The sequence below is a fragment of the Triticum aestivum genome, chromosome 7B, assembly GCF_018294505.1.
Source record: "Triticum aestivum cultivar Chinese Spring chromosome 7B, IWGSC CS RefSeq v2.1, whole genome shotgun sequence".
Taxonomy (NCBI): domain Eukaryota; kingdom Viridiplantae; phylum Streptophyta; class Magnoliopsida; order Poales; family Poaceae; genus Triticum; species Triticum aestivum.
Genome location: NC_057813.1, coordinates 463,618,858 through 463,690,946, shown reverse-complemented (window position 1 = coordinate 463,690,946; position 72,089 = coordinate 463,618,858). Strand labels below are relative to the sequence as shown.

Sequence of the window (72,089 nt, the reverse complement as noted above, 5' to 3'; positions counted from 1 at the left end):
TACAGGTGGAGGCTAGCAAAAAGATTGACAAGCAACCAACCAAGAAACGAAAAATCACATATTTAAGCATTAAGCATAACTAACAACAAATAATGCACCATAAGTAGGATGTAATTTCATTGTGTAACTATTGACTTCCGTGCTTTCATAGGGAATCACAAACCTTAACACCAATATTCTTACTAAGGTATAATTACTCACCAACATGACTCACATATCACTATCATCAATCTCAAAACTATTACAAAGAATCAAGTTTATTTTGTCCAATGATCTTCTTGAAAGTTTCTATTATATCCCTCTTCAATATCTGTTACTTTGGGACTAGTTTCATATATTGCAATTGCTTTTGACAAGCTCAAACAAATTTAAGTGAAGAACATGAGCATAATTTTTTTCGTCTCTCAAAGTAATATAAGTGAAGCATGAGAGAATTTCTTTAAAAATTTACTAACTCTCAAATAAATCTAAGTGAAGCATGATAGTATTTCTTCAAACATACTAAAGCACACCCTGCTCAAAAAGATATAAGTGAAGCACTACAGCAATTCCATAGCTCAAAAAAAATTATGTGAAGCATAAAGAGCAATTCTAATAAATCATAGCATAATTTTGGCTCTCTCAAATAGGTGTGTCCAGCAAGGATACTTGTGACAAACAAAAAGCAAAACAAGCAAAGACTCATATAATATAGGACGCTCCAAGCAAAACTCATGATATGTGACGAATAAAAATATAGCTCCAAGTAAAATACCGATGGTCGTTAGAAGAAAGAGGGGATGCCACTTGGGGCATCCCCAACCTTAGTTGCTTGTTTCTTCTTGAATATTATCTTGGGGTGCCATGGGGCATCCCCAAGCTTAGGCTCTTGCTACTCCTTATTCATTCATCCATTGTGATCTCACCCAAAACTTGAAAACTTCAATCACACAAAACTTAAAAAAAACCATCATGAGTTCCGTTAGTATAAGAAAGCAAATAGCTACTCTAAGTATTGTTGCAAACCCATTCATATTTTATATTGCATTATACCTACTGTATTCTACCTTTACCATGGCTTGTACCCCCTGATACAATCCATAGATTCATCAAAATAAGCACACAATGCAACAAAAATAGAATATGGCAAAAACAGAACAATCTATAGTAATTAGGAAACTTCATATACTTCTATAACTCCAAAAATTCTACAAAATTGGGACAATGTGAGCAATTTGTATATCAATCTTGTGTAAAAACTTCAGAGCAAAATCACATTTCCGAGATTTTTTAAAATTCTGCTACTGGGTGCAAAAGTTTCTATTTTTCAAGAAGATCAAATCAACTATCACCCAACATGATCCCAAAGGCTTAGCTTGGCACAAAAACTAATTAAAACATCAAAACACAATCATAGCAGAGGCATAATCGTGCAAACACTCAAGAACAGGAAGAAAGCAGGCAAAAATAATTTTTATTCATTGGGTTGCCTCCCAACAAGCTCTTTCCTTATAACCATTAAGATCGGCTTAAGATTTCAACGATGATCACACGAAGATAAGAACTAGAACACAAAGAGAGCATCATGGAATATATAGCAAACACATTTAAGTCTAACATACTTCCTATGCATAGGAATTTTATAAGAAAACAAATTATCAAGACAAGAAACATCTAACATATGCAAAGAAGAGGGATAAAACATTGACGATCTCAACATAACAAGAGGTAATTTAGTAACATGAAAATATCTACAACCATATTTTCCTCTCTCATAATAATTACATGTAGGATCATAATAAAATTTAACAATATAACTATCACATAAAATATTCTCTTCATGATACACATGCGTGCAAGGTTGACACTTCCAAAGTAGTGGGATTAATATAAACTAAAGTCATGATCTCTCCAAACCCACTTTTATCAAAAAATTCATAAGATTGAACACTCTCCAAATATTTGGGATTATTTTTACCTAAAGTTGACGCTCTTCCAAACCCACTTTCAGTATTATTGCAAACAATATTATCAATATCATATTCATGATGAGGCTTAAATAAATTTTCTAGATCATAAGAAACATTATCACCCCAATCATGATCATTGCAATAAGTAGTGGGCATAGCAAAATTAGCATCACCAAGCTTGGGGTTTTGCATATTATTAGCACCATTGACATTAATAGAATTTATAATAATATCATTGCAATCATGCTTTTCATTCAAAGAGCTATCATGAATCACTTCATAAATTTCTTCGTTTAACACTTCATCACAATTTTCAGATTCATGAATCTCAAGCAAAAAATCATAGAGATAATCTAGTGAACTCAATTCACTAGAAATTGGTTGATCATAATTGGATCTTTTGAAAAGATTAGGAAGTAGACGTGGATCCATGTCAATAATTTTTTAGCGAGCGAAGATGCAAGCAAATAGAAGACACATGGCAACACACGCAAACAAAAGATCGAACGAGAAAAATACAAACAAAAAACAAAGCGAATAAAAAGGCAATTTTTTGTGAAGTGGGGGAGATGAAAACGAGAGGCAAATGGCAAATAATGTAAATTGCAAGGAGATGAGATTTGTGATTAGGAACCCGATAGATCTTGACTTGATCCTCCCCGGCAACGGCACCAGAAATTCCTTTTGATGTGGCTTGAACTATGTCATATTTCCCCAAAGAGGAAGGGATGATGCAGCATAGCTATGGTAGGTATTTCCCTCAGTTATGAAACCAAGGTATCAATCCATTAGGAGAACCAAGCAACACTATGTAAACGGTACCTGCACACACAGGACAAGTACTTGCAACCCGATGCGTAAGAGGGGTTGTCAATCCCTCTCGGCTAAGTGATTGGTAAATAGATATATTGATGATGCAAATAGAATAACGGCAAATAAAATCCAGCGAGGTATTTTGGGGTTTTTGATAATATAGATGTGAAAATAAGAGATGCAAATAAAGAAAAAGGCAAATAGCAATACAAATCAGAAAATATATGATGGGAAAATACACCCGGGGGCCCTAGATTTCACTAGTGGCTTCTCTCAAGAAATAGCACATGGTGGGTAAACAAATTACTGTTGGGCATTTGATAGAAGATAGTGATGGGTATGTAGCAATAATTCAAAATTTTCCTATGTGTCACCAAGATCAATCTAGAAGATGCTAACAGCAAGAGAGAGGGAGCGCATCTTCATACCTCTTGAAGATCACGAAACAGAAGCGTTACAAGAACGCGGATGATGGAGTCATACTCGCGGCGATTCAAATCGCGGAAGATCCGATCTAGCGCCGAACGGACGGCGCCTCCGCGTTCAACACACGTACAGCCCGGGGATGTCTCCTCCTTATTGATCCAGCAAGGGGAGAGGAGAAGTTGAGGGAGAGCTCCGGTAGCACGAAGGCGTGGTGGTGGAGCTTGTGGATTTTCTGCAGGGCTTTGCCAAGCTCTACGAAGGAGGAGGAAGTGTTGGAGGAGGGAGGGGCTGCGCCAGGGGAAGGGGTGCGGCTGCCCTCTCTCTCCCTCACTATATATAGGGGGAAGGGGGGAGCAGGAGGCGCCCTAGGGTTTCCCTACGGGAGGGGCGGCGGCCACAGGGGAAACCCTAGATGGGTTTGGGCGCCCCCACCCCTAGGAAACTTGCCCCCCAAGCCGGGAGGGGCGGCTGCCCTAGCGGAGGAGCCCCCACCTCTCCAGGTTACGTGAGATAGGGTGGGAGGGGCGCACACCCCTTAATGGGCTGATGTGCCCCATCCCCTTGGCCCATAAGGCCCCCCAACGCTTGCCGGGGCCTCCGAAACCCCTTTCGGACACGCTGGTCGTCACCCGGTACCCCCGGAACAATTCCGGACTCCAATACCCTTCGTCCAATATATCGATCTTCACCTCCGAACCATTCCGGAGTTCCTCATCACATCCGGGATCTCATTCAGGACTCCAAACAACCTTCGGTAACCACATACTATTTCCCATAACAACTCTAGCGTCACTGAACCTTAAGTGTGTAGACCCTACGGGTTTGGGAACCATGCAGACATGACCGAGACACCTCTCGGCCAATAACCAATAGCGGGATCTGGATACCCATGTTGGCTCCCACATGTTCCACGATGATCTCATCGGATGAACCATGATGTCGGGGATTCAATCAATCCCGTATACAATTCCCTTTGTCTATCGGTATGTTACTTGCCCGAGATTCGATCGTCGGTATCCCTATACCTTGTTCCATCTTGTTACCGGCAAGTCTCTTTACTCGTTTTGTAATGCATAATCCCATGGCTAACTCCTTAGTCACATAGAGCTCATTATGATGATGCATTACCGAGTGGGCCCAGAGATACCTCTCCGTCATACGGAGTGACAAATCCAGTCTCAATTCGTGCCAACCCAACAGACACTTTCGGAGATACCTGTAGTGCACCTTTATAGCCACCCAGTTACGTTGTGACATTTGATACACCCAAAGCATTCCTACGATATCCGGGAGTTGCAAAATCTCATGGTCTAAGAAAATGATACTTGACATTAGAAAATCTCTAGCAAATGAACTACACGATCTTGTGCTATGCTTAGGATTGGGTCTTGTACATCACATCATTCTCCTAATGATGTGATCCTGTTATCAACGACATCCAATGTCCATGGTCAGGAAACCACAACCATCTATTGATGAACGAGCTAGTTAACTAGAGGCTCACTAGGGACATATTGTGGTCTTTTTATTCACACATGTATTATGGTTTCCGGTTAATACAATTATAGCATGAACAATAGAAAGTTATGATGAACAAGGAAATATAATAGTAACCATTTTATTATTGCCTCTAGGGCATGTTTCCAACAGTATCCCACTTGCACTAGAGTCAGTAATCTAGTTCACATCACTATGTGATTGTAATGAATCCAACACCCATGGGGTTTGATCATATCTTGCTTGTGAGAGGGGTTATTAGTCAACGGGTCTGAACCTTACAGATCCGTGTGTGCTTTACAAATCTCTACGTCAACTTGTAGATGCAGCTACCACGCGCTATTTGGAACTTTTCCAAATAATTGTCTACTATATGAATCTGGTTTACTACTGAGAGTCATCCAGATTAGTCTCAAAGTTTGCATTGACGTAACCCTTTACGACAAACTCTTTTACCACCTCCATAATCGAAAAAATTACCTTAGTCCACTAAGGATAACTTTGACCGTTGCCCAGTGATCCATTCTTGGATCACTATTGTACCCCTTGACTGACTCATGGCAAGGCACACTTCAGGTGCGGTACACAGCATAGCATACTGTAGAGTATAGGGGACGACCTTTGTCTTTTCTCTCGCCTCTGCCGTGGTCAGGTCTTGAGTCTTACTCAATACTCAAACCTTATAACATAGCCAAGAACTCCTTTGCCGATCTATTTTGAACTCCTTCAAAATCTTGTCACGGTATGTGTTCATTTGAAAGTACTATTAAGAGTTTTGATCTATCTTTATAGATCTTGATGCTCAATGTTCAAGTAGCTTAATCCATGCTTTCCATTGAAAAACACTTTTCAAATAACCCTATATGCTTTCCAGAAATTCTACATCATTTCTGATCAACAATATGTCAACAACATATACTCATCAGAAATTCTATAGTGCTCCCACTCACTTGTTTGGAAATACAAGTTTCTCATAAACTTTGTATAAACCCAAAATCTTTGATCATCTCATTAAAGCGTATATTCCAACTCCGAGATGCTTACTCCAGTCCTAAAAAAGATTGCTTGAGTTTTGCATACCTGTTAGCATCTTTTAGGATTGACAAAACCTTCTGGTTGCATCACATACAACCTTTCCTCAAGAAAATTGTCGAGGAAGCAATGTTTTGACATCCTATCTGCAAGATTTCATAAATAATGCAGTAACTACTAATATAATTCCAACAGACTCTTAGCATCGCTACGAGTGAGAAAGTCACATCGTAGTCAACTCCTTGAACCTGTCAGAAAACATCTTAGCGACAAGTCGAGCTTTCTTAATGGTGACACTTACCATCATTGTTCGTCTTCCTTTTAAAATCCATCTGTACCCAACATCCTTACGACCATCAAGTAGTTCTTCCAAAGTCTATACTTTGTTTTCATACATGGATCCTCTCTCAAATTTTATGGCCTCGAGCCATTTGTCGAAATCCAGGCCCACCATCGCTTCTCCATAGCTCGTAGGTTCATTGTTGTCTAGCAACATGACCTCCAAGACAGGATTACGTAGTACGTATACTTGTCGTCCTACGAGTTTTGGGAGTGACTTGATCCGAAGTTTCATGATCAATATCATCAGCTTCCACTTCAATTGGTGTAGGCGCCACAGGAACAACTTCATGTGCCCTGCTACACACTAGTTGAAGTGACGGTTCAATAACCTCATTAAGTCTCCACCATCCTCCCACTCAATTCTTTCGAGAGAAACTTTTCCTCGAGAAAGGACCCGTTTCTAGAAACAATCCCTTTTGCTTCCGGATCTGAAATATGAGGTATACCCAACTGTATTGGGTGTCCTATGAAGATGCATTTATCCGCTTTGGGTTCGAGCTTATCAGGCTAAAACTTTTTCACATAAGCGTCGCAGCCCCAAACTTTTAAGAAATGACAGCTTAGGTTTCTCTAAACCATAGTTCATACGGTGTCATTTCAAAGGAATTACGTGGTGCCCTATTTAAAGTGAATGAGGTTGTCTTTAATGCCTAACCCATAAACGGTAGTGGTAATTCGATAAGAGACATATGGTATGTACCATATCCAATAGGGTGCATTTATGATGTTCTGACACACCATCATACTATGGTGTTCCAGGCGGTATTAGTTGTGAAACAATTTCCACAATGTCTTAATTGTGTACCAAACTCGTAACTTGGATATTCATCTATATGATCATATCATAGACATTTTATCCTCTTGTCACGACGATCTTCAACTTCAATCTGAAATTACTTGAAGCTTTCAATAATTCAGACTCGTGTTTCATCAAGTAAATATACTTAGCATCTACTCAAATCATTTGTGAAGTAAGAACATAACGATATCCACTGCGTGCCTCGGCACTCATTGGACAGCACACATCAAAATGTATTACTTCCAACAAGTTGCTTTCTTGTTCCATCTCACTGAAAATGAGGCCTTTCAGTCATCTTGCCCATGTGGTATGATTTGCATGTATCAAGTGATTCAAAATCAAATGAGTCCAAACGATCCATCTGCATGGAGTTTCTTCATGCGTATATACCAATAGACATGGTTCGCATGTCTCAAACTTTTCAAAAATGAGTGAGTCCAAAGATCCATCAACATGGAGCTTCTTCATGCGTTCTATACCAATATGACTCAAATGGCAGTGCCACAGGTAGGTGGTACTATCATTACTATCTTATATCTTTTGGCATGAACATGTGTATCACTACGATCGAGATTCAATAAACCATTCATTTTAGGTGCAATACCATTGAAGTTATTATTCAAATAAATAGAGTAACCATGATTCTCCTTAAATGAATAACCTTATTGCTATAAACATAATACAATCATGTCTATGCTCAATGCAAACACCAAATAATTATTATTTAGGTTTAGCACCAATCCCGATGGTAGAGGGAGCGTACGATGTTTGATCACATCAACCTTGGAAACACTTCCAACACATATCGTCATCTCACCTTTGGCTAGTCTTCGTTTATTCCCTAGCCTTTTATTTCAAGTTACTAACACTTAGCAACCGAATCTGTATCTAATACCCTGGTGCTACTAGGAGTGCTAGTAAAGTACACAGTAATATAAGTGTATGTCCAATATACTTCTGTTGACCTTGCCAGCCTTCTCATCTACCAAGTATCTAGGGCAATTCTGCTTCAGTGACCGTTCCCCTCATTACAGAAGCACTTAGTCTCGGGTTTGGGTTCAACATTGGGTTTCTTCACTAGGGCAGCAACTGATTTGCTGTTTCATGAAGTATCCCTTCTTGACCTTGCCCCTCTTGAAACTAGTGGTTTTATTAACCATCAACAATTGATGCTCCTACTTGATTTCTACTTTCGTGGTGTCAAACATCGCGAATAGCTCAAGGATCATCATATCTATCCCTAATATGTTATAGTTCATCACGAAGCTCTAGTAGCTTGGTGGCAGTGACTTTGGAGAACCATGACTATCTCATCTGGAAGATTAACTCCCACTCGATTCAAGCAATTGTAGTACTCAGACAATCTGAGCACATGCTCAACGATTGAGCTTTTCTCCCTTATTTTGCAGGCTAAGAAACTTGTCAGAGGTCTCATACCTCTTGCCGTGGGTACGAGCCTGAAATCCCAATTTCAGCCCTTGGAACATCTCATATGTTCTGCGACGTTTCAAAAATGTCTTTGGCGCCTCGATTCTAAACCGTTTAGCATTACGCACTGAACTATCATGTAGTCATCAAAACTTTTATGTCAGATGTTCGCAACATCCACAGACGACGCTCGAGGTTCAGCACACCGGGCGGTGCATTAAGGACATAATCCTTCTGTGCAGCAATGAGGACAATCCTCAGTTTACGGACCCAGTCCGCATAATTGCTACTGTCAACTTTCAACTAATTTTTTTTTCTCTAGGAACATATCTAAAACAATAGAACTAAAGCGTAAGCTCCGACATAATTTGTAAAGACCTTTTGACTATGTTCATGATAATTAAGTTCATCTAATCAAATTATTTAATGAACTCCCACTCAGATAGACATCCCTCTAGTCATCTAAGTGATACATGATCCGAGTCAACTAGGTCGTGTCCGATCATCACGTGAGATGGACTAGTCATCATCGGTGAACATCTCCATATTGATCGTATCTACTATATGACTCATGTTCAACCTTTCGGTCTCTCATGTTCCGAGGCAATGTCTGTACATGCTAGGCTCGTCAAGTCAACCTAAGTGTTTTGCATGTGTAAATCTGGCTTACACCCGTTGTATGCGAACATTAGAATCTATCACACCCGATCATCACATGGTGCTTCGAAACAACGAACTTTCGCAACGGTTCACAGTTAGGGGGAACACTTTCTTGAAATTTTAGTGAGGGATCATCTTACTTATGCTACCGTCATTCTAAGAAAATAAGATGTAAACATGACAAACATCACATGCAAATCATAAAGTGACATGATATGAGCAATATCATCTTGCGCCGTTGATCTCCATCTTCGAGGCGCCGCATGATCACCTTCGTCACCGGCATGACACCATGATCTCCATCATAATGATCTCCATCATTGTGTCTTCATGAGGTTGTCTCACCAACTATTACTTCTACTACTATGGCTAACGGTTAGCAATAAAGTAAAGTAATTACATGGCGTTTTCATTGACACATAGGTCATACAATAAATAAGACAACTCCTATGGCTCCTGCCGGTTGTCATACTCATCGACATGCAAGTCGTGATTCCTAGTACAAGAACATGATCAATTTCACACATCACATATATCATTCATCACATCCTTTTGGACATATCACATCATAATAGCATACCCTGCAGAAACAAGTTAGACGTCCTCTAATTGTTGTTGCATGTTTTACGTGACTGCTATGGGTTTCTGGCAAGAACGTTTCTTACCTACACAAAAGCCACAACAGTGATATGCCAATTGCTATTTACCCTTCATAAGGACCCTTTTCATCGAATCCGATTCGACTAAAGTGGGAGAGCCAGACACCCCTAGCCACCTTATGCATCAAGTGCATGTCAGTTGGTGGAACCTGACTCACGTAAGCGTACGTGTAAGGTTGTTCCGGGCCGCTTCATCCCACAATGCCGCCGAATCAAGATAAGACTAGTAACAGTAAGCAAATTGAACAAATCATCGCCCACAACTAATTGAGTTCTACTCGTGCAAAAGAATCTACTCATAGACCTGGCTCTGATACCACTGATGGGGAACGTAGCAATAATTCAAAATTTACCTATGTGTCACCAAGATCAATCTAGGAGATGCTAGCAACAAGAGAAAGGGAGTGCATCTTCATACCTCTCGAAGATCACAAAACAGAAGCGTTACAAGAACGCGAATGATGGAGTCGTACTCGCGGCGATTCAAATCGCGGAAGATCCGATCTAACGTCGAACGGACGGCGCCTCCGCGTTCAACGCATGTATAGCCCAGGGACGTCTCCTCCTTCTTGATCCTTCAAGGGGAGAGGAGAAGTTGTGGGGGAGCTCCGGCAGCACGACGGCGTGGTGGTGGAGCTTGTGGATTTTCTGCAGGGCGTCGCCAAGCTCTACGGAGGAGGAGGAAGTGTTGGAGGAGGGAGGGGCTACGCCAAGGGAAGGGGTGTGGCTGCCCTCTCTCCCCCTCGCTATATATAGGGGGAAGGGGGGAGGAGGAGGCACCCTAGGGTTTCCCTAGGGGAGGGGCGGCGGCCACAGGGGAAACCCTAGATGGGTTTGGGTGCCCCCACCCCTAGGAAACTTGCCCCCCAAGCTGGGAGGGGCGGCTGGCCTAGGGGAGGCGCCCCCACCTCTCCAGGTTACGTGATATGGGGTGGGAGGGGCGCACAGCCCCTTAGTGGGCTGATGTGCCCCATCCCCTTGGCCCATAAGGGCCCCAAACGCTTGTCGGGGCCTCCGAAACCCCTTTCGGACATGTTGGTCATCACCCGGTACCCCCGGAACAATTCTAGACTCCAATACCCTTCGTCGAATAAATCGATCTTCACCTCCGGACCATTCCGGAGTTCCTTGTCACGTCCGGTATCTCATCTGGGACTCCGAACAACCTTCGGTAACCACATACTATTTCCCGTAACAACTCTAGCGTCACCGAACCTTATGTATGTCGACCCTACGGGTTCGGGAACCATGTAGACATGACCGAGACACCTCTCGGCCAATAACCAATAGCGGGATCTGGATACCCATGTTGGCTCCCACATGTTCCACGATGATCTTATCGAATGACATGATGTCAGGGATTCAATCAATCCCATATACAATTCCCTTTGTCTATCGGTATGTTACTTGCCCGAGATTCGATTGTCGGTATCCCTATACCTTGTTCCATCTTGTTACCGGCAAGTCTCTTTACTCGTTCTGTAATGCATAATCCCATGGCTAACTCCTTAGTCGCATAGAGCTCATTATGATGATGCATTACCGAGTGGGCCCAGAGATACCTCTCCGTCATACAGAGTGACAAATCCAGTCTCAATTCGTGCCAACCCAACAGACACTTTCGGAGATACCTGTAGTGCACCTTTATAGCCACCCAGTTATGTTGTGACGTTTGATACACCCAAAGCATTCCTATGGTATCAGGGAGGTGCACAATCTCATGGTCTAAGAAAATGATACTTGACATTAGAAAAGCTCTAGGAAACGAACTACGCGATCTTGTGCTATGCTTAGGATTGGGTCTTATCCATCACATCATTCTCCTAATAATGTGATCCCGTTATCAATGACATCCAATGTCCATGGTCAGGAAACCACAACCATCTATTGATCAACGAGCTAGTTAACTAGAGGCTCACTAGGGACATATTGTGGTCTATGTATTCACACATGTATTACAGTTTCTGGTTAATACAATTATAGCATGAACAATAGACAATTATCATGAACAAGGAAATATAATAATAGCCATTTTATTATTGCCTCTAAGGCATATTTCCAACAGATAGAATAATTATGACGATATTCAGGCAATGATCATTATATAGGCATCACGTCCAAGATTAGTAGACTGACTCCTGCCTGCATCTACTACTATTACTCCACACATGGACCGCTATCCAGCATGCATCTAGTGTATTAAGTTCATGGAGAAACGGAGTAATGCAATAAGAACGATGACATGATGTAGACAAGATCTATTCATGTAGGAATATCCCCCATCTTGTTATCCTTAATAACAATGATACATGCGTGTCTTGTTGCCCCTTCTGTCATTGGAAAGAACACCGCAAGATCGAACCCGTCACAAAGCACCTCTTCCCATGGCAAGAAAAATCTATCTAGTTGGTCTATCTAATCCAAAGATTCGAAGAAGAAATACGAGCCTATAAGTAATCATGCATATAAGAGATCAAAGAAGACTCAAATAACTTTCATGCATATAAATCTGATCATAAACTCAAAGTTCATCGGATCCTAACAAACACACCGCAAAAAGAGTTACATCAAATAGATCTCCAAGAGACCATTGTATTGATAATCAAAAAGAGAGAAGAAGCCATCTAGCTACTTCCTACAGACCCGTAGGTATATGATGAACTACTAACGCATCATCGAAGAGGCACCAACGAAGATGATGAACCCCTCCGAGATGGTGTCTAGATTGGATCTCATGGTTCTGGAACTTGCGGCGGCTGGAGTTGTGTTTCGCCGACTCCCCTAGGGTTTCTGGAATATTTGGGTATTTATAGGGCGAAGAGGCGGTGCAGGAGGGCTCCGTGGGGGCACAACCCCCCTGGGCGCCCCTAGTGGGTTGTGCTCACCACGGACCTCCCCTCTGGTACTTCTTTGGCCAACCGGATGTCTTTTGGTCCAAAAGATCACCAAAAAGTTTAGTTGCGTTTGGACTTCGTCTAGTACTAATATTCTGCAAAGTAAAAAAACAAGCAAAACAGTAATTGGCACTGGGCACTATGTCAATAGGTTAGTCCCAAAAAATGATATAAAGTTGCTATAAAATGATTGTAAAACATCGAAGAATGGTAATATAACAGCATGGAACAATCAAAAATTATAGATACATTGGAACGTATCATTTTCCAAGATAAACTTGTCTCAGAAATGAGCATGCCCCCGAAAAATTTCAAACCTTGAATGTAGCACTATGAATACCCTCTCAACCTATTTCCTCTGAGCTTTTTGCACCTTGATGAAATGCTTATGTTTCCTGCTCTCAAGCTAAAAAAATTGGCTTCACAAATGTAGACAAAAATGTATAGATGCCAACGACTAGATAGTAGCCTCGGTCATACTAATGACTATTGACCATGAAGTTGCAAGGTGGAGAAGTACCTGTAGCTAGCCTTGCAAACATATGAGATCTCTGGAAGACAATGAAGTCATCATGAGATCCACGCAACCCAAAGTAGCAATGCCAAATTCACATACCTTTGGAGGGAGGGTTTCTAAAATTATTGCTGGACCCTTTCAATAACAGGTGAATTGACACGGCTGTGCAAGATGCAGGGAAATTCTTTCACTTCCAGTGCATAAAGTAAAAAGTCCCTAGCATCCCAGGTCAACCCTTTTCTTCATGCATTGCTAGAAGCATGGACGTGTCCTCAACATTGGGTGCTCACATACACTTCTCTCCATAAGCCTTCACCATAGTTTCAGCAAAAACTTACCTGCACATTGATAATTGGATCTTCAGTCATTCGAAGAGTGGCATGCATTGAATCTGCAGGGGTGCCATATGCAAGCATTTGAAGTGCTACGGTCATTTTTGAAACTTGGAAAAACAAAGAAGACCGACAACATCTAGCCATTGTTGGAAGAAAGGTTCAACGGCTTGCATGTCATCGGCAGTTCAAAGGAAGAGTCATTCGGTCATGCAAAAGCGTCGCCAAAAGATGTACGACGAGAAGGTAAAACCGACACAAAGTAGTCTTGCATCTGCCAATCGTGGCCTTCAATTATGTCCCGACGAAATGTGGCATGACCAACCTGCGGTCCCGCATGCTTCCTTTTTTCCGCTGGATGTTATCCATTCATGGACCATCAGTATGACTGTGTCGTCTTCCGCGTCCAACATTTCACTCTCAGAATCAGAGCTCGAATCCGAGGATAAATCATCCAGAAACATAAGCTCTACCATTGGATCAGTCTACACATAATGTGAATCATGTGTCATCTACATGAATATATGAGCCGCTCAATGAAATTTACGAGAAAAAGGTTGGGGAATTTTACCTTCGGGCGGCGGCGGCGAAGGGGTGACAGCGAGAAGAAGGCACGAAGCTGTGGCGAAGCGTGTGAGACAGTCCAGGAACGTCTCGGCGGAGGCAGCCGGGGCCAAATCATGGTGGCAAAGATCCAAATGAAGGGGCGCGAAGATGAAGGCGGGGGTGGAAGGGAGCATGCGTCCTGAAACATCTATGTCGCAAATATTACGGTGGATGGAAGCACGCCATATCGATGCCCCCAGGTTCCAAGTACGGAGTCTCGCAGACGCATTTTTGGAGTGTTCTTTATAATTTATGACGGAAGGGTGGGGCCTACGGCGACTCTGCTAAAGTGTCATTTTTGCCCAAAATGGTCTTATTGCGATTATTTTGATGATCAAACCGATAAGACAACTCTGCTAGAGTTGCTCTAAGATGTAACAAACACATGGATGGACTGGTAAAGCACGGACCTAATAAGCACTAATGTCCTACAAATATGCAAACTTCTTCTCATTTGGTGCTTAATATTTCCTCAAATCAATCTTCCACCCATACTAGCCCTACACTTTCAAGTTTTTTATTGAAATCTGAATGGGAAGATATCTAATGGGGGGGCCTAGATCACAGTGAGAAAAGGGTTATGTTGGTTTTCAATATCCTTGACAGTACAAGATAAGAAAAGCCTACCCCTAAGAAAATTGGGCCTAAGGGTATCTCCAAGGGCAACCCATAAATTTTCTCCCGCATCTGTCCATGGACGGGGGGACCAGTCCATGGACACGGATGCCAGGACCGTCATCCAACAGCAACCGTGAGCTTCTCTTGAAGGAGGTGGTGCTTGTAGGCGCGCCTCCCAGAACCGCCCCGCCCCGCACCTCCCGCACCATGTCCACGTAAATGGGCACGGGCCTCGCCGATGGTCATAGTGCAATGCACCGGTGAGGGAGGCGCGAACGAGGAGGGTGGAGCCGGATCATTGTCGGTAGCGTCCGCCATTAGAAGTCGCCTTCCGGCTACCTGCCGGCCAGCCACCTGGCAGTAATGGCGGCCATCTTCTTCTTCTGGTTCAGCGTCAACCCATCCCAGAGAGCTATGGTGGAGGAGGAATCCATGATGGGAGTGGTGCGTCGAGGGACCAGAGGCAAATGAACGCGGGTATGGCCGAGGCAGCGGTTTATATAGCAATGGCGGGCGGCAGAGGGCCTGACGGGTGGCGCTGGAGGAGACGCCTCGGCAACCGTGTGCCATCAATGTGGGCGGTTGGCAGATGGACGGGTGGCCGGGTGTCGTTTAAACGTGCAACAGTCGCCTGCACTAGGAAGCGGTGTTGGCGGCGCACCACTTCAATGTCGGCGCGAGTGAGCTGTCGTGTCCGCTCTGGCCGGGCATAAATGCGGGCACTGACGCCCTAGAGTGGCGCTAACCGTTTCAGGCGGAAGCCCATGCGGGAGGGAGGAGGGGTTTTTGATGGGCCAGTCTGGTTAGAAGCGGGCTTGAGAGCAGTCCGGATTCTCACAGAGTCCCCACATTTATCTTTGGTGTGTGGGAGAAAGTACGTCTGAACCTCCACGGACCGTTACAGGCCCACACCGGATGGCTTCAATGGTCCACACGTCAAGACTGATACGGGAGACTTGAGGGTCGATGTTGGAGATGCCCTAAGCCCTTTTTAAAAGCGCCCAACAACGACACGTTAACAACTTCATATTCCAATCCGAGATGATAGTTTCGTAATACATTACTAGCTTCGTTTCTTCTTACTCAGTATATAAGTTTTTGTCTAAAGTTAGATTTAGTAAACTTTGACCATTATATAAGGAGGTTTACATGCGCTTAAACTTATCATCGATGTTTACTTTAGTGTTTAAATTTTAAAAATATGCCGAACTGGTTCTAGAAGTTGGCACGAGTGTGAAAATATGGTGATAGTCCTATCCGTAGACATAAAATACGCTGACATGGCACCATATTTCGGTTAGCGTGCACACGTGGCGTGGACCCACCTCCAACGGATGGCTTGCTTAGTATATGTCTCTATGACCTGGGCCCACATGTCAACAGAAATATTTTTTGCATAATTTGTTTTGCTTAGTATATATACATTATTATAATTCATAAGTATGTTTTAAAATATTTTTATAATTTAAAAATATTCATAAATATCCATAATTTTATTTTAAAATCTTTTTATATATCCACTCTTGACTATATTTTAATTATATAAAAATATGAACATATGCTATGAGTGAAAGTTATACACAAGTGAATATTAATAAAATTGTTCACATTCATAATTTGTATAATTTAATATAAATCACAAGGTGTATTTTTGCATTTACTAAACAATTTAATTTGTTGCATTTACTAAACATTTTAAATGTAGTCATTTTAAAAATTACATGAACAATTTTAAATAATTTATTTTATTTGTATGTATAATATTTATAACACATGATTATGTAAAATTTAATAATAATTTCCAAACTTTTACATTTAAAAAACTAACATGCCCAAAATAAGTTGCACTGACTGCATCAACCACCGTTATCGTTAGTGACATGAGAGAGCGAAACAGCGTAGTGGCTAACACAGCTTGCTAAGGGCCAGTTCTTTTGGTGGCTTCTAGAATAAGCTGCCCCTACCTAGCTTATTCTAGAAGCCCAAACAAATTTATTTTTTTAGAAGCCTAGTATTTAAGACTTGACTAGTAGGCTTCTAAAAAAATTTGGTTGGGCTTCTAAAATAAGCTGGGTAATATATTCTAGGCTTCTAAAAAGAAAATGAGGCAGTTTATTCTGGAAGCCCAAAAAAGCTAGCAAAAGAACTGGCCCTAACTAGCTCGAGTCACAGAGGCCACCATTTTTAGCGTCAATTTTTCCTTTGTGCCGGCAGCTGGGACCCATACGTCACTACGACATAATGCAATGCAAGCCATCCTGTTCAACAGGTCCCACGCCATGTTGTCTCGTCAGGCATGGAGGTTGATACAACATCCCAACTCGCTCTGCGCTAAGATCTTGAAGGCCAAGTACTACCTTGATGGCCGGCTGCTTGAGGCCCAACCTGCTGCGGGCATCTCCTACGCTTGGCGGAGCTTGCTTCACGGAGCACAACTAGTACGGGAGGGTTGCATTTGGAGGATTGGAGATGGTGCAGAGATTAACATATGGACGGATCCTTGGATCCCCCGGCCATGGTCAAGAACCGTGATCACACCTCGCAGACAATGCCTCCTTCAGCGTGTTAGTGAACTTATTGATCCATATTCAGCCACATGGGATGAGCAGTTGGTTCGAGACACGTTTTGGCCTGATGATGTGGCACATATTCTCCATATCCCTCTCAGAGATGGTGCCCAAGACTTCATGGCGTGGCAGTATGATACTAAAGGAGCCCACTCGGTGAAGAGTGCGTATAAGCTATATGTTCAGCTTGAGAAAACACGAAAGGACGGAGGTGTTGGAGCGAGCTCCACAGTTCCTGGCAATCTGAATAGCACAACAGACGACTCCTGGAAGAGAATTTGGAAGCTCCCTTGCCCAAGGAACATACAAATGTTCGCATGGAGGATTAAACATGAATACCTTGTGCTGCGCACTACAGTTGCACGTCGAGGGATTCCCATTGGAGACACAAAATGCTTATTCTGCAGCAGAGGAGAGGAGGATGGGGCTCACCTGTTTATCAAATGCAAGTTTGTAAAGGAGGTTTGGCGGGATCTTGCCCTGGAAAAGGAAAGGAGTGATCTAGAGAAGATTGAGGGCGTGCATGCAATGTTTGACTACATTTGGGGGCTGCATGAAAACAAAAGATTGCATATTCTTACCTCCTGGTGGCTATGGTGGGCCAACAGAAATAAGGCGAGGGAGGGTGAGCTACCCCTCTCACCAGCGAAGGTGGCTAGAAGAACAAGAGGCAGTGTCCTCGAGTACGTGGAGATCTTTTCCTCCAAGGGCCAAGTGCCGAAACCTGAGAAGTGGCGGCCACCATGTGAAGACGTCTACAAGATCAATGTGGATGGCTCGAGCGTGCCGGGACAGCAGCACTCAGGATGGGGTATTGCAGTGAGGGTGGCGGATGGATCTCTGGTGCACGCGCGAGCGGGAAGACAGGAACACACGGCGGATGCATTTGCAGCTGAGGTTTCCGCCATGGGTCATGCAATCTCAACCGCAGCCGAACTAGGTATGATGGTGGAGTTTGAAACGGACTCTCAACTGCTGGCTGAAGCCCTGGATGCTCGAAAGGTGGACTCTTCGGCATATGCCGTCACTCTTGACGACATGAAATACCAACTCAAGTTATGGTTTTCCTTTTTTTCAATCTCTGTCTGTAGACGAACGGCAAACTCTGTGGCACACGAGCTCGCCAATATTGGTCGTCTATGCGAACCTGACCAATGTTTGGTCTGAGAGTCTGATGTACCCGCCCGTGTGGGCGAATGTGTTGTGGGCGATATGCCTCACAGTTAAGTAATGAAGCAATGCTTTCCCTCCAAAAAAAATACCATGCCATGTCAGAATATTTTACATTTACTGATGGGATTAACACCGTATTTGTATACTCGTGCCAAGTTTTGTAACCAGTTTGACATATTTTTCATGTCCAGTAACTACATCGAACATCAGTGACAAGTTTAAGCATCATTAGTGTAATTACCTCTTATATAAATAATATCAACATCTACAACGAAAATGTTAAATGGGGGCCAAGCTCCATGGAGCTCTTTATTTTGAAAATCAAAATTTGAAGTTCAAAAAAAATCAAAAAAAATAAATCATATGTGTCTGAAGTCTGACGATGAAATACATTATAGTGGGAGGTACACAAAAGATCATACACGTACATACAGATGTGTAATATGTGTGTGTGAAGTCTGGCGATGAAATACATTATGATGAGATCTATAATGTTCACTATAAATATGCACGAATGTCCTTTTTGTGTAGCTCTCATCATAATGTATTTCATCGTCAGACTTTACACACATGTAAAACATATCCATATGAACACGATGATATTTTCAAGAATTTTTTGGAACTTAAAAAAATGATTTTTGAATTTTTCAAAAGAACGAGCTCCATGTAGTTTATCCTCCAAAATGCTGCGCTCCATCTACAATACTAAAAAATACAATATAAAAATTGATTCCACGATGCATCTAATGCTATTGATGTGATATTGTGGATGCTAAGCTATCATACATATTAGCCCCCCCCCCCCCCCCCCCCCCCACACACACGCAAAAGTTAGAGCATCTCCAACAGCCGCGCTAAACAAGTGCCGCGCCGTAAATTTGGCCATTTTAGCGCACGCGCTACCCGGCGGGTGGCTTCAGCATGCACGCAATAACCGCGCGCGCGGTATAAAGAGTTGGGCGTGCGGTCGGATTCGCTATCTCGCGCGGTGTATTTGGGGCGCCCGCTTCCGCGCGCGGCACACTCGAGCGCTCGCGCCGCACTCTCTCCTCTCCGCCTCCTACGCCCCGCGCGCGCCGGCGCCAGCGAACTGCACACATGGACGCACGCGCCGGCACCCCGCTCACCCCATCCTATAGCCGCGACCCCTCCACCGCCGCCGCCACCGCCGCAAACCCTAGCGCGGGGGGCGTTGGCCTCGCCTCCGCCGGAGCTCCGCCGACCACCGGCCTCGCGCGCGGCCTCTTCATGCCGTCGCGGATGACCTCGGCGGCCGGTGGCGTCGCGCCGGCGCCGGCCCGAGCCGCCGCTCTCTCCTCGAAGCTCCCCAATGCAGCGCGGCCAAAGAAGGGCAAGACATCGGCGAAGAAGAACAAGGCGGAGGACGGCGGAAGAATCGTCTTCCAAAGATGAGGACGAAGACGAGGAAGAGGATTGATGTGTCTTTCGTTTGTGTCTTGAACTTGGTTTGCATTTTGAACTTTGTTGGATGAACTTGTGGGCATGAACTTTTATTCATCAACTTGTTTGTGTGAAATTTTATATGTCATGTTCATTGCATTTTGAATGTTTTAAATTCATTTTGTGTTCAAAATGCCATATATGCAATGCCCCGGCGAGTCGCGCGCGCTGCGCTTTTTACGCGCTGCTGGAGCGGCGCGCGCGCTGCATTTTAGCGCGGCTGTTGGAGCCAGCGCTGGCGACCGTGCAAAACCAGCCGAACGGCACGCGGCAAACTAGTTTTTAGCGCGCGGTGCGAAACGTGGCTGTTGGAGATGCTCTTAGAATTTAAGGTGGGAAAAGGTGTTTCTAGGGCAAACCAGAAGAGGAAGTTATCGTCTTGCTTGTATCAGACCTTGACATATCCCAATGTCGTCTTTGATTAGTATGTTTTCGGAGGTGCATGATTAGGGAAAACATGTGAATTGGGCATCATGGCATAAGTCTGGTAATATTTGAAAATACAAGATTAGTTTGATTGCACTAAAGGACATGACAGTCAGTTTGTAATGTTAAGTTTGCTATTTTAGTTTATGATTATTATTGCAATATATATGTACTTTAGTCATCACACTAGCAAAATGCATTTTTCCTTTGATTATACCACTTTGAATATAATGTTAAGTTTTCTATTTAGTTTATGATAATTATTGCACTATATATGTACTTTTGGTTGGTGCATTTTTCTACTGATATTATGTACATACAGTCGCTTGAAGTTCTTCGGTTAATCGGTTCAGTTTTGAGATGTTTGCATGTGATCTCTCATTTAGCACGAGAGGCGATTGGCAGGTGCTATACATTTTGTGTACTCTTGGATGAAAGGAGGCACTTGACATCACCCCTTAGAGCAACTCTAGCAGAGTTGTCATATTGGCTAGATCGTTATAAAAACTGCTACTTTGGCAATCAAGCCTAGAAAAAACGGTCAAGCAGAGTCGCCATAGCAGCCTCCTCTTGCACAATTTCTGGAACGCGCTCCAATTGAAGCCCGTGAGCCTTCATATTTGGTGGTTGGGGCGTTGGTATGGGGAACATTCCAAACACAACCACCCGGGGGAGTTTCAGCTTGTTTTCTTTCTCCCGCGCCAGTCCCGTCAATAGTGCAGTCTTGTTTACACATGTCCCTTCCACTCTTACTAATGACACAACCGCTATTCCACCATGAAGAACGTTCATTAATGGGCCGCACGCGTTTCGCACTCGTGCAAATTTCACCTCCGTTTTTCGTTGGAGCGCATCTGTTCGTAAGCATATAAGCCGGCCCATCCCTGCACGCCGCCGCTGCCACTCCTCGTCCATCTTTCTCGTTCTCCGGCGAGCACCCATCTTCCTCTTCGCTGCCTCCACTTTAGCCGCCATATTCTCCTTCATTGTTAGACTCACTCCCCATCGGCCATATCGCGGCGGCCGACCCCTCCACGTGGTCCTTTCCCTGGAGACCAGATAAGACCTCGCCGAGAGGGAGTTCTAGGACAGAGCTTGGGACTTCTCCTAGCGGGTCGATGTTAGACTGTATTTACATGTGTATATTGTAACGTTGTATACCACCTCATTATATATATATGTGATAGGCCACCCCTAGAGGGTTGTGCCGGTTCCCCCCAAAGCCTATTGTCTTACATGGTATCACGCTAGGTTACGTCCGCTTCCGCCTAAAAACCCTAAACCGCCGCCGCCGCCGCCGCCGCCACCGCCGCCGCCGCCGCGCCCGCCGCCGCCGTCGCCCGACTGCTATGACGTCCGCCGCTGCGTCCGGCTCCACCGCCACCGGTTTTCTGCCGGCCTCCCTCGCGGCACTTCTCTCGAGGCCGCTGGATGCCGCCTCCCTTCAGGCGCCGATCGGGACACGGAGCGTCGGCTCCCTCTTCGCGCTCCCGCCGGCTGCTACTTCGCCCGGGCAGGCGCTTGTGGCTCACACCACCGCCGCCGCGTCAACCGCGGCTGTCGCGCCCTCGGCCACTGCGCCGCTGGTGGCGGAGGACGTCGCGCTGGCAGGCTTCGCGGCGTCAACAGCGGCCATCGCGCCCTCTGTCACCGCGCCGGCTGCCCCTCCGACTGTCTCCACGGTGTTCTCACCTCAGCCAGTCTCCTCGATGGGATCGCAGCCGCCGCCGCCGTTTCACTTCGGCCATCTCATCACCATCAAGTTGTCGTCGGACAATTACATCTTCTGGCGCGCGCAGGTTCTTCCGCTTCTTGGGAGTCACTACCTGCTTGGCTATGTCGACGGCTCTCTCCCTTGCCCTCCTGCGCTGGTTGACAGCGTGCATGGTCCGGTCTATAATCCGGCTCACCGTGTCTGGACAGGGCAGGATCAGGCGAACCTCTCCTCCATCCAGGGGTCGCTCTCTCCGGCCGTTGCTGGGCTTGTTTCTTCGCCAAGACGTCCCACGAGGCATGGACTATTCTTGAGCGCTCGTTTGCGGCACAGTCGCAGGCTCGTGTATCTGGGCTCCGTCGCCAACTTGGGGAGTGTCAGAAGCTTGACTCCACCGCCACTAAGTTCTACAACAAAGTCAAGAGTCTCGCCAACACGCTGGCCTCCATTGGACAGCCCCTCACCGACTCCGAGTTCAACTCGTTTATTGTCAATGGTCTTGATGAGGAGTATGACGCCCTAGTCGAGATCATCAATGAGAGGGGCAACTCCACGCCCATGCCAGCACACGAGGTCTTTTCACGCCTCCTGCTTACTGAGCAACGAGTCGAGACGCGCCGATCCAGGGGCAACGGCGCCCTCTCGGCAAACGCCGCCACCAAGGGTGGTCGCTCCTCTGCTTCATCCAGGGCTCCTTCGGGGCAGTCACCACCACCCGCCTCGGCCCCTCCTCCTACTGCGACGCTACCAGGGGCTGGCGGTCCCCGTGTGTGCCAGCTTTGTGGTCGCGATGGGCACTGGGCCTCGAAGTGTCACAAGCGCTTCCAGCGGGGTTTTCTTGGTCTTGGCAATGACGGGAAGGATACACGCAACTTTGCTCGCCAGGTCGCCATGGCTGATCGTCCGCCGCCACAGAAGCCACAGGGACACACTCAGTCCTACTCCATTGATCCCCACTGGTACATGGACTCTGGGGCGACAGAGCACCTGACCAGTGAGATGGGGAAGCTTCACACTCGTGAACCCTACCATGGCTCCGACAAGATCCACACCGCCAATGGAGCAGGTATGCACATCTCTCATATTGGTCAAGCATCACTTCTCACTAGACATGCCAATAGGAGTCTTCAACTTCGCAATGTTCTTCGAGTTCCATCTGTGACACGTAATCTTCTTTCAGTTCCTAAACTCACTCGTGATAATAATGTGCTTTGTGAATTTCATCCTTTTGATCTTTTTATTAAGGATCGGGGCACGAGGGACATTCTTCTTAGTGGGCGGCTCTGCCAAGGTCTCTATCGTCTGGAGCATCCTGGCGTCGCTCGCGTCTTCAGTGGAGTTCGGGTATCTCCGTCACAGTGGCATGCTCATCTTGGTCACCCGGCCACACCTATTGTCCGGCATGTTTTGCGTCGTCATGAGCTTCCTAGTGTGTCTAGTAATAAAGATGTAGCAGTGTGTGATGCTTGTCAGCAGGGGAAGAGTCATCAACTTCCTTTTTCGGAGTCCAGTCGTGAGGTGAAACATCCTTTAGAACTTGTGTTTTCAGATGTATGGGGTCCTGCTCAGACTTCTGTTAGTGGTCATAATTATTATATCAGTTTTGTTGATGCTTACAGCCGCTTTACCTGGCTTTATCTTATCAAACGTAAATCTGATGTGTTTGACATTTTTGTTCAGTTCCAAAAACATGTTGAACGCCTTCTCAAGCACAAAATTGTTCATGTTCAGTCGGACTGGGGTGGCGAGTATCGCAACCTCAACTCCTTCTTTCAGTCGCTTGGGATCACTCACCGTTTAGCATGTCCACATACACATCAGCAGAATGGTTCAGTAGAACGTAAGCATCGTCACATTGTTGAAGCTGGTCTGACTCTTTTGGCCCATGCATCTGTTCCGTTTCGTTTTTGGAGTGATGCTTTCACCACTGCATGTTTTCTCATCAATCGTACTCCCACTCGTGTTTTGAATATGAAGACTCCCATTGAAGTTCTCCTTAATGAACAACCGGACTACACCTTTCTCAAGGTGTTTGGGTGTGCTTGCTGGCCCCATCTCCGTCCATATAACAAGCGTAAGCTCGAGTTTCGTTCCAAGAAGTGTGTTTTTCTTGGTTATAGCTCTCTTCATAAAGGATACAAATGTCTTCATGTTCCCACTAATCGTGTCTACATCTCTCGGGATGTTGTGTTTGATGAGCATGTTTTTCCCTTTGCCAAACTCCCTGTGTCCACTACCAAGCCACCTGTCATGCATTCATCCTCTGTTGCTTCTGACCAATTTGATGATGTTGCATATTCTCCTCTATTGTTGCCTAACCATGGTGCAGGCACTGGTCGTGGGGCTCGTTTGGAGATTCTGGAAGCGTCATCTTCCTCTTCGTCGTCATCGCCTTCATCCTCGGCACCTTCTGTTGTGCATGAGGAGCGCATGGCGCCTCTGCATGGCCTCGGTTTCCGTGCTCATGCACGGCCGATCGACGTCCTGGCCCGGTCGCCTCTGGCTTCTGGGCTGCCTTCGCCATCGTCGCGCCCTGCAACCCCGCCGACTGGACCGGCCTCCTCGGTCCCCGTCTCGCCCAGGGCGTCGGGGCAGTCATCACCAGGCCTGGCCTCGCCCGCCCCTGCCTCGCCCAGGGTGTCTGGGCCCTTATCACCAGGGCCGGCCTCGCCTGCTCTCGCCTCGCCAAGGCCGTCTGGGCCGGTGTCACCGGAGCTGGCCTCGCCCACCCTCGGTTCGCCCATGGCCTCTGAGCCCCTGTCGTCGGGCCAGTCTTCGCCATGCATCCCGGAGTCGTCTGTCCCGAGCTCGCCTGAGGTGATTCCTGCATCTCCGGGGACCGTCACGTCTCCGTCACCTTCGCCTCCGCCGGCTCCTGCTACTGCTCTACGTCCACATACGCGCAGTTGGAGTGGCATTTTTCAGCCTAAGCAACGTCACGATGGCACAGTTGCTTGGTTAGCGGCGTGCATGTCTGCTGCTCTCGCAGATCCATCCTTTGAGCCACGCATGTATCAAGCTGCTATGCGCATTCCTCATTGGAGAGAGGCCATGGAGCAGGAGTATCAAGCGCTTCTTCGCAATCAGACATGGACTCTTGTTCCTCCACAATCACGGGTAAATGTCATTGATTCCAAATGGGTTTTCAAAGTGAAGAAGCATTCTGATGGGTCCATTGAGCGCTATAAGGCTCGTCTGGTTGCTCGTGGTTTTCGACAGCGTTTTAGACTTGACTATGAAGACACCTTCAGTCCAGTGGTCAAGCCTACTACCATCAGACTTCTTCTCTCTCTGGCTGTTACTCGAGGTTGGTTTCTTCGTCAGCTTGATGTTCAAAATGCTTTTCTTCATGGTGTCTTGGCGGAGGAGGTTTACATGCGCCAGCCTCCGGGTTTCTCTGATCCGGATCGCCCTGATCATCTCTGTCGTCTGTCCAAGGCAATTTATGGTCTGAAGCAGGCTCCTCGTGCTTGGCATGCTCGTCTTGCAATGGCTCTTCGTGCTCATGGTTTTGCATCATCAACTGCTGACTCCTCATTGTTTCTTCTTCAAAGGCCTGAGGTTACTATGTACTTGTTGGTCTATGTAGATGATATCATTTTGGTCAGCTCCTCTCAGTCGGCTGCTACTGCGCTTGTTCGCTCACTTGGTGCTGATTTTGCGGTCAAGGACCTTGGGAAGCTTCATTACTTTCTTGGTGTGGAGGTTACTTCTCGTGCTGCTGGCCTTGTTATGACGCAGAAGAAGTACTCTCTGGATTTGTTGCAGCGAGCTGGGATGCTTAAGTGCAAACCGACGACTACACCCATGCCTACCACTGATAAGCTCAATGCTGTTGATGGTGTGCTTCTTTCTTCTTCTGATGCGACCGAGTACCGGAGTATTGTTGGTGGGCTCCAGTACTTGACGATCACGCGACCAGACATTTCCTATGCTGTTAACCGAGTCCGCCAGTATCTGCAGTCACCCCGTGACACTCATTGGTCTGCTGTTAAGCGGATTTTGCGATATATTCGTTTCACGGTGGCTCATGGTTTGCATATTCGGCCGCCTGACTCTGGTTGTCTTTCAGCATATTCTGATGCAGACTGGGCTGGCAATCCGGATGACAGGCGATCCACGGGGGGTTATGTTGTCTTCTTTGGCTCTAACCTGATTGCCTGGAGTGCTCGGAAACAGGCTACTGTCTCGCGTAGCAGTACTGAGGCTGAGTATAAGGCTGTGGCCAATGCCACATCAGAGATTATCTGGGTACAGTCCTTGCTTCAGGAGTTAAGTATACCCCAATCACAGCCTCCTGTTCTTTGGTGTGATAACATCGGTGCTACATACCTTTCTGCAAATCCGGTATTCCATGCCCAAACGAAACACATTGAAGTTGACTATCACTTTGTGCGTGAACGTGTCTCTCAGAAGCAACTACAGATCAAGTTTATTTCTTCCAAGGATCAACTTGCTGACATCTTCACCAAGCCATTGCCTTTGCCACAGTTTGAGACTTGCAGGCGCAATCTTACCCTTCTAGATTCATTAGAAAGTGGCTAAGATTGAGGGAGGGTGTTAGACTGTATTTACATGTGTATATTGTAACGTTGTATACCACCTCATTATATATATATGTGATAGGCCACCCCTAGAGGGTTGTGCCGGTTCCCCCCAAAGCCTATTGTCTTACAGTCGAGGAGGACGCGCTTCCATAAGGTTGAATCAGCTGCGGGGCCGTACCCCCTCCCTGCCGCCCACCGCCATCTTGCCCACAAAAAGGGCGTGGCCTTTGCATAAATGGATGTCGCGCTGACGCAACGCTTCAAAGCCGTCGCCTGGAGCCACCCCCAATTGTTGTTCGATGAGATGGGGAAGAAGTAGTTCTTGTTAAGCCAATGACAAACATATCCCACACGAAGGAACATTTTGGAAATTCTGTTATGGCGATTCTATGTTTGTGCGTTGCCTCTGCAGCCTCCAAAATATTATGGAGCGCGCTTCATGCATATTATGGAGGTCGTGGATGTTAGAATACATATGTGTAGTTAGAGATAAAGAAAGATAAAGATAGAATTAGTTTAAACATATTGTGTTTAGTCTTGTACTCCAAGTCTCTTCCCTCAAGATGTACTCTATATATACCCCTATGAGGGTCAGATCAATAGAACAACAATATTCAGTCATCCTACAATTTTCCACATGGTATTAGAGCGGTTAGTATCACGACGCCGATCCTACATTTTCTTCACCACTTCCGCAGCGCGCCGCCCTCGGGGAGATTAATCTTCTCTCCCCGGGGGCGCGGCACCCGATCCCAATAAAGATTGGATCGGTTTTGTAGTTTAGATATTAGATCGATCCCATAGGTTTCCAATTTCCCATGTTCTCATATCCATCCAGTAGATCAGTATTGTTCTTAGCCACAAATAAACCTGACGACCTTCTGTCCGGTGAAAACCAGTGCAGATCAATCCTTGACGGTGAGCAACTAAGGCGACACATGCAGTCGCCTCTCCATCGGGAGATAGCATGTGCCGGCCGCGCATCCACGGTGCCCGAAAGAAATTGACGACACCAACCGCAGGCTACGTAGCTTGCATCAGCATGAGACGACCACGACGCGAACCAGCCAACAGCGGACAAGATCATGTCCGTCCCGATCACGGGAGGGCGGGCTCTCGCATGCGGATCCCCGGCCGACACCTCCAGCGCGTGTCTCCACATGTCTGCAGTCCCATCGACTAGCACGACCTCCAGGGACGGCCTCGCACACGCCCGTCAAGCAGCAGCGCTCCTTCGGCATCAACATGAGACACCTCGTCGCATCTACTCCAACAATGATGTCCACACGCCGCGGAGATGGCTATGCGTGGAGCCCTTCTCGGCTACGAGCCAGATCGAACAGCAGGCGTGGCGAGCCTGCCGCAGATCGGAGGCAAATACACACACGCGCAGATCTTCATCAACAGGTGCAGACGCATGCGATCCATGGACTTGGGCGAGCGGCTTCAGCTGCCTTCGATCCAGACGACAGAGGCGCAACACGGCGAGCGGCCAGTTTCAGGATCCATGCAAGGTTAGGCCTCATGCACATGTATGAGTTCATGACGTTCTCGTGCAGCTAGCACCACATGCATGGGCATATATGCGTCGATCGGCGTCAGCACCAGACTCCAGCAAGAGGCTACGTGGCACGACGCGTCATGTCTCGGATTACAGGAGGGCACTTCATCTGCGTCATCAGTCACCGGCGCACGAACGACCTACACCGAGCCATCTGCACCTACCTGCGGGCATGTCTACAACGTCTCCTGCATCGCTGACCTGAGCGCCCGAGATCAACTACACCGAGCCGACACATCAACCTAGACCGAGCGATCTGCACCAATGTTCATCGACCCGAGCCAAACGATATTGAGCTGTACGACTACGCCGGGCTACAAGCCAACATACTTCTTCAGCATGGCACGACATCGACACACCGTCACTGCGGAGGGACGCCTTCAAGCAACGCATCATCGTCGACATGCTGCTGCAACGTCATCCCGACACTTCATCGCCAAGGTCTTCATCAACGTGGTCTTCACCAACATCTTCGTCAACACACCGCCGCTGCCTTGTCCACAAGATGGACACCTAGCGTCCTCTGACAGACTTTTCTGCAAGACGCGACCTCGACAACGGCAATGACCGCGTCACGACGACGGAATCGACCGCGTCATCCACGACGGCACGACTGCATCGACATGGTATCACTACAGTGACGACCCCACACGGCCACACGGTTCTGGCAAAACCGATGTGTGCTCGATGGGCTTCCTCCGGTCTTGGCAAAACCGGTGGACTCATCGCCGACGGCATCCTCTGACATCCGCAAAGTGCACCGTCCACGTCTGCAGCTCTGTCATAGCGCTTTTTTTTGCGCCTCCAACTTTGTGCGGCTTCATCATCCACGACGACTCCTACATCGACCACGACTACTTCGACCACGGCTACATCACGATCGGTGACCTCGACATCGACCACACGACTAGTCTACAGCAACACATCGGTAACAACTACAGTCAATAGCGTCCGCGTCGTCACCAGCGACGCCACTCCCGCTATGACTGCGGGATGGAATAGAGGAGAAGGCAGGAAGGCACCAAAAAGGGATGCAGTCACCGCCCTAAGTGCCGACCCATCGGAGACGCAGTTGATGATGACGCAGCGGAGGAGAAGGCGACAGAAGCGCAAAACTTCAAATTCAGTCGCAATCGTCCGTTTCACTCTCGCTACTACTGAGGGGGAATGTTAGAATACATATGTGTAGTTAGAGATAAGGAAAGATAAAGATAGAATTAGTTTAAACATATTGTGTTTAGTCTTGTACTCCAAGTCTCTTCCCTCATGATGTACTCTATATATACCCCTATAAGGGTCAGATCAATAGAACAACAATATTCAGCCATCCTACAATTTTCCACAGTGGATACCCCGAATACTGCGTGTGTAGACTGAAAAGTGAACCAAGTAATACAAAGGAGTTTGAACTAGTTGAAAGTATACTATACTGGTAATTGTTGATGGTGGAACCTGAGCAGTAGAGATCAGAGCGAGTATTTTTGCTGGGGCAGTACAGATGCAAGTGAATACTTTCCTAGGCAATCTACGTACGTACGTACTGTATATGAGATCTTGAAATGAATGCTGGGAAAATGAAGCAGAGCATGCGGGCGCAGTGATGAGGCTTTCCGTGTACCATTAATAACCACTCTTTGAACTGAAGGAACATCATCTGGGGCTGGGCCGGACAGCAGAAGCTACCGAATGCATGGACTTTCTGTAACCAAAGGTGGGCTGGTTAATAACGGCTGCTGGTCGGTGGCATGATTATGTCGCTGTCACCTGATAAAAGGGCTCCTCAATGGATTGCTCTTCCCGGCTGTCGCTTTTGTTCAGCTGAGTGTTGAAAGATGGCCTAGCCGCCCAAATCATCACAGATGTATCCCGCTGCGCAGTTAACAACGACTTGCGGTCGCAGACATGCATGTGGCCTCGAATCGATCGATGGATGGACTGGAGCGTGCTCGAGCCTGGTCTGGGTCATCTAGCCCGCCTGCCAACACGCATGGTCCAGCAGCGATCTAGTCAGGCGAGCTGCAGCGGTTGCTGATATCGACCAAAGGCGTCCAGGAGCGTGCATGCCTACCCTACTAGCATCGTGCGACAGACAGGTAGGAGCATGGATCTTGGACATGTTTTGTACTACAAGAAGCTGCAGTGCCAGGACACGCCACAGTTAGCTCTTCTTTTTTTAAGAAAAGGAGAATTACTGTATCAGAGTGATGCATGAAGCCCCACTCCGCAGGTAAATCGACTCCACCAAGGCCGGTGTTTTTGTAGTATACAAACTCATATTTACAGATTTAGAAAACGATTAAACTTTTCACATGTACATGTGGATGTCTTCTGCAATGGACCTCAGTTCATTGCTTCTTGTTGAAATTCATTTGCAAGAAGCAAAGAGCCCAGCAAAAGCCACAATCCTATGAAGAATTGACATGTCTACGGCTTGTTTGCAATGCACAATTTCATACGGCTGTATACTGGTGACAAGTCATTGCCCGAGAGATGTGCCGAAGTCTACAACCGGACCCGGCAAATCCGCCCTCCTAAGAGCATCTCCAATAGCATGTTTATATGGATGTCTATACTCGTTTTTCACGACGTGAGCCCAAAACAGGCGTCCAACAGCTTGTCTATATGGTTGTTCAAATATACACATCCTCTAAATCGACCTCGACAATGTCCACGCCTGGACAATGTGAAGGCGTTGTCTAAACTCAGTTGTAGTCATAATTTCTTCCTCTCCCCAGCAACGGCCCACCTGTCATGGTCCCTGTATATAGACGTTCTGATGCAAAACTGAATGTGTATACGAGGAAATCTTTTTAGACCATTGTCTATATGAATATATAGACATCCAAATATACACATGCTATTGGAGATGCTCTAAACATCCGCGGATGTGGCCGGATCCATCCACGCACGTTGACCGGTCACCCCTCAAATGTCCGCATCGTAGGTACCTCATTAGCAGATTGACACAATGTCGTGCAACATAACTCACGTACTACATTTCGATCACACACATAGCATACGGCTACTTCATTATACATGTCATCGGATTACAAAAAATTGATACGTTTCTACTTCATCACACATACCATCGGAATATCGACAATTTGCATGTTCTAAAATACTAGAGCTATGGAGAAAGTTCACTCATGGCTGCCCTTTACCCTTGCCACCTTTATCGCGGAAGTAGCGGTCGAACATGCAAAATGAATAGAATTGGATCTGCTCACTGCCGGCTGTCCGGCCAGTCACCAGCCTTGCCCTCCTCCTCTTTGGGAGGGCAGCCCGGCGATAGCACGGGCCTCCTAGTTTAGTTCCTTTCCGAGGGCATAGACCATCTAGGCTTGCCTCTTTGCGAGGATGCGGCCTCAGAGTGCATCCTCGATGTGCGACCCAACATGTGATTCTGCCTCCACTGTTTGTCGCGCTCTGTTCCTCACCCGACAGGCATGCCACGCCTCGGCGCAGTCATGGTTGGGCCATCGTCCGGTGTTTATCTCGAACTCGGAGCCCAACGTCAAGGAGTCGAGGTTCCATCGCAAGGGTTGCATCAGCAACCCGGTGACGTTCGACGAAGACATGCGCCTCGAGCTACCGGTGCGGCCGGATCCAAGCGCCTCTTGCACAAACACAATGGACTCCTGCCGGATCGACTCTGCCCATGGTCGGGCGGATTCTCCCTGGAGTGGCGGAGAGCTAAGCGGACGACCATCTCCTCCTCGTCCCTGCATGGGAAGATGTCCCAGTCGACGAATTCGGAGGGCCAGAGTCGGATCCACTTCTCGACATGGCGGAGGAGGTTGGAGATCGCCGAAGAGGAGCTGAGTTAGGACGGAGCGACACGGGCTCGAAGTGGGGTGGAGCGGCAAGTGGCTAGGGTTTCTTCCAGATGTCGATAGTTAGGGATGTTTGTACGGTCGGGATGTACCAGCGTTGGTCAGATTCGATGTGGCAGATACGCCTAGCTGCGTCCAGGCCTCCCCATATCCGTCCCAGATATGAGCTGGATATGAGGGGTGTCGGTCAGCCCAGACATATATGGTCGATACGAGGGGTATGGTTGGGTCGCGATTTTTTAACGAACCGTCCTATATGGAGAATAAAGGGGTCCGTGAGGCAGCACAAGGTTGTGGAGGAGCAACTCCACCTGGTTGCTACAATGTGTACATCACAAGTGTTGAATGAACTACTTCAACGTGATGTGCTGGACATTGCTCTAGGGGCAGAGGTAGGGCTGATATGCCAGCAGGAGTTCAATCCAGAACTCCTAGAGCACAAGATCTACTACAAGATCTTAGATAAAAACACCAAGTTCTATTATTATAAGTAGTGGGGGTACATAGTCTGGGGTACAAAGTAGAAGTGAGGACCATTATTTATATGGCTTTGAAAAGCCATCACATACTCCTACTTATAGTTGGAACACTCTAGAAAACATTATTTAGAATTCACCATTCTACTCACAGCTACTTATAACTAGAGAACTCTAGAAACAACCCGTAGGGTAAAGAAAAGAAAAGAAATACTACACTAGAGTGGAAGTATCTAGAAGTAGCCAAACAGATCTGGCATGTGTTTTTTTCTTTCTTCTTCTTCTTTTTCTAATCCACCCAATAGTGTAGTATCAAGCTTTAAATGATTCACCAACTTCGGGGAGATAAGATTGTCGCAACTGCAACTATCAATCACTAATTTCCATACCTTGCCATTCACCGTGCATTTGAATATTTTCTTCCGTTGTGTGTCGCCAGGTTGTGTTGTGGAGCATAGGAGACACTGAGTCATACATACCACCTCTTCACCTTCTTCTTGACAAACCTCTTGTCCCTCTACATCTTCAGATTCTTATTCTTCCTCATCGTCTTCGCCATCATGGATAGTTGTGTTAACAAATCTTCTTAGTGGGCAACCGCTGGATATGTGTCCCTTTTTACCACATTTATAGCACTTTGGGCCTTCATTTGCCTTACCCTTGCCTCTAGTTTGCTTCGGGATGGGTCGTTTTTCCTTTGGTGGAGCGGTCTTTTCTTCTTCTCTATTAGTGTGATCCTTTGAAAAGCCTTCGGTATGAGGATATGGAGGATATGGAGCCTTAGTTGTCTTTCTTGTCCTCATAAACCTCTCGGCCTTTAATGCTAGGGCTTGTGCTTGATTAATGGGTCTGATTTGTTGCATCATCAATCGATCTTGAATAGCATCATTAGACCATTGATGTACCTTGCAACTTGTTGATCTTCAGTTTCAGTAAGGTTGCACCTCACTTGTAGCCTTAGAAACTCCTCCGTGTAATCTGAAACGGGCCTATTTCCTTGGGCACAATTTTGGAATTGGATAAATAGGATCTGATCATAATCAGCGAGTAAAAATCTCCCCTTCAAAAGACTTTTCATTTGCCGCCAAGTTCTCACACGAGGTTCTCCTCTCAGCCTGCGTTCTTCTTGAACGTGATGCCACCATGCACTGGCTCCTCCTTTCAGCTTGTACGTGACCAAAGGAACTCTACGGTCTTCTGGAACCTCCATGATCTCAAAGAAAGTCTCCACTTCATATAACCAATCATGGCACCCTTCAATATCAATATTTTCATTAAAAGTTGGGACTCGGCTTTCACCTTGTATGTGTCCCTTGGCTATGTAGGGTTGGGTACTCTTTGGTAAGCATAGAGATTAGGTTCTTCAAGGGCATCATCATATTCTTCACCTTTAGAAACTTCAACATAAATTGGTCTTCTTGAAGTATGTTGAACAACACGTTGATGTGGCGGTCTTGCTCCAAGATTACCTCTCCTTCTTCTTTGTTGAGCATCTCCTTCTTCTTTAGATGAATCTCCATTGGCAATAGGGGGGCAACCTTTCTTATCATCTCAACCAGCTGGTCAAATCTTCGGTTAAGATCTTCACGCAACTCTTTGATTTGTTGTTCTACAACATCCATCCTCTTCTCCAATTGCTCCATTGCTGCAGCTCGCTCTCAAAGAGAACCACAAGAACTAGTATGGATCAACGGAGCTCTGCTACCATCTGAAGCAGCACAAGGTTGTGGAGGAGCAACTCCACCTGGCTTTTACAATGTGTACAACACAAGTGTTAAGAAACTACTTCAACATGTTGCGCTAGATATTGCTCTAGGGGTGGAGGTAGGGCTGATATACCAGCAGCAGTTCAATCCAAAACTCCTAGCACAAGATCTACTACAAGATCTTAGATAAGAACACCAAGTTCTATTATTATAGGTAGTGGGGGTACATAGTCCGGGGTACAAAGTAGAGGTGAAGACCTCTATCTATAGGGCTTTCAGAAGTCTTCACATACTTCTACTTATAGCTGGAACACTCTAGAAAACATTATTTAGGATTCATCATTCTACTCACAGCTACTTATAAATAAATAACTCTAGAAACAGCAAGTAGGGTAAACAAAAGAAAAGAAATACTACACTAGAGTGGAAGTATCTAGAAGTAGCCAAATAGATATGGCATGTGTTTTTTCTTTCTTCTTTTTTTTCTCATCTATTATTCCTCATCAGTCCGGCTGTAGATGATTCAAGTGAAAAGTAATATGCACACGCTGTACCAGATGGAGATGCCCAAATTGATGTGCCATTATTTGACAGCATGCGGCAATTTTTTGACAACATGCGAGATGCCATGGCAACAGGCAATGTGGGCTGACTACATCGCAAGGGAATGAACCATATGTAATAAATCTAGAATAATTTGGTTTGTGCTACAACTAGTTATACTCAATTAAATTAAATGGATTTGTGATCAAGTGTCACTTAACATTGCACTAGTACTAGCACATCTGCCCAGGGGCACATACACACAAAAGTTAGCCCAACACCTTAGCACTAGATAATTTGCTACGTACCATTAACATTGCATTAGTAGTACCACAAGTGTGTTTAGAACCGCATACAAAACCAACCCTTGTAATTGACGCAAAAATCTTCTCCAAGGGGCATATTTCTTCTTAACTGGCCATTTCACAAGGTGTACTGAATGTTTCTTCTTAACCAGCCATTTCACTGGTGTTGTGAATTTTTCTTCTTAACCAGCCAAGCCGCAATGCGCTACTGGAAAAAGAGAGGAAGACTTCTCTGTTGCCCTTGTTATCCATGAAGAGGTCAGCTGCTTTTAGTATATCTTCCATTTGCAACTCCGGCAATCCTTCAAGCGCAGCAATGCATTTTGGTATGCCATAGGGATCCTCCAAGTTCCTCTCTTCAATGGCAGCAAACGGAACTCTCTTTTTTCTTCTATTGAGGCTCGAGTACCTCTTCTGGAAATCATCAGTTTGTTCCAGTTTTAGAGTCCCACCATCAGCAGGTCGCTTTACAAGGGGCTCTGTATGTTTTTCAATCGGATCAGGAATTTGATCAGGAAACAAAACATTGGCGGTTTCAGATGATTTTGGAAGTTGCGCCAGTTTCGGAGTGCCACCATCGTCACGTGTCTTTACAAGGGACTCTGTAGGTTTTTCAATCAGACCAAGAGTTGGATCAGGCAACAAACCATTGGCAGATTCAGATGACTTTGGCAGTTGTTCCAGTTTAGGAGTCCCACCACCATCACGTGTTTTTACAAGGGGCTCTGTAGGTTTTCCAACGGGATCAAGACTTTGATCTGGCAACAAACCATTGGCAATTTCAGATGATTTTGCCAGTTCATCATAGGCCTCGAGTATCTCCACCAAGGCTTCTTCAAGACCCTTCGCATGTCTTACCGGGAATCGTTTCTCTCGAGCTTGATTTACCAAGTCACTCTTCACCTCTTCTGTAAATGGCAAGAGATATTGCAAGGCTACATGAGCACTGTAGAAGATATTCATTCATTAGCAACCATGCATTACTTATACTTCAACCTACAAAAGATGTCGAAGACAGCAATGGCAACAAACCAATATCGTATCCAGACGAAATGGTTACATGGTTTTAAAGCAATTAAAGAAATGCTTCACGTAGAAAGCACCTTATATGCTACAGCAACCGACTGAATCAAACAGATTGAGTAATTTAGTTATTCTATTAGCACCAAAATAAAAATAAAAATTGAAAGTAATAGCAGGAAGCAACGGAAAACAACAAGGTGGTGAAGGTCCTAGGACCAGAGGATCCGAAGATCAAAGAAAAAAGAAAAAAAACAGCCAAAAGCTGCAGCACAACACTCCATACAATCCATACTAGACAGCAGAGCTCCGACTCCGACGGTGAACTAGTAAGGAAAACTAGGCACGGGTGGCGTCACGAAGGATCACCGAACGAACCACATTACCTACCAGAATTTAAATAGAACAAAATAATCAACATTTTTAGTTAAGTTTGCTGCACAGGCTAGGATACAATACAACTAAAAAAGTTCTCATTTTTACTATTTGAAAGATTAAAGGCCGTAGGAGTGGTCAAGAGTACTTATGAATAATCAAAAAGACTAATCAAATTAGAAATCAAGAGTGTGAACTTTGGAAATCAACTAAAGTAAAATTACTATACTTTCATCTTTCGCTCTATGAATAATTATACCCCCTAGACTGACCTTGCACAACAATGTGCAAGCTTAGATCATTGGTGGAGCCAATACTCGCACGACTTAAACTTGTACACCATATGGATATTTAGTATAGACATAAGGGCAGATGAAGTAACACTCTGGTAAAACAAAATAGGAAGAATGAAAACTGAAAAGTCTAAATTAGAATGAAATGATCGCTCCGCCTTCTGATCACAGTGTGGTGGTGGAGGCCTTAGATATACTGTACTCATCTATTTTTCCATCTTTCAAGAATTAGTACGTAAAAATCCATCTTCCCAAAAAATAAGAAATATATTCTCACTATAGCAGACGTACTAATGTTCCCAAAGATAGTTAACTACTTATGACAGACGGCGTGCCTCGACACAGATGAACTTAGCGAGGTAATAAATTGGGGATAAATAACTAAATATCTACAAGAAAGTTTTAGTGTCTCCTGTGCGTGATCTCAACTAATTAGTTTTTGTGCAGGTGCTAGATGATTCTCAGAACATGCGCGGTACAAAAAAAAAAAAACAAGTATGAAGTGGTGCATCTATCAAGAGCACGGAGCCATGTGGCATTTGTGTATCCGATAAGTCATCCACGGTGATAACTGGCAGTTAGAACACAGTTAAACATGGCGAGTTAAGGAGCTGGCAAGTGGTAACTGATGAGCAAGAGGACGGTCCTACATATCTTTGGCGCCGAAGAAGACTACGAAGAACTTGCGCGGAGAAGGCTGCAGCTTCCAATCCTCCGGCCTGCACACCTGCATAAGACAAGAAGCATTAGCCCCCAAGACTGAAGCACACGGTCAGTGTCATCGACATATCAAGATTCAGGCGTTCCCCTCTTTTTGAAAAAAAAAAAGGCAGGCAGAGTTGTGGCCAAGAAAGAAGCAGAGAGGGAGGGAACTGGCTAGCTATGGGGGAAGAAAACCCTAGGTAGAAGGCATGGCAGGGGTGTAGGCTGGACCTTGGCTGGCCAGTAAGGGTAGCCCTTGACCTTGGCGAGGACGAGGTCCCCGAGCTGCGGGTCTCTGGTCCATTTGCTGCCTGGGGCGACCCGCTTTGCGGCGGGATCCATTCGGCGGCGAGGCCCTAGGAGACCTTCTTCTCCAGCGTCCGCCCGCACCCCGTTGAATCCAGTCGGCGTAGGCCGGGGCGACGGCGTAACCCTAACAGGCGAGGGGAAGGCGAAACTCCCAGAGCCGCACGAAGAACCCAAGCCCCGGGAGCGGGTGTTTTGGATCGAGCGAGGCGTTTTGCCTCCCAGTATCATCTGCACCTGCACTTAATAAAAAAATCAAAACAAGTACTAGAAAAATTCAAAAAAAATCTTTTTTTTCCTGGTAGATAATTTGGTGTGTGATCCGCTCTAAATTTCAAATTATTTGGACGACTGAGTAGCTCTTGGAAAAAAAGACAAATTTAGGGTCTGTTAAATAGTGTACTATTCATGTATTGTTCTGACTTTTTTTTTGCTGAGAGCTACTTAAATGTTCAAATGCTCTGAAATTTGGAACGCACCTCACGCACCAAATAATCTAGGGTTTTTTGAATTTTTTTATGAATTGTTTCTTGAGCAGGTGCAGATGAGCCCGAGCTCAGAATTGGATATTCGTTTTGGATCATACTAAATTTATTTTACGGTTTGTCTAATTCACATATACTAGTAGGTAGATGTTTTTAAGAATGTCACATCTAACCTCTCAATATATAATGCAGCAATAAGAAACAAAAAAATTTAGGACAAAAAATAAATAAACCACAAACAGATTGGACATCAGTTTAGATGTGACATAACTATGTCACATGTAGATGTGTCCTAGACATACCCCCTTTTTTTACACAGTACAGACGCAAACGCTCATATACATATACGCGCATACACTTATCCCTATAAACACGCATGTACACCCTATCCCTATGAGCACCTTCGAGAGACTGAGTCGGCATATCATCTTGAGATTTACGAAGTCACCGTAGGCGTCTCGTCGTCGATGGGAACATCTCCTTCCACTGAAAGCGTATTGCCGGAAATCGTGAAATAAATTCAGGAATAATGCGCGCACCAGGACTTGGGATACCACTGTCCCTCTAACCATCCAACCACATATTGGTTCGCATTTTGGGTCATACTTCTGCTTCGATTATTATTTGGTTGATTGGCTCGTCCCTCCAAACTTCGGGCCAGGGCCCATCTTTCATTGAAGACTAATTTTCTTAAAGGAAATTTCCTCAAAAGAAAGAAGACTAGCTTTTTCAAGAAAAAATAAAGATTACTAGCTACACAGAGAGAGGTTGGGTTTCTGTACAGAGGTATGTCAACTACCATCGGTCTGCAATCACACGCCACCGGAAAAATTCTGCATAGAGAGGTTTTCGGCTACTGCTAGTGCTTCACGACACACTATATGATGCGGAGCATCCCTCAACTATTCGCACCGACACTCCATCACCACCGCAAACACCAAGAGGACAAATGACAAGAGCCCGCGCACGCGCCATTGAGAACGAGGTGAACTCTTTCCTCTTCGAACATCATTCGAATTCACATGAGAATCGAGGCCTACCTCAAATAGAAACGTTGTGCCTTGTTAGGTACCAAGGAGATGACCGGGAGGACGCGAGGACGGAGATTCAACCAACCATGGAGAAGGAAGAGCAGCGAGGGAACGAGAAGAACGGAGCAACGGAGGGCACGGACCACTCCGGTTGCCCGGCCACCAAAGGACCCGGGTGCCCGGCCACCTCCAACCACCAAGGCCGCGGCCTCCCTGGCTGGCCCGGGTGCCCGGTCCTCTCCCGCCGGGTGCCTGGCCCCCCTGGCCCAGCCTCCAGCCGCACCCCCGGGTGCCCGGGCCTTGGCCCCCTGGGTGCCCGGCCCATCCCAGCCGGCCTCCTGGCGTAGCCCCGGGTGCCCGGCCACCTCCCAGCCGGCCCCTGTCCAGGCCGGGTGCCCGGCCCCTCTCGCCCCGGGTGCCCGGCCGAACTGGGTGACCCCCTCTGACCGGTCCGGGTGCCCGGTCCCTTGGCCCCGGGTGCCCGGACACCTCCGGAACTGCCCGTGTGCTTTTGGCCTTTTGGCCCATGTACCCCCCTCTCTCACACACACTTCGTCCCTAGGCTTTATATATCCATCCCCTAGCTCATTTGGAAGGATAGCAAAGATTAGACTAAACATTGTGAGCCTTTGCTCCTTGTATCCCCTCCTCTTAGGAGATCAAGCCCCCACCTAGGGAAGAATCCATTGGATTGTCAAGGCCTCCTATTGGAGAAGATCGTCAAGACCTCACATAGTGGGAAGAATTTACCAAGTGCTACTCTCCTTGTATTGATCTTGTAATCTTGTGGATCTCATGTATGCTACTCTAGTGGATGTGATATTTGGGTTTGTTTGAGAGTTTTGTTCTTGGTGTTCTTGAGTGTTTTCCTCATTTTCCCCCTCCAAGTGTGAAAAGATCCTTCCTAGGGTTTGACCCTACAACATCTTGGTATCATGAGCAAGGTTTATTCACATCTTGGAGTCCCATCCCCCCAATTTGCTAGCTTGATTTTGTTGTTTTTCGTCCAAATCCGAAAATCCCCACAAAAATAGCCCCCAAAATTTTTCTTGCAATTTGTTGGATCTTGTCAGATTTGGTTGTTTTGGTCCATGGATTTGATGTTTGGCAAGTGGATCTAGCCCCTCCCAACAATCCCCACCCTTCCCACCACGAAATTCGCGGAATTTTGCGTTTTCCCAATTTTTCCGCCCTTCCCGAAGAACACCGGGTGCCCGCACCTCGAACCCCCGGGCACCCGCACCGCGCCCAGCCACCCCCGGGCACCCGCACCTCACACCCTGGGTGCCCGCACCCCCCCAAATCAGCCCACTTCCAACACCGTTTTGGCCATAATTTCCACCTCCCAAGTCCGGTTTTCGTGTTCTTTAGCTCGTTTAGAAGCTCTTGACATCCCCCATCCACTCATCCCACTACCACCACCATTAACCCCCATCCAAAAAATCATCACAAAAACACCAACCTTCCGCATTTGCCCGATTTTGTGTTGACATTTCCGTTTCCTAAGGTGTTTCGGCTACTTAGGAGCGTGTGACATCTTCGTCACCATCATCGACTCGGAGTCATCTTCATCGCTAACCGTAAGAAAGGACGGTAACCTCGACGACACTTACTCCTTACCTTGCTTTTGCATTGATAGCCCGAGCCACTTTGTGTCGCTTACCCATTGAGACTAGCAAGTTGAGAATTGTCGGGCCACGCTTTTTGTGCACCGTAGTGATCATGTTATCATCTTAGTGCCATAAGTCTCTCCCGTGCATATCATACATACTTGCCTCATATCATACTCGGCTCGAGCATCAAGCATAAAAAAAGAGAGAAGAAAATCTTTTAAGCAAAAGAGGAGAAACAAAGAGCTTGTAAGCAATAGAGTTGAGCCATTTGCATACCTATATCATCTTGGTCATTGCATCTATACCATAGTTGGGATTGAAGACGGCACGGTTCTCTCATAGGTAGGTGCACAAGCGTATCTTGCCCATTTGAGCAATCGAGCTAGTGTCTCTCGAGCATTCGCACAACAAGAGCATTTTCTGTGGTTGCACATTTTGAGCTCACCCCTTGGTTGTGCGGATCCCATCTATCTTCCGTGCGTGTGTACCTAGTGATACCTTTGGGTTTGATCTATTTGCTTTACTTGCATTTTTGTGAACCTTCTCAACCTTATCAATATCTTGACTAACATTTGCTTGAAATTTCCTAACCGAGCTACTCCATAAGCCTCTTACTTGTAGGTGTGAGAAACAAACCCGGTTCCAATTCTCCTATTGTGGCATTACATTGAGTGACACTTGTTACATCTTCAATCCTCGGAGAAGGTAACTTTGGTATTGTTCTCTCACTTTCCTACTCACCCCGCTTGGTTAGGATGGATAGGCCAAGCTCGTTGTCGAACCCACTTTTCGAGGAGCAAGGTGATGATTCCGGCTTTGTCTCCAAGAACCACTTCATCGCGAAACGAGTGCTACATCAAGAGAAGCTCCCCAAGCTCAAGTCCGCGACTTCCACGAGCTACTACGACCTCGACACCGACCACGAGCTTCCTTTCTATGGGACTCAAGACCCCGAGGAGTATCTCGAGTGGGAGTGCAAGATGGACGACTACCTCAAGCTACATCAAGTCCATTCCGAAGACCAAGTGAAGCGTGCCTCAAGTACCTTCCACGATTACGCATCGACATGGTGGCTTCATACACCTTCGACGACCTTCATCACGAGTTGGCCCAAGATGAAGAAAGCTATGCGGCGAGCGTTTTTGCCTTCCACCTACACGGAACATCTTCAACGCCAATTGGAGGACACCATCCAAGGATCCAAGTCCCTCGACGAGTACTTCCTCGAGATGAAGACAGCCTTGCGATGAGCCGGTGTGGACAACCCCATTTGGATGAAGTTCTACTTCATGATGGGATTGAACAACGACATCTCCAAGATTATCTTCCTCGAGAACTACAAGTCCCTCGACAACAACTACATTGGCGCTCTCAAGGCGGAACAAGAACTTATGAAGGCCAAGACTTCTCCACCCCAAGCACACTTATCGAAGACCAACCTCAAGGACGGAGAGCGTGAGGCTAGTACCACCACGTTGTCCAAGACCGACAAGCTCCAAGACTACGCTCCCAAGTTCGACTCCATCGCCATCCCTCTTTGCGGCATTGATGACGCCGAGTCTACTTCGACTCTTTTTCAAGACGATGCGGTGACGAGTACAACTATGGAGACCCTCAAGGAGCAAGCTTTAAAGGCGAGCGACACGGTGGCGAGCAAGGATGATGCTTCCATCTTTGGAGGCAAGAGTGATGATGTGCCATCTTCGGCCTTCATCCACGGCAACAACGGCGAGAAGGTTGAGCATGGGACTATCCTTTCAACCAAGGCGGCGATAAACGTTGAGCATGGAGACATTGGCACCAACATCTCTCCGACACCCACATATGAAGAGATGCCCCAAATCCCATGTGAGGAGAGCCACTACCACATGAGTGACATGAGTGACTCCACCATATGTGACTTGGAGTATATTTCCTATGAGAGGATGAGTGTGACCACCACTAGCCCCACACATGAGAGCATGCCACACACCCTATGTGAGGTTGAGAGCCATTTGAGTGACTCCACCAACCATACGAGTGAGAGCATCCAAGAGGGAGTGAGTGAGCCACAACACTTAGTGAGTGAGGTAGTTGAGAGGGCACGTGAGGACACTATGATTTCTCACGACTTAACCTCTACTCCGAGTGTGTTTTCTTCTTTGGTGCTAGGTCTCCTACATGACGACATGCCTATCATCGACGAGTCCATCCCTCCAATGGAGACAACGATGGCCATGGTGGATGATGATGCCCCCCCACATGGTTCCATCAAGATGAAGATAACAACGAGTGGATCTTTGACACCTCACCTACAACACATGAGCGACGCTTCAAAGGTAACATAGGTGATGGTGCTTCTCTTGTCCCACTAGTGGACTGATACGTCTCCATCGTATCTACTTTTCGAAACACTTTTGCCCTTGTTTTGGACTCTAACTTGTATGATTTGAATGGAACTAACCCGGACTGACGTCGTTTTTAGCAAAATTGCCATGGTATTGTTTTATGTGCAGAAAACAAAAGTTCTCGGAATGACCTGAAACTCCACGGAATATCTTAGAATAAATAATAAAAAATCCTCGCCAAAGATGAAGACCAGGGGGGACACACCCTGTTCACGAGGGTGGGGGGCGCACCCCTCCCCCCTGGGTGCGCCCCCCTACCTCATGGGCCCCCTGGTGGCCCTCCGACGCCAACTCCAACTCCATATATTGGCTCTCGGGGAGAAAAAAATCAAAGAGAAAGTTTCATCACGTTTTACAATACGGAGCCGCCGCCAAGCCCTAATCTCTCTTGGGAGGGCTGATCTGGAGTCCGTTCGGGGCTCCGGAGAGGGGGATTCGTCGCCGTCGTCATCATCAACCATCCTCCATCACCAACTTCATGATGCTCACCACTGTGCGTGAGTAATTGCATCATAGGCTTGCTGGATGGTGATGGGATGGATGAGATTTATCATGTAATCGAGTTAGTTTTGTTAGGGTTTGATCCCTAGTATCCATTATGTTCTGAGATTGATGTTGCTATGAATTTGCTATGCTTAATGCTTGTCACTAGGGCCCGAGTGCCATGATTTCAGATCTGAACCTATTATGTTTTCATGAATATATGTGTGTTCTAGATCCTATCTTGCAAGTCTATAGTCACCTACTATGTGTTATGATCCAGCAACCCCGAAGTGACAATAATTGGGACCACTCCCGGTGATGACCATAGTTTGAGGAGTTCATGTATTCACTATGTGCTAATGCTTTGTTCCGGTTCTCTATTAAAAGGAGGCCTTAATATCCCTTAGTTTCTAATAGGACCCCGCTGCCACGGGAGGGTAGGACAAAAGATGTCATGCAAGTTCTTTTCCATAAGCATGTATGACTATATTCGGAATACATGCCTACATTACATTGATGAATTGGAGCTAGTTCTGTGTCACCCTATGTTATGACTGTTACATGATGAACCACATCCGGCATAATTATCCATCACTGATCCGGTGCCTACGAGTTTTCCATATACTAGTTTACGCTTATTTAGTTTTCCATTGCTACTGTTACAATCACTACAAAAATACCAAAAACATTACTTTTGCTGTCTTTACTTTGTTACCGTTACCACCACTATCATATTACTTTACTACTAAACACTTAGCTGCAGATATTAAGTTTCCAGGTGTGGTTGAATTGACAACTCAGCTGCTAATACTTGAGAATATTCTTTGGCTCCCCTTGTGTCGAATCAACAAATTTGGGTTGAATACTCTACCGTCGAAAACTGTTGCGATCCCCTATACTTGTGGGTTATCAAGACCTTTTTCTGGGGCTGTTGCCGGGGAGCATAGCTCTATTCTTTGAGTCACTTGGGATTTATATCTGTTGGACACTATGAAGAACTTGAAAGATGATCGAACTACTATTTTGCCCTCAACTACGAGGGGAGGTAAGGGATTGCCATCTAGCCTTGCACTAGATTCTCCTTCTGTTATGAGTAAGTTTGCGACACCTAAACCTACTACTGCTATTGATTCTGATATGTCGCATGTTATTGATGATGCCACTTCTGCTATGCATGATACTTATGATGGAACTACTTCTATGCTTGATACTACCGTGCCCCTTGGTGAATTTCTAGATGAACAAATTTCTAGGAGAGAAAGAGAAATTATTGAAACTGAACACGATGATGTTAGTGATGATGAAAATATGCCTGCTATTCCTGAGGGTTATCTTTTTAATGCTGAATCTATTGAAGTTGTTCTTGCTTGCCAGGATAGTCTTGAACGTAAGAGGTTGCTAGTTAAGTGGAGTAAAGAATCTTTTAGAGATAGGATGAGACCCGACCCTGCTTTTGCTACTTCACCTATCTGTGTTCCTGATCAGGATTATTATGATTTTTCTGTTGATCCAGATATAATTACTTTGGTTGAATCTGATCCTTTTTATGGCTATGAATCTGAAACTGTTGTGGCACATCTTCGTAAGTTAGATGATATAGCTGCCCTGTTTACTAATAATGAGAGATCGCGCTACCTTTATTTACTCAAAATATTTCCATTCTCATTAAAGGGTGTTGCTAAGAAATGGTTTAATTCTCTTGATCCTGGTTGTGTGCAAAGCCCCCAGGATATGATTTATTACTTCTCTGCTAAATATTTCCCTGCTCATAAGAAACAAGCTGCTTTGAGGGATATATATAATTTTGTGCAAATTGAAGAAGAAAGTCTCCCACAAGCTTGGGGGAGGCTTCTCAAGCTACTTAATGCTTTGCCTGATCATCCTCTTAAGAAACCTATAATACTTGATATCTTTTATAATGGACTAACCGATGCTTCCAGAGATTACCTGGATAGTTGTGCTGGTTCTCTTTTCAGGGAAAGAACACCGGATGACGCTGAAATTCTATTGAATAATATGTTGGCAAATGAAAATAATTGGGCACCTCCCGAGCTAGCTCCTGAGCCAATTACTGAACCTATTCCTAAACCCACTCCGAAGAAGAGAGGTGTTCTATTTCTCAGTCCCGAAGATATGCAAGAGGCAAAGAAATCTATGAAAGAAAAAGGTATTAAAGATGAAGATGTTAAGAATTTACCTCCTATTGAAGAAATACATGGTCTTAATTTACCGCCTGTTGAAGAAGTATATGATCTCAATTACTTATTTACTGAAGAACCTCCCGATATCCCGACACAGGTAGTAAAGGTAAACTCTCTCTATAGGTATGATAAAGCTAAAGTCCCTCCTACCAAAATTGCTAGTCAGTGCTTGGATGAGTTTGATGACTTTATGTTTAAGCAAGATGAATTTAATGCTTACTTTGGTAGACAATTAAAACAGAATACCTTTATGATTAAACGCTTAAGTGATTATATGGCTGATATTAGAGGTGAACTTAAACTTGTTAGCAAACATGCTTCTATGGTTACCACTCAAGTAGAACAAGTACTTAAAGCTCAGAAAGAAGTGCTTGATGAAATGAATAGTAAGAAAAATGATTATGTTGTTATAGTGGCTACTAGAACTGGTAGAATGACTCGGGAACCTTTGTATCCTGAAGGCCACCCTAAGAGAATCGAGCAAGATTCTCAGAGAAACAATATTGATGTACCTAGTTCTTCTAAGAGGAAGAAAAAGAAAAATGATAGGACTTTGCAAACTTCTAGTGAACCTATTGCTGAACCACCTGAGAATCCAAATGACATCTCTGTTTCTGATGCTGAAACACAATCAAGTGATGAACATGAACCTAGTGATAATGTTAATGATAATGTTCATGTTGATGCTCAACCTAGTAATGATAATGATGTAGAAGTTGAACCTGCTGTTGATCTTGATAACCCACAATCAAGGAATCAACGTTATGACAAAAGAGATTTTGTTGCTAGGAAACACGGTAAAGAAAGGGAACCATGGGTTTAGAAACCCATGCCTTTTCCTCCTAAACCATCCAAGAAAAAGGATGATGAGGATTTTGAGCGCTTTGCTGAAATGATTAGACCCATCTTTTTGCGTATGCGATTAACTGATGTGCTCAAAACAAATCCTTATGCTAAGTATATGAAGGATATTATTACTAATAAAAGAAAGATACCTGAAGCTGAAATTTCCACCATGATTGCTAATTACACTTTTAAGGGTGGAATACCAAAGAAACTTGGAGATCCCGGAGTGCCTACTATACCATGCTCCATTAAAAGAAGTTATGTTAAAACTGCTTTATGTGATCTTGGAGCCGGTGTTAGTGTTATGCCTCTCTCTTTATATTGTAGACTTGACTTGAATAAGTTGACACCTACTGAAATATCTTTGCAAATGGCTGATAAATCAACTGCTATACCTGTCGGTATTTGTGAGGATGTGCCTGTTGTGGTTGCAAACGTTACTATTTTAACGGACTTTGTTATTCTTGATATTCCCGAGGATGATAGTATGTCTATTATTCTTGGAAGACCTTTTCTTAATACTGCAGGGGCTGTTATTGATTGCACCAAAGGCAATGTCACTTTTCATGTTAATGGCAATGAGCACACGGTACATTTTCCGAGGAAACAACCTCAAGTTTATAGTATCAACTCTATTGGAAAAGTTTCATCGATTATATTTGGAGGTTTTGAATTTCCTCTCCCTACTGTCAAGAAAAAGTATGATATTCTTATTATTGGGGATGTCCATATCCCCGTTGAGGTAACATAATGTTATTCGAAATTTCTCCGGTTCCATGATTATCGGAATGAGTTTGTTAACAAGACTTGATCAACCTTGTTAGTGGGTCCATTTTGATGATCACGAGATGGATGAAACTAGAAGCACAACCTTCTGTACCCTCTTTATATTTTCTGTTATTTAGTAGAAATAAAGTAAAATAATATTTTTCTGTCTGTCTCCTGACTTATCCGTGCAATATAAAAATATCCCGAAAATAAAAGTCCTCAGAATGCCATGCCAATTTAATATGATTTTTTCGGGAATATTTGAGGATTTACTATGCAAAAATTACCGCGGGGGGAGCTGCCACCTGGCCACGAGGGTGGAGGGTGCGCCCCCTGCCTCGTGGGCCCACGGTGGCCCTACTCCACTTATCCCTGCACCCATCTTCTTCCTCTGTCTCGCACAAACCTGAAAAACCAACTCAAGCTCGTGTTCCAGCCTCTTTTGCTGTGATTTCCGATCTCCTTGCTCAAAGCACCTCTCGCAAAACTGCTTGGGGAGATTGTTCCTTGAAATAATGAAGAGGCTTTTGAGGGGCTCGTCGAGCCGAAGCTCTAAGGAAAAACAAAAGGAAGAAGAGGAGAAGCCCAAATTTAATTTGCCTTGCACCGCGGAGGTTGCTACGTCTCGAGCTTGCGTTGGTTTTCCCCGAAGAGGAGAGGATGATGCAGCACAGTAGCGTAAGTATTTCCCTCAGTTTTTGAGAACCAAGGTATCAATCCAGTAGGAGGTCACGCGCAAGTCCCTCGTACCAGCACAAAACGATAGCTACTCGCAACCAACGCGATTAGGGGTTGTCAATCCCTTCACGGTCACTTACGAGAGTGCGATCTGATAGAGATAATATTTTTGGTCTTTTTGGTATAAAGATGCAAAGTAAAAAGTAAAGGCAAAGCAAATAAATAAAGTGACGGAGATTAATATGATGAGAATAGACCCGGGGGCCATAGATTTCACTAGTGGCTTCTCTCAAGAGCATAAGTGTTCTACGGTGGGTGAACAAATTACTGTTGAGCAATTGACAAAATTGAGCATAGTTATGAGGTTATCTAGGTATGATCATGTATATAGGCATCACGTCCGAGACAAGTAGACCGAAACGATTCTGCATCTACTACTATTACTCCACTCATCGACCGCTATCCAGCATGCATCTAGAGTATTAAGTTAAAAACAGAGTAACGCCTTAAGCAAGATGACATGATGTAGAGGAATAAATTCATGCAATATGATAAATACCCCAGCTTGTTATCCTCGATGGCAACAATACAATACGTGCCTTGCAACTCTTTCTGTCACTGAGTAAGGACACCACAAGATTGAACCCAAATCCATGCACTTCTCCCATTGCAAGAACTACCAATCTAGTTGGCCAAACCAAACGGATAATTCAAAGAGACTTGCAAAGATAACTCAATCATACATAAAAGAATTCAGAGAAGATTCAAATATTATTCATAGATAAGCTGGATCATAAACCCACAATTCATCGGTCTCAACAAACACACCACAAAAAGAAGATTACATCGAATAGATCTCCACGAGAGAGGGGGAGAACATTGTATTGAGATCCAAAAAGAGAGAATAAGCCATCTAGCTACTAGCTATGGACCCGAAGGTCTGAAGTAAACTACTCACACTTCATCGGAGGGGCTATGGTGTTGATGTAGAAGCCCTCCATGGTGGATGCCCCCTCCGGCGGAGCTCCGGAACAGGCCCCAAGATGGGATCTCGTGGATACAGAAGGTTGCGGCAGTGGAATTAGGTTTTTGGCTTCTGTTTTGATCGTTCGGGGATACGTAGGTATATATATGAGGAAGGAGTACGTCAGTGGAGCTCCGAGGGGCCCACGATGTAGGGGGCGCGCCCAGGGGGGAGGGCACGCCCTCCACCCTCGTGACCGCCTCGTGGCTTTCTTGACGGAGGGTCCAAGTCTCCTGGGTCTTATCTGATGAGTAAATCTCATTCCCGAAGGTTTCATTCCGTTTGGACTCCGTTTGATATTCTGTTTCTTCGAAATACTGAAAATGGCAAAAAACAGCAATTCTGGGCTGGGCCTCCGGTTAATAGGTTAGTCCCAAAAATAATATAAAAGTGGAAAATAAAGCCCATTATAGTCCAAAACAGTAGATAAAGTAGCATGGAGCAATCAAAAATTATAGATACGTTGGAGACGTATCAGACATCCCCAAGCTTAATTCCTGCTCGTCCTCGAGTAGGTAAATGATAAAAAGAGAATTTTTGATGCGGAGTGATACTTTGGCATAATTTCAATGTAAATCTTCTTAATCATGGTATGAATATTCAGATCCGAAAGATTCAAGACAAACGTTCATATTGACATAGGAATAATAATACTTCAAGCATACTAATCAAAGTAATCATGTCTTCTCAAAATAGCATGGCAAAAGAAAGTTCATCCCTACAAAATCATATAGTTAGGCTATGTTTCCTTTTCGTCACACAAAGATGTTCCCAACTTCTATACCCCCGATGACAAGCCAAGCAATTGTTTCATACTTAAATAATCTCAAACTTTTTCAACCTTCACGCAATACATGAGCGTGAGCCATGGATATAGCACTATGGGTGGAATAGAATATGATGATGGCGATTGTGTGGAGAAGACAAAAAAGGAGAAAGTCTCACATCAACGAGGCTAATCAATGAGCTATGGAGATGCCCATCGATTGATGTTAATGCAAGGAGTAGGGATTGCCATGCAACGGATGCACTAGAGCTATGAATGCTCAAGAAAAGAAAACTAGTGGGTGTGCATCCAACTTGCTTGCTCATGAAGACCTAGGGCATTTTTGAGGAAGCCCATCGTAGGAATATACAAGCCAAGTTCTATAATGAAAAATTCTCACTAGTATGAACAAGACAACTTATGAGACTCACTATATGAAAAACATGGTGCTACTTTGAAGCACAATATATGAGACTCACTACATGAAGAACAAGGTGCTACTTTGAAGCACAAGTGTGGAAAAAGAGATAGTAGCATTGCCCTTTTTTTGGGCCTTTTTTTGGCCTTTCTCCCTTTTTTGGCAATGCTCTAATAATTATGATCATCACACTTCTATTGATTACAACATAAGGATTACAACTCGAAACTTAGAACAAGATATGACTCTATATGAATGCCTCCGGCGGTGTACCGGGATGGTGCAATGAATCAAGAGTGACATGTATGGAAAATAATGCATGGTGGCTTTGCCACAAATATGATGTTAACTACATGATCATGCAATGGCAATATGACAAAAGTAATGCATGTCACGATGATGATGGTGGAAGTTGCATGGCAATATATCTCGGAATGGCTATGGAAATGCCATGATAGGTAGGTATGGTGGCTGTTTTGAGGAAGATAATAGGAGGTTCATGTGTGATAGAGCGTATCGTATCACGGGGTTTGGATGCACCGGCAAAGTTTGCACCAACTCTCAAGGTGAGAAAGGGCAATGCACGGTACCGAAGAGGCTAGCAAAGGCGAAAAGGTGAGAGTGCGTATAATCCATGGACTCAACATTAGTCAAAAGAACTCATATACTTATTGCAAAAATTTAGAAGTCATCAAAAATCAAGTACTACGCGCATGCTCCTAGGAGGATATATTGGTAGGAAAAGACCACCGGTCGTCCCCGACCGCCACTCATAAGGATGCACAAGCCAGGTACACTTCATGTTTCAAATTTGTTACACAACTTTAACCATACGTGCATGCTACGGGATTTGCTAACTTCAACACAAGTATTTCTCAAATTCACAACTATTCAACTAGCACGACTTTGATATTATCACCTCCATATCTCAAAACAATTATCAAGCATCAAACTTATCTTAGTATTCAACGCACTCAAAAGAAAGTTTCACATATCTTGAATACCAAGTATATTAACATTAAGCAAATTACCATGCTATTAATGACTCTCAAAATAATCTAAGTGAAGCATGAGAGATCAAGTTTCTTTAAAACAAATCTACCACCATGCTCTAAAAGATTTAAGTGAAGCACTAGAGCAAAAATTATCACGCTCAAAAGACATAAGTGAAGCGCTATGAGCAAAACTATCAAGCTCAAAAGATATAAGTGAAGCACAAAGAGTATTCTAACAAATTCCAATTCATGTATGGCCCTCTAAAAATATGTGTACAGCAAGGATTATTGTGGTAAACTAACAAGCAAATACACAAATAATACAAGACGCTCCAAGCAAAACACATATCATGTTGGTGAATAAAAATATAGCTCCAAGTAAATTACCGATGGAAGTGGACGAAAGAGGGGATGCCTTCCGGGGCATCCCCAAGCTTTGACTTTTTGGTGTCCTTGGATTATCTTGGGGGTGCCATGGGCATACCCAAGCTAAGGCTCTTGCCACTCCTTGTTCCATAATCCATCAAAAGAATTCACCCAAAACTTGAAAACTTCACAACACAAAACTCAACAGAAATCTCATGAGCTCCGTTAGAGAAAGAAAACAAAAGACTACTTCAAGGTACTGTAATGAAATCATTCTTTATTTATATTGGTGTTAAACCTACTGTATTCCAACTTCTCTATGGATCATAAACTATCTTACTAGCCATAGATTCGTCAAAATAAGCAAACAACACACGAAAAACAGAATCTGTCAAAAACAGAACAGTCTGTAGCAATCTGTAACTAACGCAAACTTCTGGAACCCTAAAAATTCTACCAAAATAGGAAGTCCTGGACAATTTGTTTATTGATCATAAGAAAAAAGAATAAACACAAAATCACGTTCCTGTGATTTATCATAACTAAATTCGTGCGTGCAAAGTTTCTATTTTTCAGCAGAATCAAATCAACTATCATCGTAGGTTATCCTATAGGTCCTACTTGGCACAAACACTAATTAAAACATAAAACCACATCCAAACATAAGGTAGATGGATTATTTATTCCTAAACAGAAGCAAAAACAAAAAACACAAAAAAATTGGGTTGCCTCCCAACAAGCGCTATCGTTTAACGCCCTTAGCTAGGCATAAAAGCAAGGATAGATTTAGGTATTGCCATCTTTAATTTTTAGTTTTTTAGCGGAGTCATGCTCGAATCCGGGGGTTTCTTTCCGCTTCCCTTCATACTCGGAAATTTTTAGATCTAAAGAATCCAACCGCTTATTACAAAGAGTAATCAACATATTCATGCGATGAAGATTTCCACTAACACTTTTAAGAGGCTCAAGAGACTTTTGTTAAATTTTTGTTACTTCGAAAATCTTCCCAAACACTTGGGTTTCTTCTTGGGTAGGATGGGATCCTCCCTTTTGGGGTAGTGTTCCCACTATTCCCTTTATAATTTCATGGGCAATACTGGGATCAATCTCAATGAAATTTCCCTTGGCGATGCAATCCAAGAGTTGTCTATGTGCCATATTTAACCCAACATAAAAATTGCGAAGAAGAATTCTAAAGTTCACCTCTAGGGTGCACTTATGATAAGATTCCATCATCCTATACCAAGCATCTTTTAAGTTTTCTCCTTGCCTTTGCTTGAAGTGTAGAACTTCAAACTCGGGAGACATAGGAACGGATAAGGAATTAGACATGATGACAAGCAAGCAAACTAACACACGAGCAAACAAAAGGCAAAGGGAAAAAGAGGAGGAGATTGGGAAAGAGAGGGCGAATAAAACGGCAAGGGTGAAGTGGGGGAGAGGAAAACGAGAGGCAAATGGCAAATAATGTAATGCGATAGTAGGGATTGTGATGGGTACTTGGTATGTTGACTTTTGTGTAAGCCTCCCCGGCAACGGCGCCAGAAATCCTTCTTGCTACGTCTCGAGCTTGCGTTGGTTTCCCCCGAAGAGGAGAGGATGATGCAGCACAGTAGCGTAAGTATTTCCCTCAGTTTTTGAGAACCAAGGTATCAATCCAGTAGGAGGTCACGCGCAAGTCCCTCGTACCTGCACAAAACGATAGCTACTCGCAACCAACACTATTAGGGGTTGTCAATCCCTTCATGGTCACTTACGAGAGTGAGATCTGGTAGAGATAATATTTTTGGTATTTTTGGTATAAAGATTCAAAGTAAAAAGTAAAGGCAAAGCAAATAAATAAAGTGATGGAGATTAATATGATGAGAATAGACCCGGGGGCCATAGATTTCACTAGTGGCTTCTCTCAAGAGCATAAGTATTCTACGGTGGGTGAACAAATTACTGTTGAGCAATTGACAGAATTGAGCATAGTTATGAGGTTATCTAGGTATGAACATGTATATAGGCATCACGTCTGAGACAAGTAGACCGAAACGATACTGCATCTACTACTATTACTCCACTCATCGACCGCTATCCAGCATGCATCTAGAGTATTAAGTTAAAAACAGAGTAACGCCTTAAGCAAGATGACATGATGTAGAGGAATAAATTCATGCAATATGATAAATACCCCATCTTGTTATCCTCGATGGCAACAATACAATACGTGCCTTGCAACTCTTTCTGCCACTGAGTAAGGACATCGCAAGATTGAACCCAAAGCCATGCACTTCTCCCATTGCAAGAACTACCAATCTAGTTGGCCAAACCAAACGGATAATTCGAAGAGACTTGCAAAGATAACTCAATCATACATAAAAGAATTCAGAGAAGATTCAAATAATACTCATAGATAAGCTGGATCATAAACCCACAATTCATTGGTCTCAACAAACACACTGCAAAAAGAAGATTACATCGAATAGATCTCCACGAGAGAGGGGGAGAACATTGTATTGAGATCCAAAAAGAGAGAAGAAGCCATCTAGCTACTAGCTATGGACCCGAAGGTCTAAAGTAAACTAGTCACACTTCATCGGAGGGGCTATGGTGTTGATGTAGAAGCCCTCCGTGGTGGATGCCCCCTCCGGCGGAGCTCCGGAACAGGCCCCAAGATGGGATCTCGTGGATACAGAAGGCTGCGGCGGTGGAATTAGGTTTTTGGCTCCTGTTCCGATCGTTCGGGGATACGTAGGTATATATAGGACGAAGGAGTACGTCGGTGGAGCTCCGAGGGGCCCACGAGGTAGGAGGCGCGCCCAGGGGGGAGGGCGCGCCCTCCACCCTCGTGACCGCCTCGTGGCTTTCTTGACGGAGGGTCCAAGTCTCCTAGGTCTTATCTGATGAGTAAATCACGTTCCCGAAGGTTTCATTCCGTTTGGACTCCGTTTGATATTATGTTTCTTCGAAATACTGAAAAAGGCAAAAAAACAGCAATTCTGGGTTGGGCCTCCGGTTAATAGGTTAGTCCCAAAAATAATATAAAAGTGGAAAATAAAGCCCATTATAGTCCAAAACAGTAGATAAAGTAGCATGGAGCAATCAAAAATTATAGATACGTTGGATACGTATCAGAGGTCCGGCCATGTGAATGGCCTTCCGATGACTTCTTGAGGAGAGTCGGGATTTATGAGGATTTCTATTTATTGATTGAAAATCCTGGCCTCACCAACTTCCTCCACGACCAACGTCATCAGTATCTCTTACTCACAAATACTTTGTGCAAAACTTCTACTTTTTCCCTAAGAAATCACCTCCGACAGTAGAGTTTCATTTATATGACGTTGTTAAAGAGATGACATTAGCTGAATTCTGCGAGGTTTGCAGAATACCCTTTGAGGGCACCTTAGATGAACCCCACCGTAACGAAGTAGAAGCTTTTATTAACACCATCACGGTGGGAGAAACCAGGAAGGTTTCTGATGCAAGGATCACTAGCATACATTATCCTGTTTTACGCTACTTTGCCTTATTTGCTAGTCGTTGCTTGATTGGACGCGGGAACTATGGGAACCTTAGTATTCCTGATATTATTATTTTGCTCCATGGTTTATACCGCAATAACTCTGTTAGTATGGGTGGAATTGTTGCTAGACGGTTAAGTCTGAACCGTACTAAGGGCCCCATCTTTGGAGGCATTTATGCTTCACGCCTAGTTGAACATTTTGAAATACCTATTAGGCATGCGGAGAAAGAAGAAACAGCGCTGCCCCGTGCTTATTTAGATTATAAAAGTATGATAGCGCATGATTTTCTTGTCAAGAGTCGCGATGGGGAGCTCAAATATAAATTATACTTTGATAAACATCACCCCGAGACTATTACTTTGCCTGCTCCTTCTTTGTTTAACTTGTATGCAGAGCCTCACATTGTTCTGTGGTCGGCTGTTCAAGCCTATTGGAACCCTGCACCAGCCCCGGAGCCGGAGCCACAAGATGAGCCTCCACGACTATCTATTTATTCTTGGGATCCAGAGGAGGCTGCCAGCCAGTGGCAGTCAGTGTCTTCTTCGTCACACTACGACCCCAGCTACACCTACGGGTATCCGCCAGGTCATCCCTGGCAATAGACCAACTTAGGCCAAAAGCCTAAGCTTGGGGGAGTATGTATTTTCCACCGACATTACATTTATATTCACACACACTCATTGCTAGATGTCGGCGCTCATACTTTTTCACTGTTTTATCCATGCTAGTTTAAATTTCTTTTTCCTGCTTTCTTCTTGTGTGTTTGATAAACTTTAAGAAAAACCAAAAACATTAGTTAGTTTACTTTTCATGCTTGTAGTAGAATTAAAAAGAAAACCCAAAAATATTTCCCATTCTTCTTTTACTTGTTGGGAGCTTTCCCGTGTAAATAGTTTTTATTTTCTTTTCTTTCTTTTGGGGGTCGAGAAGACTATATTGAAAATGCTTAGTGGCTCTCATATGCATGATCGTTTATTTAACTTAGAGCCCATATTACTTGTCTTCTCTCTTGAGTTGAATGCTTGCAGATTCCAGCTTAGTCCAATGCACGTGCACTCTTATTATTATACACACCGTTCGGTCGTGCAAGTGAAAGGCAATAATGATGATATATGATGGACTTATTGGGATGAGAAAAGCTGGTATGAACTTGACCTCTCTTGTTTTTGTAAATATGATGATTCATCATTCCTGATTCAGCTATTATGAAATAAACATATTTGCAATGACATTTAGAGATTATAGTTGCTTGTGCCATGCTTGATTAGCTATGATTTATAATGGTTTACCTTGCGTGCCAACATGCTATTGAGATGATTATGACGTGGTATGATAGGATGGTATCCTCCTTTAAATGAATTGAGTGACTCGACTTGGCACATGTTCACGCATGTAGTTCAATCAAATCAACATAGCCTTCATGATATTTATGTTCATGGTGGATTATATCCTACTCATGCTTGTACTCGGTGTGAATTAATTTTAATGCATGTTTACGACTGTTGTCGCTCTCTCAGTTGGTCGCTTCCCAGTCTTTTGCTAGCCTTCACATGTACTAAGCGGGAATACTGCTTGTGCATCCAAACTCCTTAAACCCCAAAGTTATTCCATATGAGTCCACTATACCAACCTATATGCGGTATTTACCTACCGTTCCAAGTAAATTTGTATGTGCCAAACTCTAAACCTTCAAATAAACATTCTGTTTTGCATGCTCGAATAGCTCATATGTCAACTAGAGCTGCCCTTATCTTCCGTGTTAGGCGGGTTATTCTCAAGAGGAGTGGACTCCGCTCCTCATTCACGAGAACACGGCTGGTATCCGGGATGCCCAGTCCCATGCTTTACGCAAACTAAATCAAAACAACTACAAACAAAACTCCCCTTGGGACCCGTTGAATGTTGGAGGCACTCGTTGTTTCGAGCAAGCCATGGATTGATGCTTGTGGAGGAAGGGGAGTATAAACTTTACCGTTCTGTTTGGGAACCGCCTATAATCTGTTTAGCATGGAAGATATCGTCGCCTTTTAGTTGTTATGTTGACAATGAAAGTATGCCGCTCAAAATATAATTTATCTCTATTTCAAAATCGAGCTCTGGCACCTCTACAAATCCCTGCTTCCCTCTGCGAAGGGCCTATCTATTTACTTTTATGTTGAGTCATCACCCTTCTTATTAAAAAGCACCCGCTGTAGAGCACACTGTCGTTTGCATTCATTATGATTGGTTTATATTGGGTATGACTTGACTTGATCTCTTTTACCATGAATTACAATGTTTAGTCAGTCCTTGATCTTTAAAGGTGCTCTGCATTTATGTTTTGCGGTCTCAGAAAGGGCTAGCCAAATGCCATTTTGTTATATCATGTTATGATTATTTTGAGAAAGTGTTGTCATCCGAGTTTTATTATTATGGCTCGCTAGCTGATTATGCTATTGATATGAGTAATTGTGAGACCTACGTGTTATTGTGAGTATGGTTAGTTCATAATAATTGCTGAATATTGAATGCTGGCTTTTCATGTTTACAACAACAAGAGCAAACAGAGTTTATAAAAGTTTTTCTTTTTCTCTTTCAGTTTGTCAACTGAATTGCTTGAGGACAAGCAAGGGTTTAAGCTTGGGGGAGTTGATACATCTCCATCGTATCTACTTTTCCAAACACTTTTGCCCTTGTTTTGGACTCTAACTTGTATGATTTGAATGGAACCAACCCGGACTGACGCTGTTTTCAGCAGAATTGCCATGGTGTTGTTTTATGTGCAGAAAACAAAAGTTCTCGGAATGACCTGAAACTCCACGGAATATCTTAGAATAAATAATAAAAAATCCTCGCCAAAGATGAAGACCAGGGGGCCCACACCCTGTTCACGAGGGTGGGGGCACGCCCCTCCCCCTCTGGGTGCGCCCCTCCCCCTCTGGGCGCGCCCCCCTACCTCGTGGGCCCCCTGGTGGCCCTCCGACGCCAACTCCAACTCCATATATTGGCTCTCGGGGAGAAAAAAATCAAAGAGAAAGTTTCATCGCGTTTTACGATACGGAGCCGCCGCCAAGCCCTATTCTCTCTCGGGAGGGCTGATCTGGAGTCCATTCGGGGCTGCGGAGAGGGGGATTCGTCGCCGTCGTCATCATCAACCATCCTCCATCACCAATTTCATGATGCTCACCACCGTGCGTGAGTAATTGCATCGTAGGCTTGCTGGATGGTGATGGGATGGATGAGATTTATCATGTAATCGAGTTAGTTTTGTTAGGGTTTGATCCCTAGTATCCATTATGTTCTGAGATTGATGTTGCTATGAATTTGCTATGCTTAATGCTTGTCACTAGGGCCCGAGTGCCATGATTTCAGATCTGAACCTATTATGTTTTCATGAATATATGTGTGTTCTAGATCCTATCTTGCAAGTCTATAGTCACCTACTATGTGTTATGATCCGGCAAGCCTGAAGTGACAATAATCGGGACAACTCCCGGTGATGACCATAGTTTGAGGAGTTCATGTATTCACTATGTGCTAATGCTTTGTTCCGGTTCTCTATTAAAAGGAGGCCTTAATATCCCTTAGTTTCCAATAGGACCCCGCTGCCACGGGAGGGTAGGACAAAAGATGTCATGCAAGTTCTTTTCCATAAGCACGTATGACTATATTCGGAATACATGCCTACATTACATTGATGAATTGGAGCTAGTTCTGTGTCACCCTATGTTATGACTGTTACATGATGAACCGCATCCGGCATAATTATCCATCACTGATCCGGTGCCTACGAGTTTTCCATATACTGGTTTACACTTATTTACTTCTCCGTTGCTACTGTTACAATCACTACAAAAATACCAAAAACATTACTTTTGCTGTCTTTACTTTGTTACCGTTACCACCACTATCATATTACTTTGCTACTAAACACTTTGCTGCAGATATTAAGTTTCCAGGTGTGGTTGAATTGACAACTCAGCTGCTAATACTTGAGAATATTCTTTGGCTCCCCTTGTGTCGAATCAACAAATTTGGGTTGAATACTCTACCCTCGAAAACTGTTGCGATCCCCTATACTTGTGGGTTATCATGGACTCGCTTGACATTGATTGTTCACATGATGATGATCACCTTAGGGATTCACAACATACTATGTCTTCTACATGCTTAGATATGCCACCTATTTATGATGAATATGATGATGAGCATGTTGATTTGCCTAGTTGTGATACCATGATTCATAGGATATCTTGTGAAAATTCTAGAGGTCACGTCATGTTTGACAATCCATTAAACTTGTCATATGCTATGGGTGAGATTTCCCATAATTGTTTGCATCATCTGCATACCATTCATGACAATGCTCTAGATATCACTAGTGATGCTTTCCACAATTTGAGTCTGCATTATGCTATACATAATAACAAACCTCTGATGATGGATGACATGTTTCTATATCACGCATCTCATTTATTTGAGCATTGGCTATTTTGTGCAAACCAACACACGCACGTGCACATCATAAGGGATGATGTGTACATATACCACGCACACACAATTTTCCCTTTGTCTTTGTTGTGTGTAGGTACTCACGTATACTCGTCAACGTCTCAATCCCACGATTTGACGAAACGAGCTATTGAGAGCAACAACGATTTGGGATTCCGTGGATTATCCTTACCAACGTTCCCATCGCGCAAGGACTACGCGCTTCTCTTTTACTTGGCTCTCACACGGCTATGGGCTATCTACCACTTGTCACCTTATGCCCATACTATCGTGTTCAATTTGCATGTTATGCCTCTTTACATGACTTTGCCATGCAATTGTGACCCTTGCTTGCATTTACCCATGACGCACCATTATGATATTCCTATGTGTATTTGCATGCTTGGTGGAGAGTGTTGCTGCTTTTGCCATGTTTATCATGTTCCTCATGCTATTGTTGATTCTTGTGTTGCGAGAGTCATGATGTTACATTGCTATTTATATAGGACGTCTTGCGAACACCATGAGCCTACTTTCCTCATATCTTGTTTTCATGATTGTGATATGTCATGTGCATTATATATGACCACTATTTGCACCCAAGACATGCTTGCCATGATTCCTCCTAGTATGTTGCATCTTCGCACTACTAGCTTGCTTGACTTGATTGCTATGATTGCTTGCTTGGTTGCATCACCCATGTTCCACTCTTACTCGCTTTCTTGGGTTGATGACATATATGTTCATGCCTCTCACATGATATATCTTGATCATTGTCTCTTGTGTCCATTAGTTTCCTCTTTCATATCCACTTATATTGAGTGCAACAATACTATGCTTATTGATCTTGGAGACTTTGACACCTTACTTGTGATGCATGTTTGTTTGATTGAGCCTATTGCATTTGGTTGTTCTCGCATCATATGCCTCCATAGTATGCAATACTACCTTGTCATTTCTTATGATGAGCATTATGCATACACTTGTTGGGTATCTTACCACACGAATGATAGGTTTGGCCCTTCCGCTAACCTCATTTGTTTTTCCAAGTGGTGTTCATGTTCTTTCATTTTGAAGGATTTACAAGGCGGTACAACCACGAGACATATTGGTTATGTGAAGGCATACAAGATGCGCGACTCCATCATCCTTGAGAAACTCCTAAAGGTGACCTCCTTCCCTTTGAGCCATCCTCAAATACGCACATTGGATGGGTCACTCTTTAATTGTTGTTTCCTTCTTGTTATCTACATGATACATCTCGCAAACGGAGGAGCGACATTGGAGATTGGCTCTATGGACCTTCAAGTTGAGGAGCGCTCGCACTTACTGGATGCACCTTCGGAACTCCACTCATGCGATGACATCGAGCTTTGGTACATCAACACTCCTTTGACTTTTTGTACCACAACCTCCGTATTGGTTGATTATGCTTCCACATGTCATGCTCGATGGACATCTCATACTCACCGCAAGTTTGCACCCTATGCATGGATTGAGACACATTATGATTGCCTTGTTGCATCTCGTATTCCCATGATATTTGAGCTTGTGCATTTCCTTAGCAAATTTGTTGTGATCTTTATTGATGGCATATTCATACATCATGATCTTATTGCCTACCATCAATTACATGATAGCTTTTTCATATTGAGCATCCATTGCCATATTCGTGCTATTGATAAACCGTCTCACTATGACATCATTTTGTACCGTGGTTGCATTGATCATAATCACAACACATTTGTGTGCACAATGAATGCTTTTGCTCCCATGAACGCTTTGCATCTCATTCTTTATCATCTTGATAAGCTTCATGCGCTTTGCCACGAACAATCTTGCCGCACGGACTTATTCTTCCTTAATGGACACTTTGTATGCGCTAACCATTGTATTTCCGAGTGTCGTTCGTGTTTGCTCTTTTTGCACGTATACTCCTCCGGCGACACCTTGGAGTACTTGGATTGCGCCATGAATTCCACTTCGTCCAACTACAAGTCCATCCACGACAACCGTTTCCGTGGTGATGAGGATCACGATCCGAGGTCGGATCTCTCCCAAGGGGGGGGAGAGATGATGCAGAGCATCCCTCAACTACCCACACTGACACTCCATCACCACCGCAAACACCAAGAGCACAAATGACAAGAGCACGCGCACACGCCATCGAGAACGAGGTGAACTCTTTCCTCTTCGAACATCATTCAAATTCACATGAGAATCGGGGCCTACCTCAAATAGAAACGTTGTGCCTTGTTAGGTACCAAGGAGATGACCGGGAGGACGCGAGGACGGAGATTCAAGCAACCATGGAGAAGGAAGAGCAACGAGGGAACAAGAAGAACGGAGCAACGGAGGGCACGGACCACTCCGGGTGCCCGGCCACCTCCAACCCCAAGGCCGCGGCCTCCCTGGCTGGCCCGGGTGCCCGGTCCTCTCCCGCCAGGTGCCCGGCCTCCCCTGGCCCAGCCTCCAGCCGCACCCCTGGGTGCCCGGGCCTTGCCCCCCCGGGTGCCCGGTCCATCCCAGCCGGCCTCCTGGCGCAGCCCCGGGTGCCCGGGCTTGGGACCCCTGGGTGCCCGGCCACCTCCCAGCCTGCCCCTGTCTAGGCCGGGTGCCCGGCCCCTCTCGCCCCGGGTGCCCGACCGAACTGGGTGACCCCCTCTGACCGATCCGGGTGCCCGGTCCCTTGGCCCCGGGTGCCCGGACACCTCCGGAACTGTCCGTGTGCTTTTGGCCTTTTGGCCCATGTACCCCCTCTCTCACACACTTCGTCCCTAGGCTTTATATATCCATCCCCTAGCTCATTTGGAAGGATAGCAAAGATTAGACTAAACATTGTGAGCCTTTGCTCCTTGTATCCCCTCCTCTTAGGAGATCAAGCCCCCACCTAGGGAAGAATCCATTGGATTGTCAAGGCCTCTTCTTGGAGAAGATCATCAAGACCTCACATAGTGGGAAGAATTTACCAAGTGCTACTCTCCTTGTATTGATCTTGTAATCTTGTGGATCTCATGTATGCTACTCTAGTGGATGTGATATTTGGGTTTGTTTGAGAGTTTTGTTCTTGGTGTTCTTGAGTGTTTTCCTCCTTTTCCACCTCCAAGTGTGAAAAGATCCTTCCTAGGATTTGACCCTACAACACTATTGCTTCCAGTACAGCAGGATAAAAAAACGCCAGAATAACCAATGCCGAAGAACCTAAAAACATGCCATTGTGATCTCTACAAACAGCTGCCACGTCACCTACACCACTGTCAATGGATAAATACCCCATCAACATTGATTTGACATGTCCCATTGGTGGCGCCTTCCACGCCAAGCTTTGAGGAGCTGGTCAGCTGGGCACCGAGGCATGATCAGCGCATTGATGCACTCAAATTATGAAATGAAGCGATCAACAAATAAATGCGTTGATAAGGGACTCTGGAATACTTCCTCATGGATAACCTTTCGTTGAGCAGTCCATATTGCCCAAAGAGTTACTGCTGCCTCGACGAATTGAGCATGTGATAATGATTCTTGCACATGAAACAACCAATGTTTTGCACTGGGTTGACTAGCCTCGGCCATTACTTAGACAATTTCCTCGTCCGCCAGTGCCCAAACACAACGTGCCATCGAGCATTCAATCAACGAGTGTCTCCAGGAATCGCTGTTTCCACATAATTGGTAGTTATCAACCCTGCTCATATGCCTATTCTTCATGACATCCTCGGTAGGCAAGGATTGTCTAGCTAGTTTCCGCAAGAAAGTTCCAATTTTTTGAAGGGATCTTAGTATTCCACAATGAGAGCCAACCCTTCTCCTCTAATGATTGATTTGATGATGAAGCTTGGCCTCCCAGCAAATCATCTCTTCTACTTCTTGTTTCAACTAACATTCAGTAAGCTGATTTGAGCAAAAAAGATCCTTTTTTCTCGAATTGCCACGCCAAAAAACAGTCATGGGGCTACTACAGAGCGGGATGTTCTTGATGCCACTAATATCTTTTGGCAAGAAGAATTGTTGAAGCATATATGACCTCCAAGTAACCGTCAAAGAGTCAATTAACTTGGATACTAACATTGGTGGATTCTGCCCCAAGCATACAATCGGTTTAATTCAGGTATCTCTTGGGATCCAATTTCGAGTCCACAACTAAGTTGAATTTCCCTCCCCCTATCTTCCTGATCAAGCCTTGAGTAAGCATGTCCCTTCCTTCCAGCAATGCCTGCCACATCTGTGAGGGGTAAGACCCCAAGGTGGCATCTAAAACATCCCCCTTAAGAAAATAAATTGATTTTAGTATCTTTGCACAAAAGCAGTCGGGGCTAGTCAATATGTGCTTGGCGAGCCAATAATGTAAGGTTGAACAACTCCAGATCTCTGAAACCGAGACCTCCACACTTCTTCGGCTGGGTCATAGCTCTCAAAGAAACCCAATGAGCTTTACGCTGACCAACTTTGCTGCCCGAAAAAATTGCCCGACAAGCTTGTTTAAGTGTTCATAGAGACCCTGGGGAAGTTTAAAACATGACATCGAAAACACTAGGACTGCTTGTGCCACTGACTTAATCAATACTATCTCCTAAGCAGCAACAGAGATTGCTTTCTCTATCCACCCCTTAACCTTACTCTGCAACCTATCTTTGAGGTACTTAAAAAAGTCTCAGTTTTACCTGCCCCAACATCAGATGACATTCCAATTTTTTTTATTCAGTGTTTCATTAGGCACATTGAGAATTCCTTTAATCTCTTCTGGACATATATGATGTTTTGGTAGGATGAACTAGCCAACGAAATCGTCTTATATTTTGGAATGGAGGTAGTACTTTTCTAAGCGTCGGTTGACCCTTATGGCGCTCACGCGCCCATAGAGAAGGCGATAGGTCGATAGCATTCCACCCGTTTCCCATGGTCGCTTGATCGCGTTTAACCAGTTGACTGGTCAACTGTTGACTTTTGGAAAAGGTAAGAAAAAATTAATAAATAATCACAAAAATTTCGTGAATATAAATGTTCACGGATTTTCAAACAAAAAATCATTCCTTTTGAAAAAAGTTTATCGAATTTTAAAAAAAATCATTGATTTTGGAAAAAAATTCATTGGATTTGAAAAACAAATCATCAAATTCGAAAAAACTTAATGGATTTTCAAAATAAATAGTTCACGAATTAAGAAAAGGTTCATCGATTTTGAAAAAAAATCATGAGATCAAAAAGGTTCAAGAAATTTTGAAAAAATATATCATAGATTTGAAAAGTTCATCGATTTTTATTAAAAATATGTAACTAATCACATGCAGGTTGGTTGCGTGGTCATTGGCTAGCGTAGCTAGCACTTGAGGAGGAGGTCCTACCACTCAAAAAAAACTTGAGGAGGAGGCCCTGGGTTCGAGTCATGCCTCTCGAGCGTGTTTCCTGTCTTTTAAAATAGAAAAAACATCGTACATTGGGTTGTGCCCAGCGCGGAAAAGGGTTGTGCGTCAGTTTGTAAAATGTTCCCTTCGTTCCAGAATCTAAGATGTGTTGGTTTCCATGCGAGTCAATCATTTGAATATTTGATCAAGATTGTAAAAAAAAAGTAACGGCATCTGCATTACCTAATAGATAAAATATGAAACTACTTTTCATGATGGATCAAATGATATAAATTTCGTATTGTGGATATTGATACATCTTTATAAAAACTCGGTCAAACACGAACTCGTTTGACTTTTGAAAAAACAAATACACATTATATAAAGAAACGGAGTGAGTATACTCTAACGGGCGCCTTAAGGGCAGAATAGAAAATGCCGAGAGAGGTTGGGTTTCTGTATGTGAACATTGTGGAACGAACGAGGCTGGGACTCCTTCGTGCGCCATGGCAAGGGATTCGGCCTTAAAGAGAGATATTTTTTTTGAGTCTAAACACGCTTTTTTATTACTCAAACAAGTTCATGGGGATACAAGATATGTTTGGAGGGTTTAACAGCCACACATGGCGCCCAAAATCCAAACCGAAAGCATGCTTAGCGAGGCTATGTGCCTCAATATTGGTTGCTCTCCCTTCGAAGATGAAGGTGCAACTGTCAAAAGTAGCTGATGTTTCCACAATCTCCCTGGTAGTGCTCGCGTAGGCTCCCCCGGTGCTATTCTTGATGTCTTTCACAACCTCTTGGCAGTCGCTAGCGATAATGATGCGAGCAAGGCCCAGGTCCGCTGCCAGTGCAAGCGCCTCGCGGCATGCCAGTGCTTCTAGTGTCGCCGGGTCCGTTACGCCATATATCTTCATAACCGAGGCTCCCAGAAACATGCCCGAATGGGTTCTGCACAAGGCACTAAAAGATCCAAAATTGCCATCTCTGGATACAGCTCCATCAACCCGGATTTTGTCAATTCCTTGAGGGGGAGGGATCCACCTTGTCCTTGTAGGAACTACCGTCGGTGCCACAGCAGGCGCCTTCTTCGGTTTACACTCATCCAGCTCCCGAATAAATTTCAAGATGAAGTGGTAAGTTGATAGAGGACTCTGGAAAATATTTTCATGTAGTGCCTGTCGCCGTGCAAACCAGAGTGCCCACAAAGTGGTGACTACCAAGATGAACTCTTCCGGAGATAGCATGTCCTAGATCGCAAACAACCAACGTTTAGCATCCGGCTCCGTGGTGTTATTTAGGGCTTCCACTAGATCTTGATCATGAAGAGCCCATACACACCTAGCTACCGTACAGTGTAACAGCGAATGTTGCCATGAGTCCTCGGCTCCACAGAGTCCACAACGTGTAGTTGTTGACATATTGCGATGGTGCAACATATCAGCTGTTGGTATCGATTGTTGGGCCAGCCTCCTCAGGAAAATTTTCAGCTTTGGAGGAACTTTCACTTTCCACAGAGCATTCCAAGACTGTTTTTCGCTATCCACAGTCGATGAACCAGACCTCCCCTTGAGCCACGCCTCTCTCGTCAGCTTGGTTTCCACTAGCATACGATAAGCGGAGCGGACCGAGAACACCCCGCTTCTTTCATGAATCCAGGACCAAAAATCATCGATGTTCCGAGTGCAAAGTGGTATAGAGTATATAGTTGCAGCATCTGTCGGCAAGAATACTTCATCTATGAGCGTACGGTTCCATTCAGCACTAGGCAAAATCAGCTCGTTCACCATCTGAGGGGGATGGGCCACTCTGCTCACAATTGGCCTCATGTTTGAGGGTCTTGGCAACTAGTTGTGGTGCCATATGCTCGTGGAATGACCATTGCCTATTCTCCTGATCATACCTTGTGTGAGTACCTCACGGCCATCAATTATGGCTCGCCAAATCTGGGATGGGGCTGATCCTAATTCGGCCTGTAGGAAATCTCTAGTTGGGAAATACTTGGCCTTTAGAGTTCGAGCACTCAGTGATTCCGGGTCCATCACAATTCGCCATGCCTGTCTAGCGAGGAGAGCGAGGTTGAAAAGTTCGATGTCACGAAAACCGAGGCCTCCACAATATTTTGGTTGTGTCATTGTGCTCCAAGAGACCCAGCTAGGTTTCCGTTTGCCCTCTTTGCTGCCCCACCAAAACTTCCGAATCAAGGAATTGATGTGTTCACAAAGCCCGCGCGGAAGCTTGAAACATGACATGGAATAGACTGGAATTGCCTGTGCCACCGATTTAATGAGAACTTCTTTCCCGCCTACTGACAGAAGTTTTTCCAACCAGCCCTTGACCTTGTTCCAAACACGGTCCTTTAGAAACTTAAAAGCCCCATTCTTGCAATTTCCCACATCCGAAGGCATTCCCAAATATTTCTCAGAGAGTGATTCATTTGGGATGTTCAAAGCATTCTTCATATCAGTTTTTAAAGATGAAGGACATCCCTTGCTAAAAATACTGAAGATTTTGCAAGGTTGATCCTTTGACCCGAGGCATTGCAATAATTTTTCATCAAGGCAGACAACTCATTTGCTCCAGCAGAACTGGCTTTGACAAACAGCAGGCTATCATCCGCAAATAATAAGTGACTTACCGGCGGAGCCGTCGGTGCCACTTGAATACCAGTGAGGTGCGATGATTCAGGTTGGGTTTTGAAGAGGCACGAAAGGCCCTCCGCTGCAATCAAAAACAGGTATGGAGAAATAGGGTCTCCTTGACGGATTCCTCGTGAGGGTGAAAATTGTTCAAGTTTACCTCCATTGAACAGAACAGAAAACTTCACCGATGTAACCATTCTCATGACCGAAGCAACCCAGGATGGTGCAAATCCCATCTTGGTCATAATAGCCTCCAAATAGTTCCACTCGACACGGTCATAAGCCTTCATCATGTCTAGTTTGACAGCACAAAATCTGTTCCTCTAAGCTTTGTTCCTCTTCATGAAGTGCAAACATTCATACGCAGTTATGATGTTGTCCGTGATCAGCCGCCCTGGAACAAAAGCAGACTGCTCTTCGGATATAACTTCGGGAAGGATTTGTTTCAACCTATTAGATAACACCTTGGAAGCAATTTTGTAAAGTACATTGCACAAACTAATAGGCCTGAATTGAGATAAGTTAGTGGGATCCTTCACCTTCGGTATGAGTACTAGAATTGTCTCATTTATCATGTCAGGACTCTCCTCTCCTCGAAGAATTCGAAGAACAACATTCGTTACTTCAGTACCACACAACTCTCAGTGCCTTTGAAATAAATGCGCCGGGTATCCGTCAGGTCCAGGGGCCTTTGTGGGATACATCTGGAAGAGGGCTGCTTTCACCTCCTCCCCCGTATAAGGAGCTGTGAGACCTTCGTTCATTACTTGCGTAACCTTTCTAGGGACAACATTAAGGACAGTTTCCATGCCCGATGTGCCCTCTGATCTGAATAAGTTTTTGTAGAACTCATTCGTTAGTGAAGCCATCTCAGCTTGATCACTTGTTACTGAACCATCAGGGCGTTCAAGCGACTTGATGGTGTTTTTACGTCGTCACATGCTAGCCCGTCTCTGAAAAAAATTTGTATTCTTGTCACCATCCTTGAGCCAGTCCACCCTGGATCTTTGCCGTTGCATCATCTCCTCCATGTGATATAGCTCAACTAAGCGGTCTGAGATTTTTATCTCTGCATGTGATGGCGCATTCCTTTGAGGATCATTCTGTAAAACAGTCAACTCTTTCCTCAGTTTTTTAATCTCCTTTGCAACGCAGCCAATGGTAGCCCCACTCCACTGTTTCAGAGAAGCTGACAAATCACCGAGCTTTCTACTCAACTGTTGTACTGTATGGCCCTCGGGGGCGCCGTTCCACATAGCTTGGAGAGAGGAACCAAAGTCCTCATGCCTTTCCCAATAAACTTCATATCTGAACAGCCTCGCTGTTGCTTGAGACGGCGTCGGAGGCTCCAATTGTAATCTGATTGGGCAGTGATCTGATGCCGCACCAGTTTCATGGCTCAAGATCGCATGAGGATACATGGAGTTCCAATCTGAATTAGCCAAGGCCCGATCCAACCGTACCCGGCAATATCCACCTCCTGCCGTCTTCTTCTCGAAAGTCCACTGTTTCCCTATGAACCCAAGATCATTTAGTGCACACACATCTATGGCGTCATGAAAACCTTGGATTTGTGAGCGTCTTCTCTGTCCCACTCCCACGTGTTCATGAGGGTGCAAAACTTCGTTGAAGTCTCCAATGCAAAGCCATGGGAGAGAGCTCGCAGACGTCATTGACTTTAGAAGGTCCCAAGTCTTGTATCTGTCCGCCACTTGTGCCTCACCATATACACATGTGAGACGCCACTCTTCTTGGTTCGGGCCTAAGACTTTTGCATCAACATGGTACTCAGAGTAGCCAAACACATCAAGTTTTATTCCATCATTCCAAAACACACCAATACCGCCACTGCGGCCCACACTGCTAACTGCATAAGCATGACTAAACCCTAAAGTATCAGCAAGACTCTCAACACGTGCTTTAGAAATTTGTGTTTAGACTATACATAGCACTGTCGGGGCAAATTGCTTTGCTAAGTCGCGAAGCTCTCGAATTGTCGCGGCTTTGCCCGCACCGCGACAATTCCAGCATAAGAGATTCATTGTGCCCGGCGATCCTCCCCTTGGGAGGTCGCCAATTTTGCATCTTGTGGTTTAACAGGAACTGTTCCCTTCTTCTCCATGCTCTTGTCCGCAATGGTTCGCAGCCGCTTCTGTTCTTGCTTGGAAGATGGACTTTCAGGTGTAGAGGTACTAGGAGGCAGTGCCAAAAGCGTTTTCTGACCCGGAGGCAGGACCGAGCTCCCCGGAGAAAGCTGCTGGTTCGAGGACCGCTTCTTGTTGTCCTCGGCTTCGTTCATAACAGCATCATGGTCCACTTCTTCCCCTTCCTCGTGTACTACCGGCCCCTGTGAACTGCCTGCTGTACCACCTCCACGCCTGCCACCTCTCCGTCCTCGTCCTCTTCCGCCGCCAGGGCCTGCGCCCGTCCTCATCTGCCAATTTGCACGGCGATCCTTGAAATACAGCGCAGACGGGGGGTGGATCCCGTCGCCGTGCTCCTTATAGACATGCCCCAGATGTCCACATACAGCACACCAATCTGGTAAATGCTCATACTTGACACGGTAGATCTGTCTCTTTGAGTCGCGGATCATCGACACTGCGTTTTTCAGAGGGTTGTGGACATTGATTCTCACCCAGACCCTATAGAAGTTTCCGGCAAAATCTTGAGTCAGCGGCTCGGTGAATAGGACCTGACCTACCTTTGCCGCTAACGCTGGCACCAGATGGGCATACAGATCTGGAACATCATGGATCTGCACCCAAATATTGATATAATCCAGGTTTACAAGTGTGGGCTTGGTGATCCCATCATACGGTTCCAGTATCACCGCGTTGCCTCTGAAGTTCCAGGGGGCGTCGTTCATCACACGTCCCAAATCTCCAAGGCAGAAGAATTGCAGTGTGTATCGATTTTCCTCAAGTGGACGGAACTTCACTTCATGCGCAAGATCCCATGCTGATCGCATGTTCTTAAAAAACCAATACTGACTATAGGGTTTGGATATATGAACCCTACAGACTGCCATCCACCTTGTAGCCGCCGGAGGAGCTTCTTTTTCATCAAAAACAACATCATCTAGGTCTTCCTCACGCAAGCCTAGTTCCGCCATTAGTTGTTCCACCTCCGCCGCGGATGAAGAACCAGCCGCCTCCGCCTGGTCTTTCCCCAGCGTCGCCATCGTGAACCCTAGCCCGAGATGAGATTCGATCGGACTTGTGAAGCTGACCCAAAAAAACTCCCCTCGCCCAACCAGTAGCGATCAAGGCCGGGTAGGGATACTAGATCCCCCCGTTGTTAGCCCGAATCGATCACCAGTTACGGCAAATCGGGGGTGGGAAGGCAAAAACTCGACGATGGCGACGAGTCGCCTCGGGAGAAAGAAACCCTAACGCGAGGGAAAATACCCCGGCCTTAAAGAGAGATGACCCAATGAAAAACAAAGTGAGGAAAAAGAAAAGAAAGGGAGGTGACCGGCTGGGCTTGGCCCATGCCTGCTGTTGTGTTGTGCGTGAGCAGGGAGAGGTAGATGCTGGCTGCGTGGCTGCGACTCAGATGAACAGTAGTATTGTTCTAAAAAAAGATGAACAGTAGTATTGCATAAAGTGAATATAATACTTATAGCATAAAAAAGTATTTTAAGACCAAATATTAAATAAATACATATAACTATTTTATAGATTATATTTTGTGGAATTATAAATATTCCCTGCAAAATATTTTAGTGTCCAAAATATTTCAGAAAAATATTTTTAAACTCCTATTAAATAAATATCCGAAATAATATTTAAAGCATTTGCCAACTTTATTTATATTCAATGTGTCATATTACCTCATCTCTTTTGATTCCTTTTTTGTTGGATTTTTTAATATTAAAATACAATAAGATCCAAAATGAGCATTTGGAAAGTCCTATTATTTCTTTTCATTTGTATATTCATTTAAACAAAAAAGATTCATATTCACTTAAATTCATATAAAATCAAAGCAAACAATCATTATTATTTAGTTAATTAACATTCCAAAATTTAGTTTTTTGGATGTTACATTCTCGGCGTTGGTCCCGAGTTCATAGGCATGCATGCTAGCTAGCTTTATCGTAATAGTAATTCACTGAACATGTTATGTTTAAGTGTTAGACATAAGATTATTGTTAAACTTAAGTGTGTTATTAAACTTACTATTATTGTTAAACTAAAAATACTGCCATGACATCGCTTTTCTTTTGGCCTGAGCTACCATACCAGTGGTTGGCTTATATAACTGATCGCAACTGGTAAAAAAATTACAATGGTGGGCGGGTGCCGCCACTGGTAACATGTTAGCTATGGTGGGAGATAGTGGCAGGCGCCTGATACGTCTCCAACGTATCTATAACTTTTAATTGTTTCATGCTATTATGTCACCCGTGTTGGATGTTTATGGGCTTTACTTTATCATTTTTGGGATTAACCTACTAACCGGAGGCCCAACCCGAAT

General features: G+C 44.8%; 1 protein-coding gene across 1 annotated transcript; it reads right to left on the bottom strand.

The window, feature by feature from the left end:
• Positions 1-34,868: 34,868 nt before the first annotated feature.
• On the bottom strand, positions 34,869-67,900 carry LOC123158056 (protein HUA2-LIKE 1). The gene is made up of 5 exons (XM_044576196.1): positions 67,765-67,900; positions 67,604-67,686; positions 37,506-37,817; positions 37,223-37,299; positions 34,869-35,830 (listed from the first exon to the last, which is right to left on the bottom strand). Exons 1-5 carry the CDS (start codon positions 67,898-67,900, stop codon positions 35,029-35,031), a joined length of 1,410 nt encoding a protein of 469 aa, XP_044432131.1. The 3' UTR covers positions 34,869-35,028.
• Between the last annotated feature and the right edge of the window lie 4,189 nt (positions 67,901-72,089).

Excerpts from the sequence above, each read along its gene's own strand:
- LOC123158056 (XM_044576196.1), bottom strand. The coding sequence starts at position 67,900 with ATGATGAAGGCTTATGACCGTGTCGAGTGGAACTATTTGGAGGCTATT. Across the intron at positions 67,687-67,764 it reads TTCTGTTCTGTTCAATGGAG|CGGAGGGCCTTTCGTGCCTC; the intron begins GTAAACTTGAAC and ends TTTTGATTGCAG. Across the intron at positions 37,300-37,505 it reads ACCCTTACTGGCCAGCCAAG|GTGTGCAGGCCGGAGGATTG; the intron begins GTCCAGCCTACA and ends TGTCTTATGCAG.